The sequence below is a fragment of the Ciconia boyciana genome, chromosome 1 (genome assembly GCF_034638445.1).
Source record: "Ciconia boyciana chromosome 1, ASM3463844v1, whole genome shotgun sequence".
Lineage (NCBI taxonomy): Eukaryota > Metazoa > Chordata > Aves > Ciconiiformes > Ciconiidae > Ciconia > Ciconia boyciana.
This window is the reverse complement of record NC_132934.1, coordinates 42,186,306-42,258,394: the sequence shown is the minus strand read 5'-3', so window position 1 is coordinate 42,258,394 and position 72,089 is coordinate 42,186,306.

Here is a 72,089-nt window from a genome sequence, read left to right as displayed (position 1 = left end):
GGGAAGGAAGCGAAGACCAGATAATTCTACAGGACAAATTTTCACAACTCCTGCCACTCAAGTTCTTCCCTCAGTAGTTTCAAAAGCTGAAATTTTAAGCTATAGAAGTTGAAACATTTTAGCCATCTATAATTAATTTTAAAAAAAGTTAAATTTGTTAAAATGTAATAGAAAGATTCGCTAAGATTTTTAAATGACATTTCTGCCTTTCTGACTCGGAACTAGTTTCAGTTGGTTTCTTTATTTAGAAATTCTAAATGTAAGAGAGAACTTCAATTAAACACAATAACAGATTTATTTAGAAGAAAAAGGAAAAGCAAAACCACTGTCTCCCTCTACCCAAGCAGTTTAATGACCTTCTGTGTTCTCTCCTATGGAAAGGTATAGTACCTTGCTCATGATAGCTGGTTGTAAAGGTAGGAGATTGGCAGCTGTGAAGCTCACACACCATTTTTCAGCTCACTAATGTTGTCAAATCCAGTGCTGTGGAAATCCAGAGTGGTGCTAGAAATGGAGCACAGATACAGAGGAACATCTCTGAATATATGGTCTGTGCAGTGGCCATCTCCTCCACAGTGACTGTAGTCACTGTCCCGGAGCTCTTGTTCTGGAAAACAATACTTACTGCCGGACAGAGTGAGGATTAAGGAATTTCAGTAGGCTGTTTAGACAGCTGTAGTTCTCAGACTTTACAATGTATGGATATATTGTACCCTGCAGTCACATAACCTATGTAATTGCATTTATTACACATTGATAGATAATATTTTTAATTTCCCTTGTAGCCACATGGCATGGCATTTTTTTCTACTTCATTATCTTTTCAAAGAACATCCCCTTTCTCCATAGGTTCATGGACAAACGTCCTTGTCAGACATAGGTTCATTAGAATTTTAATTATTTTCTAATTGTATGATATTTCATCTCATTTTTTCCCTAACTGATGAGTTTCACATTTCCTCTTGACCTGATCTTAAATCCACTATAATTATTTATATAAAGGTACATTATACTATAGTAGCTACCTAGGTACATTATAAGAAAGAGAGAGCGTGTGTGTGTGTGTGACATAAAGGGGTAATCTTGGCTGTAAGAGTGCATTACAGATAACTATTTCAAGTACTATTGAAAAACTGTATTTTTGTTCTGGACAACATTTTACGGTTGTAAAATAGACTGCATGTCTTCACATGTACACTGACTTGCACTCAGCAAGTCTGCAGGGGAGGATAATCAATTTGCATGCGCAATCACAACAGTTGCATCTGCCAGAGAGCGTGTACATACACACATTTGAACAATGAACTTTGACTTGTAAAGGTAATAAAATATACTATATGAATTCAAGCTTATGATGTAGTCAGATGCCGTGCCTTTCAAAAATAACGGCTGGTGTTTGACCATGTTGTTTTTCATTTACCGTGTCACTGGAAGTTTTTTGTGTCTGTGAAAGGACTGTGTACGCTTCAAGTATATCTTATTTAATCTTACAAATAAACATTCCTAAACCTTCCTTCTCGTTTCTTATGTTTGTTGTTGTTTTGTCCCCACGAATGCAAAAATATATGCTTCTGTTTTCCATGAATCATACTTAGACTCTGCAGCCTGTGTCATTTTAAACTGAAACTACACAACCTGAAATTTGTTCTCTGTGCAGGTCCCTGATTCCTGCTGCTGTTTATGAAACATATTGGTATTGGACTTCAGTAATTTGCCTGAGACCAGAATTCCCTTGTCAGATGAACACTTCTTCCCTGGGATAAAACTTGAAAAGTTGTCTGGTTTTGCAGAGTCTTTCAGGATTTGAATTAATCAGTTTGAAAGTCAGCATTGTGCCAATCCCAGAGGAATATTGCTCCTGCAGAAAAAAAATTCCCCATGAATTGTGTGCTACTCTGCAAAGCTGTCAGCTCCCATTCAACATCAACCAGGACTCTGGTGACCTTTGATTAGCCTGGTGTTACCCTCCAGCTAAATGAGTTAGTAGCTATTAAAGCTGAAACACACATCCTACCTTGCATTATAAAAGAGTATTTAGTATTTGTTCATCTATGGTCAGCTTCTAAAACTAGTGTACAAAGACATTCAACCTATAATGATCTTCCACTTATGAAAAGATCCTTCTTTCATCTGATTACTTCTGGCAGTGGTAAAAACAAAGCGTTTATTTAATTATAACTTTTAAAATAAAGATTCCATTGACTCTACTGTATCTTACAAATTGCCTTTGATTCAGCAATCCAGGCAATGCTTAGAACACTATTAACAGGGAGTTTAGAAGTGTAGAGGAGCACCCACTGAGGGCAGAAATTTCATTTTGTGTGTATACTGTTTCCTCAGTTTTCAGAGTGCATTCCTGCCTTATGTCCTCCATAACTTCTTCTTCCTCTCAACCTCCAAAGGCCCTGCAGTGAGAAGCAATGTGCAAAGAACTAAATGGAGGGTATGACCAAGTAATGAAGGAAAGTTAATGTTCTGGTATTCCTCTCTTAGGATAAATCACTGAAACTGCCTTCCTCTTGAGAATAATAATGGATAGCAACAAACGTATGTAAAACAAAGGTAGTGCTGGAGTTAAACTATGGGCATTAGAGCATCTGTCCAAGGTCACATGAAGGGTCTGTGTAGTTTGGCATCTTATCTCTGACAGTGGCCAGCAACAGATGCCCGGGGAGCGGTATGAAGCAGCGCAAGCATACGGGGAGGGATATTTTCCCCGACCAGCTTTCAGCAATCTGTGGCTCTGGGACATCCTCAGAGCATGGTACCAGTGACATCTCAGAAAAGGAGATACTCTTGAGGCACACAGATGCAACTCAGACACCTCTTCTCATCACTGGTCAGCACATCCTTTTGTTTTGTCGGTGGCCACGTACTGCTTTTCTTCCTCAAGCAAGGGTGACATGCCCTCATGTCCTCCTCCCTCCTTACCCCAAACTTCTGGATCTCCTACTGCTTTGAACAGAGCTGGCAAGTTGCACTTACCCACTGTACTCTGGGAATCCACTCTGTACTGCAGTCCCTTGGCAGTTCCTCCACAGAAATCGGATACCTGAAAGCTGACCATTTACCACAGCAGTCACTGTGTAAAAAAGTGTAGGTTCACAATATTTGTACTTAGCTGCTGACTAGGTCTGGAGGCAACTGAAATCAATAAACCATGCTTCCCTAATGTTCCCTAAATACTTTGCTAGAAAAGGTCAAAATCTTGAGCAGCTACACACCCTGCTTGCACTGAATCTCTGCTGAGAACTGAAAACTGGGTTGGAGTCCTGTTTATTTTTACCTCTAGAAGTCGAGCCTTTCAGGAGGCTCAGAATACATTTTTCAGGTCTGATATCGTGCAGTACCTGACCTAAACCCATGAGTCCAGCTGTAAGGCCACTGGCTGTGAATGTAGTAAATTCAGGCTCAGCTCTGAAAATATTCTGACCTGCATCACCTGCCTCCCAGATAAATGCTCTGGACATAACTTCTCTGACTCCTTCCAGCTAAAGATATTCTATTTGGTAGGGGTTCATAACATACTTATTGTGCCAAACAGAAATCATGATTGTAACGTTTTATAGTTAGGATGCCCACTGGAGAGAAAGTAAGCATAGCTTACAGGCCCCTGCTGTCACAATTACAGGTATGACTAGTGAAAACAGAGAATCTCCACTCAGTCCTTTGCTGCCACTCAGTTTTTTTACTAAGTGGCCTGACTGCTCTGCTAAGCATTTTTCTTAATGTTTTCCTGACAGCAGTTAATTTTCTCTTGGTAGCTTCATCTGGGCATCTACATATCACTACCTAGGACACAAGTTTCTGGTATGTTATACACTCCCTTCTGATTCAGCTGAAGCTGGGCTGCAGCTAATGAGGTTTATAGTCCCCATATTGGTCTTTCCCTCAAATACCAGAAGGACTTAATACTTCCCACCATATTAATGCTTAGTTGATCTTCAGTTCTCTCAGGTATGTTCAATTCTCTCTCACATGTCTCAGATATACTTTAAGGATAGAGGTAAAAAATTTCAGCTTTGTTCTGCTGCTGTAAATCTCCTCTTCCGGTGTTAGACTGAGTTTGTGATGTAGATATATCTCCTGTCTCTAACATTATTTTCTTCACAAGGTAATACTAAATATTCTGATGTATCTTTTGAGATGGAGAATTGAAAAGTCCTTGTTTTAGAATCCCTCATACTAACAACCCATGACTTACTCTTTGACAGGTTGTCTGTCTTTGCAGTTTCCAAAGCAATTGATCAGTGATGCATTTCTGTAATCAAAGTTTGAATAGAAGCGATGTGTTGTATCGGTGCTTCTTGTGTTACTATGTTTCTAAAAAGCAGTATTAACCAGCTCTGCCTCATACAGGATTGAGTATGAACTCAATCACACTGAGTCACCTGAATTGAGTCACACTGAATCACACCTCACACTGAACTGCTTTTTTTAATGGATCCTCAGTCCTACAGAGGGTTTTGTGGAGCTCAGTTGCTTAACGTATTATACCACAATTTTCTAAAGACATCAGGGTATAACTCTCCATAGAGCTGTTTTTAGAGCTGGTAATAACAGTCTGAAAGGGAAAAGAGACAATGATTATAATTGGCCAAGAAAACTCTCTAACATGAGTCAAAGTGGAGAATACTCCCAAAGGTCCTTCTTTGCGCCACCTGGTTTGCATAAGGCACTTTAGCCCTGAATCTAGTCTGCTGTTCTTTAAGTTTTGCATTGTTGTCTTCTTCTGTCCTTCACAGTCATGTTTCAAATGACCTTCACTTCTCCAGTGAATGGTGTTACTCTTGGGTTCTCTGATATTTTTGTATTTTTAATGATCAGAAGTCTTGTATTCTCCAGATTGTACTGGATAAGTGTTTGTTTCATTAGGACAATGATGTCAGGTGCTTTTTAGCACTTCTGTTGCGAGTTTGTTACCTCTTGTTTGCTTTTTTCTGACTTCTGATTTGTATTTGTACTTTAAACACCAAAGTTTATCCAATACAAATTTCAAGTTGTTTGAATTCACATGTCAGCATGAGGTGTTGAAGTGGGACCTTGCAAAGACTTGTGTGAACTGTTCTGTCTCATAGTTTGTGGTGTCTCTGTTATGAGTTTTCAATTTTTTATTCTGAAATTTCCCTCTGGAATTTTAGCCACTTTGGGAAATTATATGTAGACATCTACAATCTAGATATTGTCATCTGAGCTAGTCACTTTAGACTCCTCTTTTAGTTAATGAATAGAAACAGGAATTTTTAAGACACCACTAATCTGATTTACGTTAGAGGACTCTTAGAAGATGGGGTGAGCTGCACTTTAGAAGTGTTTTTTTCTCTGTATTGCCTATAGAGGAAACTAGGTGAGATTAGGTTAGATTAATCCCAGCGTTTATTACTTTTCCCTGTTCCTACCATAAAAGCAGCAACTCCCAGCAAACCTTCAAGAAACCTATGATTATCTTTTCTTGCAGGGCTTTTCTGCTATTTCATGCTCCTTTCCTTCTCCTCCTTCAATATTTTACTGGAATTAGCATTCAAGAAAATGTCCTCTCTGGGGTCTTCTATATTTCCTTGAAGCATGATATTTCTTCTGCAGTTCTGCAGTTTTTGCTCCCTCTCTGCTGAAATCCAGTTGTGATTGCTGTAACTTCAAACACATTGCCTCCAAGTGCTGCTATTTTTTTCTTCAGTTCCAATCTCTAGTTCATATTTCTATGCCTTTCTCACTGCCTAATCTGTCCCTCAGTTGAAAATAGAATTTCCTAGAGTACTGTTCTGGTTTTAGATTTGCACTGTTCATTTTCTTTCCCGGCTTCTCTTTACTCCTCAAATTTATATGCGTTTTGGCATGGAAGGGCTGTGACAGCTGCCGTTTCTTGCTTCCTTATATGATTTTGAGTCTTAGAGGATCTGAATTTCATGTTCATGCAAATGTGGTGTATCCAATTTTTTTACTGTGACATCTGAAGGGTTCTGTGTTTTCCTGTGTTGGAACAAGAACAACAAGAAAAAAAAGCATGATTTGGCCAACAATATCCAAGCCCCAATACTCTTTCCATGTTGTTATATGTTCCTTTGACATGCTACTGGTGTGTCACACACCTCTGTGACACCTGTCATGAAGAGTAAGTGGATGGTATTCAGCTAATTGCTTTCTGAATGCAAAATATTTTTGTCCTGCTCTTCTCACTGGGGCACTGAATGATTGACAAACTATTTTGAGACCAGGAATATGATGCCTTTATTCCTACGTTAATATTATGTTCTCTGTAAAGTATGATCTCATGAGCACCATGTCCCCCAAGTGCTTATCTTTATTGCTACCTGAAGATTCTTCTAGCTATTGCTAGCTGAGATTCTTCTTTTTTTTTTTTAAGCACTTCTTATCTACAACAACTCCCTCTGATGTCAAGGCTTTCAGATTTATAGTTTTCTCTCCTTTGGCATGATCTATGACCTCTTTGCCAGGACTGAGCTGCTTTTTCAAAGACATCAGGATCAGAGTTGGCAGCCATGAAGCAGATGAATAGGACAGGGGTGGGAGGAGTGTGAGGATCCTACCCCACATCCGCAGGAGGGAGGGGATGGGGCAGGGTTTCTTGTGCCAAGACAGGTAAGGAGGCAATGGAGGAGCTGCCAGGCTGTTCGTGGGAGGAGAAGGAATTCCGATTAGAAAAAACAGACACAGTGGTGGGAAACAGATCACTTTGGCGGAGTAGTAACACTTGTGATACCAGAAACTGGTTTAATCACAGTCAGGCTGTGGTTTGATCACAGTAGTGATCTTTGTTTTTTAAACTATTGTTTCCACAAGTCAATAACTAACTTGGACTGTTTTTTTTTCTTGGTGCTGAAATTAAATTCCAGGTCATTGTCTGCCAGAGACCAGCTTTCACCAGCAGCTTTTGTGCAGTATGAAGAATCATAAAACTCTATTAGTCATGTTATTGGACGATCAACCTCAACCAGTTCTGGAATGAGCTATATCGCTACAGTAGAGCTCTCAGGCATGTGAGAAACAAAAGTTCAAGTTACTCCAAACAGAATAATCTGTTTGGAGTAATCAAACAATGAGAAATCAAACTTGCATAGGCAAAGCCCTGTAAGAGACAGAGAATTATCGAGTTGTCAGGCTCAGTCCCTCTTTGCCTCTTCTGACAATATTTTAAGAGAAAGAGTTTGAACAGGTGACTAACATTAGGAAAGGGTTCATAATTTAAACCTAAGCAGTGATAAAAATAGGCCAGAATTACAAAACTTAGTCTTTGATTCTGAAGTCCAAGTTCTGCCAGCAATATTACAAGCAGCTTCTCCTAGGTGCCGCACAGACTTAAGTTGCTGGGTCATGCATGGGCATTATACTGATATGGGCAGGAATGCAATGGTCCCAGGAGAGACATAGGTGGCTCAACTGAGATTTCCCAGGAGATCCTTCTTAGCAAGGCACATCCCTTCTTCACCTCCTGAGAAAGGAGAAGGGGCCATCCCTCATGTAAGAATCTGGCTTGTAACTGTCTGTTGTATCCCTTTTGGCACAGTCTTTGTATGTCTGTAAATGGACCCTCTTTAAAGTAGGTGGTCTCTTCAAAGGGCAAGTGAGAATTTATCATTTTAGAAAAAAACTCTCAGGAATTTCAGATATTATGAAATAGCCTCAAAAAAAAAAAACCACCACACTGCATCTGCTAAGTGTATGACACTGGATAATAATTCATGGAATTCAAGGTGAAAATATAAGGGCTTGGGAGGAAAAGAAAAGAAATCTAGGGAAGAATGTGTATGTTTCAAGTGAAGGCAACAGCACTGGTATTTCCTCAAATTCATGTATCTGATAATGGCCACTCCTGAAAGCAATCTCTGTTCCCTGTGCTCACTTGCAGTTAGAATTGCTGAGGCTTATGACAGTGCTAGCTTTTATGAAAAATATAAAGAAAAAAAGGTGAAAAATGAGAACATTTGTCATGAAAATTTTCACAAAAATGTGTCCCTTCCATCAACTTCCTTTTCAATTTCAAATTGTATGACCAACTGACATAAAAAGCTAAGTCATTCTTTGTGTAGAGCTGCTTCCCTTCTGTCTTGTTTCTTTTTCCATTGAAATAAATCTTACATTGAATCATTTGAAAGGACAGAGTTTAACATTTTTTGACAACTTGAGGACTTAAGGCTTCTTTCTCTAACAGCTGAAAGTAATGGAGCTTTGTAGCTTTTGGGCTGACAGACAAAAAATTCATTACTATATATTAACACAATTAAATATATAAGAAGTAACATAACTGCCTCTTTGCAATAACACTCCTCCACTGATGAGTGGTACACATGAGCAATATAGTTTTCAGAGACAGTCTTCCAAACAACTCCCTCTTGACTATCTAAATTTTGGCATGTTACAAGCTGGAGATTCACAAAAGGTAGGGCCAACAAGACAGAGACACTTAGAGCTCTGATGTATAAAGAAGAGTTGCATCAGACTGAACTTCTGTAGGAAAGCTGAAAAGATTAAAGCATGTAAGGCTCCTTCCCACCTAACGCTGAAAGAAAACTTCAGGAGCAGAAAACAGCTATTTTCTACCCATGCCTTAACCTTTCGAAGCATGGAGGGCATTCATCCAACATTTGTATTTGCTTTGTTATTCCTTCCTTTTCAATTATGTTGAATTTCCATAATGTTTCACAGTGACATTTCTTTAGCCTCAGCTTTCTTATAACCATCTCATTCTTCCAGAAAAGAAATCACAGATAAAGTGGAAAACTACCAGCAAGGCCTTATACGACCAGCTCTGAGCATGGGAATGAGCTCAGTGGAAAAACATAGCATTTGGCTGTAGAAACACAAAACAGGTGGCTATAGGTCAGTTCACATTCTTATTGTCCCTAATTACCTTAACAAGCAATTCCATCGTGCTTAGTTTCTCAGCACCTTCCATCTATAATGTCACCAACTGGACTTTGGGCACCAAATAGTTCAGCTTCAGGTTATTGCCGTCAGCTAGAGTTGTCTGTCACCTGGCCAGATTTTAAGGAACTTACAATTCGCTTTTAAACAGTAAGGCTACTCAGAAATGAAGTGCAAGCTCTTTCCTCTTCCACGAATTATCACAGGCACTGTTGTCTTCTTCTGTAGATCCAAGCACATCATTGTTATAAAATGAACAAGAACAGTAATCAAATGTGTTATGCAAGTACATTAAGAAACACACGCCTGAACATTACGATTCTTCAGAAGGAATCATAAGGCTATGGGTCTAGAGCACTAAAGGAAATCATTAATATATTTGGATGCTGTAATTGAAATGTCAGAAATAATAACATCTAAACCCATTCTCCTACTCATCTCTCTCATCACCTTCCCACCTCCCCTTCCCCACTGTGAATTGGAACCCAACCAGAAGGTAAAATTATAACAAAGGTGATAAGTATTGCTCTGCCCATCATGAAAACGCATGCAGGGTAACCTCTGGCAACAATCCCATCTCTTTTCAACTTGTTTTACTCTAAGTGCAATCATTAAAGGCCAATTCCATCCGTTAAAGTTTAGAATAAAGAACAGTCTTCTGTTCTTTATTAAAAATTATTCTTTATTAAAAATAACTGTTTACCTCAACACCTCTCAGATTGTGCTCTTGTTTTCCTAAGCAGAACACCTGAGTAGTAAAATAGCCCTTCAGAGCTGTGCAGCAAAAGCCATATTGTAGTATGTAATGTATTTTGGCCTGCTACTGTGGCATGACTTAGTGTCTTTAAGAACAAATGGGAGCAGTTTACTGTAGATCATTAAACAGCTGTCTAGTCATAGGGTCTTCATTTACCAATGTGCACTTAATGGAAACCAGTGACCTAAGGCAAAGGAGTCTTACTCAACATCCTGCCCCTTCTTGCTCACCCTCCCACATAGTGGTTTACCCCTTACCCTTTGTCAGTAGTTCAGGGAAAAGGGGAGATTTAGACTTTCTTTGCTCACAGCCATCTGTGTCGTCTTGGTTTTTATGGAGGGCAAGCTGTTCCTAAGGTGACCTACAAATATACTTATCTTCTCATCTGATTCTACCAAAATACTCCACTTTTTCCTTTGGACCGGCAGAAAACTAATCAATTCAGTCTTTCAGGTCTACTCTGCGTATTGGTTCCCTGCCTGTCTATCAGATAAAGGTAAGGGAAAATGCTGAAAACATACTGCAAACAACTGGAGAGAAAAACAGCAGGCTTGGTGAGAGAGACTGGCAGTATTAATGTTCTTAATCTAACACACAACTTCTCAGGGGTTGTTAATGACATGTTAACCTACCACTGATCAGCTAATTTTCTTTAGTTTCTCCTGCCTTTCCTTTGCTGGCACATAATCCCTTGTTCCATGACTATTTTCATTTCTCTTAGTTCCTTTCTCTGTCTTAGTTTCCCAGGGTATTTTGTTTGTTTGCTTGCTTTTAAGACTATGACGTCCTGGAGCACAAGCAAGAAGTTCCCTTGCGTGGAAAGCATTCAGTGCTGCTGGCAACCCTGAACAGTAACAGTGATGGGAGCTAGTGAGAACACTTTGAACTGATGATTTCATGTCAGGAAAACCTTTTTGCTCAAAACAAAGAATGTTCTATGCACTTGCTTTTAATGGCTTTTCCCCTAGACGTGTTTCTGAGGTGTGGGATGAAGTCTCTGGTAAAAAATCAAGTCAGAAACCTTGTCTTTCCTATCTCAAAATGGACATTTCAACACAGCTCCATTTTGTGGTTGTTTTTTTTTTTAAAGAGTTTGCAAGTAACCTTCTTCCCAGAAATTAAAAAATCTTCAAAGTTTTCACAAAATTTACATTCTCCTGTCAGATCTCAATAATATTTATAAGTAAGCAAATTAGTGTCTTTGACTAATATGTAATTCTGACCTTTTTTGTGGCTTTTCTACTATTATCTAATATTCTGCTCATAATCTACTTTTCAGACCATGTATTTTTTAAGAACCTTGATGAGACCTCTTTGACTAGTTCTTTTAAATGATTCACATTTTCCCTCACATTGGCTTTGCTCTGTTCTGGAAGAGGTAAGAGGCCTTTTGATTTCCTGGTTGAAATCCTGGGTCCTTTGAACTTAATAGCCTGCCTGTGTTCAGTTTCAGTACAGCCACAGCTTCACCCTTTATCTCTCTTTCTCCCCTTCTTAGGAAAGTGGTGATCATTCCTACTTATTTACCTGTGGCTATTTACTGCATGATGAAAGCTCTTTCCAGAGCCAAAGTAGAGGCCATTCTACACAATCACACATACCAGAGATACTCAGTGTACTGTGACAACATTAAATCATCCTTTCCTCTGCAGTGTCTAAGGTATGTATTGCCAAGGACTTGGAAGCGTGGGGACAATATACATTACTTAAGAGTAGATCACAATTCACTCCCAGGAGTTATGAAAGTCTGAACAAAGCCTTAACTGTGTATTTATCCTAGTAGTCCAGTTTGTTTCCCTGGCTGTGAGAGAAGTGTAACATTAGAGCTCAGTTAGGAGGTTTCCTTATTCACTGGAATCTGTTGCATTTACATGCATAAAACACAGTCAGTCACATAACCCTCCATTCCCCCACAAAGTCCAGGTTTGACACAGGTTTTACCTGCTTACTTGTGCCTTTTAGGAAAGCAAGCTAGTTAAAAGCCATGGTATGCAGTCCCATACAGCTTGTTAGAGGGGTCCCCCTTTTTCTGCCTGTTCCTGTCCTTTTGCTGTGGTTCACTTCCCCTTCATCTGCATCAGCACAACCACAGGGTCACTGTGCTAGGAAATGGGTTAGGAATATAATCCATGTTATGATAAAAATTTAGGGAGGGAACAGGTATCAGGACTGTTTTAAATCCAGATGATTTCACCGTCCGAGTTTACAGTGCATCCCCGTTAATGTTGCGCAAGTGTAGCTGAGGACACTAATCTGTGTATTGGCAAGATCAGAGTGAGAAAATCCTGGGACAGCTTCATCACCAAGCAAAAGGGCCATGGGAATCTAATATATTTTTTTAAAGAAAAATGCCAAGTATTGTGACACATGAAAAGTTAATGAGAGCTAGCAAAATTGTTGGTTTTGTTTTAGTTTCCATCAACCATAAATATGGTGCTGTTTCTGGTTTCCTACCTTACAGTGCTGTTACAAGTTTTAATTCACAAAATGTTTGCAATGCACTTTGGGTTGCTGAGATAGAAGGCAAAATCTGTACTGTTATAAAGAATGAGTGATTATAAAAATGTAAATTAAAGAAATTATGCATGCAAACATCCATGAAGCTGTTTAATACAGCACTTAATAGAGTTTCATTCTTTATGTCTGCATGTGAGCTATGTAGCTTGTTATGACCATTTATTTCATCTGCATATGCACGGTTCTACTCTTTACATAAAATGCACATGTGCTTAAAATAAACCTGACCTCTCACTGACTCACTGTAAAACCCAGAAAGTTTGAAAACATGATATGTTCAGCTCTGTGGAAAAAAACAAACAAACAAATAAGCAGGAAGAAAAAGTTGTGTGGTTTACCAACTTTGATCAGTCTGAAAGAGCTGTTTATTTGCCCTCAGCATTCCTGTGTAACCCTGCATTGCCCTCTGGCCAGCAATCAGAGCAAACAGATTCTTCTAACTTCTGCTTCGCTGCATCTGTTCCAAGTTCTGCCATGCACAGAAAATTAGTACTCTTGAAATAAAATAAAAAAAAAACTTTAAAAAGTGGAACAGGTGTTCAGGTCAATAGTTTCATTTTAAATATTGATGCTGAAAATTTCCTCCTTCCTTCTCTCCAGATAATAAAAAGCAACCAGTGCTTCGCCAGACTGTTAGACTTTCTCTAAGTAATATTTAGGTCATTAAATGAACATGCAGAGATCTATTTCCCTGTGTCCAATTTTTTGAAAGTTATTGGGTGGGTTTTTTTGAAAGCTGAAATTATTTGTTTGCTTAAATAAATATACAAAGAAATAAACCATATTATTTAAAGGTGAGCAGCAAAGCTTTTTTAATTAGCTATGACTCAATAGAAGCAAACCTGCACAGACTTGCTTATTAAAAATAGACCAACTGTATGCTCATGTTATGCTTAATATTTCATAAGGATACAAACTTAGATGAAGATCAAGCCTGCCTTATTTAGATGCCTAGTTTAAATCCTGTCTTAACAAAACTTGCATCCCCGGACAACCAGTGAGGGATCTCCTTAACCTCCATGTTGACCACCCATGTTTCCTGAACAAAGCAGACTTCTCCGTAGGCCTGAGGTAGAAATTCCTGCTTTGGGGACCTCCTTGTCTCCTTCAGCTATTTTGGGAGCAGTGCCTCTTTAGAGAGATCAAGGGCATTTAAGTCAGGAACCTGTCTTCCGCCGAGAACTTACAGGATGAATAGGAAATTGATGATCCAGTCTGCTCAGCCTTTTCTGGAGAGAGCCATTGAATGAAGAGAAAAGAGTGATGCTGCATTTTCAATCCTGGCCTCATGGATTAGAGCACTTGGCCAGAATTGGGAATCCCTCCATCCCAGAGATTAGGGCATCCTCTCAGAGTGGTGATCTTCACCCAGATCTTCACCCAGTGGTGCCATCACCCAGAAGGCACCTCTAGCCTCCAGCCTGAGCACATGCTCTCTCCTCAGCTCTCCCCCTCGTAGACAAAATGGTGCTGCATGTACCATGACCCTTATGAGGCCAGTCAAGCGATAGGTACAAATGAACTTCATCTCAACATGATAGCTAGGCCACTTGTTTGGGAACAAGGGGAAACTAAGGGTCCTGGCAGCTATTCCTAACACTTTGTCATTTTTGTTTTGCAGTCAGTTGTGTGCTAAGGGTGCTTTTACTCCCTGCCAGGTCAACAACCACTCATCTTAAACCCAGGAAAGTTTTAACTTCAGGAAAGGTGAAGCTGTGAGTATGATGTAGATCAGCTTAAGCCTGGATCACAGCAGTTTTTAGTGGGTGATAAGCAACTGCATGGCCAGTGCAAGCTCCTGAGGCTCAGGTTCACCTAAAGACCTTTGAGATGAATAGGCAAATGCCCAACAAATGTGGGTGGTGGAGGTTACAGGGCTGGAAAACAGGCTTCCTTGATTGCCCTCAAGGGCTTGGCCATTTTAAGGCTCCTAAATACTACTTTTAGTTTGACTGTAAATCAACCCAGTGGCTAAAATAAGAAGCAGCTCACAGGAAATAATGCACTACAGGGTAGAGATCTCACAGATGATTTTGACTGATCACATCAAGGCAAGTTACTTTTTCCCAAAGGCAATGCAGTTGGGTTAGCTTGGTTCATTATCCCTACTGAAGAATCACTTTGTACTATAATATAACTTTTGGTTGTAGACTTTGGTTGGATGGATTTAAGGCAAAGCATCTTTACACAATTTCACACTGGGCTGTGTGGGTGATCTAAGATTCTGAGTCAAAGGAAAAGTAATTTTTGATCTTCACAGTGAATCACTGATTTTAACAATGACAGCTGCTGTGTGCACTTTGTCAGTCTGAAGTTACACAGCAAAACCACTGTAACATTCAATATTGCAGCTCAAATTCTGGCTACAGCAAGACACAGCCCTGATGTACAGGGCAGGAAATTTGTCCCCATATCCTTCTCTGTGGGAAGACTGAATTTTGTCCTTGTGAAACTTTTGGCAAAACTCCTAAAGCAAGGCCCAGTAAGACACAGAGCCACACCATCTATTGCTGAGCTGCTCTGCTACCCAGATTTATTATCTGAAACCAGGATGCGAATAAGGGGAAGAGACCAGAAAGCCAGTGCAGGAGAACCAATAGAAAACAGGGAGAAAAAAGAAAAAAGAAAAGAAAAGGAAAAAAAAAAACACAATAGAAAAGGGGCATTAAATCCTCAGTCTTAAACGTAATTGTCTGCTTGTCTCCAGACTGGAGGGAACTGTACCACATCATGTAAAACTCACTTATCTCAAAACAAGAAGCTTTATCTTTCTGAGTCCATTTTTGTGACTAAATAACCTATTAGCAAGATTCAGGTTAAAATCCCTGTTTTCCTTAATTTGAGGAAGGACTTTAAACTGTTGTCTCCCTATTTTATAAAAGTGTCTTAGCCGTTAGATTTAGGGATATCCATATTGCTAAGTAAAATAATATTTAAATGTAACAACTGTTAAATATTTAAATAAAAGAGAGAACTACTGGAATCGGAATAATCCAGGACACAGGTATATCTCGATTTCAGCCTCTATTTCAAGCCAGCCATAGTAATAAGTAAATCCATACATTAAACTATTCAGGTATACAGCTGGGAGGAGGGTACATATCACACAGCAACCAGGACCTCTGTGTTTTGTAAAAGGCTTGATCTGGTTGTGCTGGTTTGAAAACTGCTCTGAATATGACTCCACCAGTGGATTAATCAAGAGAATATTGAGTTTGAAGATTTAACTGGGTTTACATTACAACTGAGTGAGTACTGCCAGAGCTTGTACATTACATGATATGCTGAGTGGCAGAAACAGAGCTGCCATTAGGAAAGGGTCAACATTTAAGTATCAAAGTGTTTTATTCATGTCCAGGATTATGTAGTAGCTGATAATGTATACAACTATTTTATTTATTAATTTGGTTATCTCAGCTATTTATGATCCTTATTCTAGGAAGTCAAAGCAAAGCAAATTTCTTAACATAGCACAGTCTGACTCTATTCTTCTAATAATGCCCAAGATTATGCCAAAATTTACAGCTGTGGAGGTTATCTTCTGCCAGTTCCCATTACAGTTTTATCATCAGCCTTGTCTTTTTCCTTACCATGTTATCCTTTGATGATGGCCTTTGTCTTCTCAGATTAATTTCTTTTTGGTGCTAATTACACACAGTTCTTTTCAGCCTGCCAAAGTAGTCTGTGGGATTGAAAAGAAGCATCAAGATCATTGGCATTCTGGAAATTATGGCCTCAGACAACTGCACCCATCTGTAAATTTACCTGAAAACAACCCTTTCGCCTGTCCCAGACCTGAATGCTTACTGAGCGTTACAGATCTCCTTCCTCTGACATTCAGGAACTTTCTGGTTCTGAACCTATATTTATTCCTGGGCAGATTATAACTGTCCTTTTCTGTTAAATCTTAAATATGGATGACTTCACATTTTATCATCCTGATTTATTCACTACCAATGCAAACTCAACATAGTTAAAAAAAATGAGTTTCTTATTTTCCACATGCATATTCATTAGCAGGTGGAAAGGATCATACACAATCACAGTGCTTACTGAGGCAATTTGCCTGCATCTGCCCACTATTTAATGTTTCAGGTCACCTGTCCTTTAGAATTATTTCTGTCACTGCTGTAGCACAGAACATCCTGCTTCCCCAAATACCATCCGTACATGTGGTGAAAGATTGGCTTCTCCAGAGCAAGGAAGAGGCCCAAAGGAAGGAAATGATTAACCAAAAAAATTGTATTAAAATCTATGCTAGAGATCAGAGGAGAACTTGGGGCAAATGACTGACAGCAATGCTGCCATGCCTGATCCACTTCACATTTAGCAACACTGGAGGCAATTCTGCCATCTGTATTTCCAGGTGGGAATCTGAGGTAGGAATAAGGGACATCAGGGAGAAAATCTATGCTGCTGGAGAGCTGAAAGGGTGTTGTGGGTAAGAATGATAAAAAATTACTTGGGCAGCTGGAATGACCTCTTCCCAGGGAGGAAAGGAGAGAGGGGCAATTTTATTGTTTAGCACAGAACAGGGCCTTTTATGTCAAATTGCTTAGGGCAATTATTTAATGTCTGATTTGTCTAAGGCCAGGCATTTCCAGCTCTTTACAAGGAGACTTTTTCAGAGATTCACATTTTAATTCCCTGGTGTTTCTCTCTGAACTTCTTTGCTGTACAGTACAGATTTTCTTCATAATCACATTTCTAATAGTTTCTGATGTGGGCAGGGTGATGTCACCACATTTTTGATTGGACTACCAAAATTTAATAGTTGTGCTAACCCACCTCATTTCCTGCTTCAGGGAGCCATTAGATTTAATGGAGCAGTAATCCTGACATTCTCGAGTTGGATTGGCAATCAGTTTCTTGTAATTGGATTAGCAGCATACTCTGGGTTGGAAGATCCTCTGATAATTTGCATATTTATACATACACTGCTTCACTATGATTTATGTTCTGATTACTTATATTTACACAGTTGGCTTCAGGTTTCTTAATGAGATGTCACCCTGATTTTGCTGTTTACTGTTTATACTAGTCCAATTTTTGTTACTTATCTCTACATGGTTAAGAGATGGGTGGAGGGATTCTCACGAGGAGTCACTGGTCATGACAGACTTCAGATGCCACCTCACAGGGTCCCTTTGTAGGTGTCAATGAACTACTTCATAACTCTTTGTTTGAAGATTTTATTTCTTCAGAAAACAAAGCTACTATCTCTGGCTAAGCAATACCCTATAGGCTGCTTGTTAGGCCATTTCTGAACTTTCTTAGTTTTTGCTTTCCTACTGGTAACAAAGGTTTCTGCTAAAATCCTTCTGCAGATCTGCAGGGAACTGCTTTCCTCTTCTGAAAGTCTTCAGGGGTTCCTTGCATCCTGAAGCACTAAGTGCCACCAAGCAACTTTTGGAGAGGACTTTCCTCACGTTTATTACAGATATTGGACACCTGAACAGATACTACAGAACAAACTGTACTGCACTGGTGTACACCATGGTAGCTACCCAACTGCCTATGTTATTCTTACAAATGAGGTTTTGAATTCCTATAGATTTCTGAAAATTCTTATGTCTTCATATAATTTTATGTTTGGCACTGACCTATTTCAAAGGAAAGTCTCTCCTCACCTTCAAAATTTCACAGAGGTGAAAGCACTACTGCAAACCCAATGAGAAAGGATATCCTGAGATCTACTAAAGCAAAAATCTTTCTTAGCTTGAATAATTTTTGTTTTTTACTGGCAAGTGGAGCTTTGCAGTGGTTTATTATAGGGCTGACTTATTTGCAATGGATTCATTAGAATATTAACCACTTGACCTATTTTATACAACTACTATTCAAGATGGCAAGATGTTGACCTGAAAACACCCAGGAGAATTACAAATGGAGCTGGGGCACAGATTTATGGTAAGTGACCTGGGACTTTGCAAAACACTTTGGAATATTAGGTAATGCATTATGCTCATTGTTTTACTAAAAACTGGGGTCAGCAGAGGCCGATGACATTTTGCGTGACTACAATAGCCGTAAAGGATAAACCATGAAAGACAATGTTGCAGCCTTTTCTAATATGCAGCAGGTCTTGACTAGAACCATCTGAACAAGTTCCCAGCACTAATGAAACTGGACAAGAGGTAAGGATTACCCCAAGGGAGCAAAACCAGTAATTTCAGTTTTACTTGCTACCTGTATTTTGGTAAACAGCAAAAGCCTGAATCTGGACTGAAATACATTTATGTCAGGAGCTGTACATATATGGAGAAAGAGAGTTTCTGTCTCAAGAATCTAGCCTTGCAGGCTGGATTTTAGGCTGTTACAGTGACTAGAATTTACCAGCTGAATTATTTTGTTACTAGCAGAATATCTGCCTCTTACACAGTTCTGTGTAAGACTATCAGAGCTGGTGACTCACTATTATATAGGTTATTTTTGTTTGAACCCTTGCCCTCCTTTCAGTGTTACATTTCTCTGAATGCCTCGTTGATCTCTATTTATTCAATTTAGGATTTAAAATACCTTTGAGACAGTTATTTTAGAGATTGAGTTACATTTTGCTTTGGTTCTATAGAGCTTTGTAAAATATGTGTAATAAGAACAGGCACTGCTGTTTTAAAACACTAGTGACAAAAGAGATGACACTGCTTGATTGATGACACTGCTTGATTGATGACACTACCTGATTCATTTCTAAAAAATGTTATTCTGTGTATTTTAATGCCCAATGTAATCAAGGAAACGTGTAGAAGTTGTAATTGGGCTCACTCAGTCAAGGCTCTGCGTTTGGCATTGCCATCTAGATCCCAAGTGCTGTCACAGCAAAAAGGCTGCATCAGTGACGTTTTTCTCATTTGATATGCCCACAATGGGTAACGGTAATTCTGTCCTGGTGGGTTTACTAAAAATGTCTTTGTGAAAACCTCCTCCTCCCGTATGTTGACAGATAAGAGAATATGCTGTAATCCTCATTCTTTGTACAGGGAGCTGCTTGCCACTTTGACAGAGGGAATGAACTCCAGGCTCACGAAAACAGGTTTTGATTGTTTAGCTGGTCATTGCTCTGGATTCATTTTCTGAACTATCAATATCTTGTCCCTATCATTTTCAGCACTCATCTACTGAAAACCTTGTGTTGTTCATAAAGCAAAGAAGTTCTTAGAGGAGTAAAAAAATGGTTTTGCTATCTATTCTCTGTGACTTGACAGCAATCCTCTCAGAAGCCTTAAGTAGTGTTAGGCTTCCTTTCAATTCAAGATATTGTGTGTAGAAAAGACTCAATGGGCCACATCCAAAATATGATTATTGACCTAAACTGGGAACTAACTCTCTAAATCCCAAACAGTAATCCTGAATATGAGAGTTCAGTGTCCAAAATGCCCTGGGGGACTTTATGTTCCCTATGCACCTCTTTCCAATATTTAATTTCCCTGACACCAAAGTATCAATGACGTGTCGAGGTACACCTTTATCTTAGCAGGTCGGAAAGTGCAGCACCAAGTTAAATCAAGTTTCATTTGCCAGTCATCCCAGGGCATAGGTTTGCTGAGGGACCAATTCTTATAGAGATTATCAGCATAGCAGTGAAAATCTGTGATCTTTATAAAATAAAGTGGGAGCTGCCTCTTCCAAAGAGAAAAAGAAAATAAAGTCCAAGGAAGTGCTTAATACAACAGCAGAGTGGCTATAAGATTTTCCTTGTTTAATTTTGTCACCTGCCGAGGGGCTTCAGACCCAGCACCGCCTCAGTCCCTGTCACAGCTGCCCTACCCACAAGCCTGGGGGTTAACCTCTGTTGTGCAGCTGTATCTGTGTGCACCTGCTTTGGGGTGAAAGAGTAGGAGGAGAAGCACTGGTTGTCACACTTTGAAGCAGCACAGGAAGAGCCTTTCTCTTGCTAATCAAGATAGATACCCTTGCAGGACAGACAGGCCAGTTTCCAGCCCCTGGGGACAGGAATGCTTTTTTTTTTCTGGTCATATCATGGAAAAAAAAAAATTCAAATACTGGGATACTCAGTCCTTGTGTGTAAAGAGAAAGAATATTTCCTCCTGCTGCTGGGACTCAGAGGGAAAGACAGGTTCCTCCTCCATTTGTGAAAGGAGTTTTGAAAGGAGCTGAAGGCCTTCCTTCGGAGGAGGGTTCAAAGCTACAAGTACTGGTGAGAGTGTGATGCCTCTAAATTGTTGTGAGAGTCTATATTTAGGCCATATGCTTGGTGCTGCTTATTAAAAAGCTTTAAACATTGCCTCACATTTAGGTTTCTCTTTCCTAAACATGTGTAGGTTTTTAGGAGCTTCTCTCAAGGTGCCTGAATGTACCAAAGTATAATAATGAAAAACAAGATGCTGAAATAATTTCACTCTGGAGCCAGACACTTTCAAGCTGGAGATTTAATGTTCAGCATCATAGTGTTTAAGCTAAATATTCAACTTGGCTTTATTTTAGTTAACATGTGGTCTGACTCATAGGTCCGTGAGTTGAACAGGTTCTCTATTGAATTTTCAGATTGACAATGACATTACTGAGACAACATATTCGCTCTCAGAATAGCATATGTGTGGGGAAAATACTGTATGAGAAGGCTATTTTTTATATTAAAAACTTTTTCTCGTTGTCTTTTCTTGAAACCAAAAAAAAAAATCACTAAAAAGATAAATTTGCATGTTTCATCATAACAGAGAAATCTGAATTAATTTTATGGTTTTGCTTTACCTTTTTTTTTTCCCTACAGAAAAAAATGCATGTTTACAGAGAGAAAAAAAGTGGTCATCTAGATATTTTTCTTGCCAACTATTTCTTTCACACCTGAAATTTTGGTTCCAAAAGTCCTTAAATGTGATTTCTGCAGATGAAATATTCAACTGATTGATATGTTGCTTAGAATATGTTGCTTAGAATTCTTGCTAATCTTCAGCCTTGGTATCTTCCATGTGTTCATAATCTCAGCAAGTCAGATAAAAGAAGTCTGACTGTATCTTAGCTGTTATATTTGTTAGAAGAAGACAGACCCAGCCTTCCAGAGCCAGCTGCATTAAAATGCATTAGATTACCACTGGTCTGAAAAAACAAATCAACTAAACAGTCTTGCTTTGGAGCAGGGACAGAAGTCCTTGCTGTCAAATCTCCGTAACTGCAACCTCCTATCACTGGCAGGTAAAGCTAATTATATTCCTGCTCATGTAATTTTTCTTCTTTCTCAGGGAACAAAGGAAGAGTTCAAGTGCCTGCCTATCTAAAAATGATCACAACAGATCATTGGGGTCACCCACGGAGGCACTTCTAAACTTTCAGGCCAAACAGGAAAGTGCATAATGAATGTAAATCTCTATCAGACAGATGATCCTGGAAAGAAGGTGGACTCAAATGCTGTCTGTATTTAGGTGGTATGTAAGAGGATCAGATCCCAGCCAGACTCCTGAGGCAGACTACACATTTGGTCTAGTGTCTTTGAAAAGGTCTGATGTGTTATTATACCCTGAGATTAGAACTGATATGAATTACACAGCAAAGGAATAAGAATCTGCAGCAAGAAGCAATTTACAACAAATAGGTAGCAGCTATTCTGTATCACATTTGATGCCCCAAAATAGAAATGAAATATGATCCAGAAGGTGATAAGTGAACAAACACAATTGATTCGTAGGAAGAGGAGGAGGGAGACGGGTGGAACATTGCTATTGACTTTGTTGTGTTACACCACGGAATGGAGGCTGAATGAAATATGTTTAGCTTGAATCTGAACTGCCAGTCTCAAACCTTTGATTAAAAATAAAAACTGTTGCATCATGACATGCAGTGTTCTCAATCTACTATTCCCAAATAAAAGGCATTTTATGTAGCTGCACTGTTTTACATTTCAGATATAATAGATTACGCCTAGTTTTAGGCTATGTAAATAGGCCTGGTAAATGACTGGTTACAGAGGAGCTGATATCTGGTAATACAGAGAAGGAAATAAAAGCTAGGGGGAAAATATTCCTACAAACATATGGATTATCTAATATCAGATACCAAACTTGCTAATGCTGAAGTGCTAAATCATTTCTGGGATCTGATATTATTTGTAATTTATAAGTTCCAGAATTTCCTAGTAACCATCAACCACAAAAGTATCTGATTTCTACAGTAAAGTACCACAGCAGCACAGAAAGAATATTGCCTTCTCAATTCAAAGGCATAAAGTTAATTAATTGGTGTAAAACTATGTATTTTTAAGGAAATTAGTTTCCTCAAATGACTAAGTGCTACAGAACTGTTGCCAGGATGATTTATTTCTACCATGTAGATAATACATTCAAATCTGTTAGATTTTTTACTGAAGACGCTATAAATTAACACCTCGGGGTTATGATGTTTAATTAGGTGAACATCAATATTAATAACCAGCTGTGACTGTCATCTACACTTTATCTGGTTTAATACCATATACCATATTGCACTGAAAAATATATGTATACAGTTGAAAAGGTAGGAAGGAAAGCAATGGGACTTTGAAGAAAATACATTGGAAACATCATCTAATTACTAATTAGACTCCCCAAAAATCCAGTATCTGCAATGATTAATGTGCTCTTAATAGAAAGGAATGAGTCATTCTGGCACAAACAGTTTTGCTTAACAGTACAGTTAATCTTTCAGTTTAAGGGGGAAATTGTTTATTGCACATTTTCCCCTTTCTTCCCTGACTGAGATGGAGCATTCTGAATGTCATTCAAACCACACTTTTTATTCTTACTTGATATTGATTAACCTGACCTAACATTTTGGTAATATATTTAACTTCCATGTAAGGGTTCAATTATTCCAGGTGGCTGGAGATTTATCTATCATCATTTTCACTAGGCATTGAGAGAGCAAACCTTATCTGGCCATATACTAAACTTCTCAGAACAGAGCCATTTGCTGTTAAGTTTGTAGGAAAGACACTGGAGAAAAGTAAATTGTGAACTTCGGAGCAAGACTTCATTGAACGACTGAAAGATTCAAAGTCATTAAGATGGCCATAGACATTTCTATTGGATGAAGCTTCTTAGTGCTACAAAAAGTCAGCACTGCGCTGTTGAAGCCCTTGTAGTGACACTGTATGGATTGCTTGAGCTTCCCAGAAGAACTGCTGAAAGAGTGTCTGACACATAATAAATACAGAAAACAACAGGGTCAGAAGAGAGGTCGGCAGAGTTATATTTACAGAGACACAGGGACCCAAGGACTTTAAACACTTGGTATGGATGGGCAGCAGCTGCTGCTCCAGCACTGACTGCCTGCAGCCCAGCTGCTAGCTCCAGTCCTGGGCATGATGCTAATTTCTGCAGCCTGACAGACTCCTCTTCCACTCCTGAGATAAAAACTTGCCATCATCCCCTGGCAAATCAGGGATTTCACAAAATGCCTTGCACTTTTTCAGAATGAGGGGGATAAAGAGCTACAGCCAAAAGAGGTGCTTTTGAGATACAAGTGCAAGTGAGATACTTAGGTGCAACCCTGCAAGTGCATAAGCTTTATAGGCTCCACACTTTTTACTCAAATGTTTTTCAACTACTCACAGCTGATTTGACATAGCTGGACAAGTTCTACAGCTGTCACAGGACAGCAGTTTGGCATTGATTTCCTGCCAAAACCTGAAAGACATTTACAAACTAGTTGTTTCTTCACCTAAGTGGTCTGTGGACTTGATACTATAGGTTGCCCAAAGCTTAAGAAATGTACATCTTCAAGAGCAGTGACTTTTCCCAAAATGGATATAATTTTCTGGGGGGTTTGGTTTTTTTGTTTTCATTGTTTGGGGGGTTTTTTGGTGGTGGGAGGTGTAGGGCTTTAACACAACCACAGAAGAGGCAAGTGTTGCTTATATTACACAATAATTACAGTTCTTGGTAGTAAAAGTACTTAAACCTTTCTAGTACTAAAGTATTAAACTTTCCTGTCATAACATGAAGCCCAGAACAGTGGATATGGCTTATTCAAAGCAGACAGAAATTCTAGCTCCTCAAATCAAAAAGAGTCAGAAGACAGCTGAGGTAGGAAGGGGCCTCTAGAGATCTTCCAGTCCAACCCTCTGCTCAGAGCAGGGTCACCTACAGCAGGTTTCTCAGGGCTGTGTCAAGTCAGGTTTTGGGTATCTCTAAGGATGGAGACTTCACAACCTCTCTGGGCAACCTGTGCCAGTGCATGGCCACCCTGACAGTAAAAAAAAAAAGTGTTTTCTTATGTTCAGAGAGAACCTCCTGTGTTTCAGTTTGTGCCCATTACGTCCTGTCCTGTCACTGGGCACCACTGAAAAGAGCCTGGCTGTGTCTTACTTACTTATTCCCATCAGATGTTTATACACATTGATAAGATCCCCTGAGCCTTCTCCAGGCCAAAGAATCCCAGCTATCTCAGCATTTCCTCATATCAGATGCTCCATGCCTTAATCTTCTTTATGGCCCTTTACTGGATCTGCGCCAGTATCTCTATGTCCCTCTTGTACTGGGGAGCCCAGGAATGGACTTGGCACTCTGGATGTGTCTCACCAGGGCTGAGTAGAAGGGAAGGATCACCTCCTTTGACCTGCTGGCAACAGTCTTCCTGATATAGACGAAGTTGCTGTTGGCCTCTTTGCTGTGAGAATGCATTGCTGGCTTGGTGTCCACCAGGACCCCTGGGTCTTTTCTTACAAAGCTGCTTTCCAGTCAGTTGCCCCCCAGTGTGCACAGGTGTATGAATTTATTCCTCTCCATATACAGGGCTTTGTGTTTCCCATTGATGAACTTCATGAGGTTCCTACTGGCCCATTTCTCCAGCCCATCAAGGTCCCTCTGAATGGCAGGACAGCAATCTCGCATATCAGCCACTCCCCCCCCCCCACTCCCCACACAACCATTTCGTATTACCTGCAAACTTGCTGAGGGTGTAGTCTGTCCCATCATCCAGGTCACTAATAAAGATGTTAAAATGTATTCATCACAGTATTGACCCCTGGGGTACACCATCAGTGACTGGCTTAAAGCTGGACTTTGTGCTGTTGATCACAACTTTTTTGATGTCAGCAGTTATTTTCAGTCTGCTTAATTGTCCATTTATTTAGTCTGTACTTCATCAATGTGTCTATGAGGATGCTACAGGAGGCAGTGTCCAATGCTGAAATTGTTGCTGAATTTAAGATAAACAATATCTGTTGCTCTCTCTTCATTCACTAAGCTGCTAATTTCATCACAGAAGGCTATCAGGTTGGTCAAGCATGATTTCCCCTTTGTAAATCCATGTTGTCTACTCTCAATCACCTTCTTGTTCTTAATATCTTTGGAGATGGTTTTCAGGAGGATTTGCTCCATTGCCTTCCCAGGGATCAAAGTTAGGCTGACAAGCCTCACCTTAAAGGCTAAGCCAAAATAGCAACTAAGGAAATTCTCCTGGCATGTGGCATACAGAGCACTCGTTGAGATAGCACCTGGCTAACAGAGCTGCTGTCTGGCCCTTCACCTGAGCCTGCAGGAGAAAAATCATGGTACAGGACTGAGTACCTCTGAGGGGTACTACTGAGGGTCACATTTCATGGGTACAAGACTGTGGCTGCTTTTCCAGTCTCTGACAAATGGAGATCCTAGATTTGGCAGGCCCACTGAGATGGAGAGAGGGAAAATGGTACCACATCTCTGAAACGATGCAGCAACTGGGATGTAACAGGGCTTGCGAGTCTGATACTTCTTTGGTGTTGAGCATTCAGTTTTAACAGTTTCCTCTCCTTGTTTTTCAGGGAAATTGTGAGAAGGACCCTCCTCTTTTGCTTCAAAGAACAAGAGGGTGAAGCCACTGCTACTAAAAGTACTGTAGAAGAGAGGACAGATTGGGTGCTCCCAGTATTTGGTGTGGCATAAGGCCTCCACAAGTTTTAGCACGGCCTTGAGCGCCAGGAGTGCTGGTATCAAATGCAGGACATGGAGTTTACTGTGGGGATGTAGCCTATAATCAATGTGAGTTAGGTGTTTCAGCACTGGAAAAGCCTACTGTTGCTCCCTGATTATGGCATAGGCACCAATTAAGTGACAGTGTGTTTAGGAGAGTGTGGGAAAGGAATACAAATTGTGTCATATGGGGAGCATCAAGCACCTCAGTGCATTGGAGAAGTACTAAGGAAGAAAAGCAGAAAAATATTAAAGGAGAACAAACATGTCTATCATCTTTGTGGTTAGTTTGTTACATGCTGAGTGTATTTATATGTAATACTCATATCACCAAAAGTAACCACTGCTTTGTAGTACCATGCTGTGAAACATGCCCTCAAGCGAGTGACTCCCCGGAAAATGATGTTGCAGCATCAGTGTATCAATGGCTTTATTGCTCCACAGTGTTGTTTTCAGCAGTCTGTGCTTCTGGGAGCAAAACAAGGCACCGCTTTCTTGCCAAGAGTGTTCTTGTAAAAATCTATCAGTATAGTTACAGGCTGGCAAATAATTCCCATTCTCAGGTGGATAATTGCCACCTTGCTTCTTCAGGTCTTTTCTTCTCTACCCTGCAAGTACTCACAGTTCTCTCTGCAAGCAAATAGATCTTCTTCTTCTCTGTATTTAAAAGTATGGGTGACTGGCTAATAATGTTGAAGTGTACACCATGCTTGAATCAATAAACAAGGGTAGATCTACTGCTTCTTGAAGGAGGAGTAACATATGTTTACTGTCTGGCTATAGTCACAGTTGATTAAAGCATTTGCTGATGCAGAATAGATAGCGCTATAGAAGCACTAAAGATCCTTAGGGTTGCTTTTTCTTAATCATGCAGAGTACAATATCATCTATTGTGTTAAACCATGAGATGTCTGAAATCCTTAATTCTGCCCCTACTTTTGTGTATAGAATCATCATAAAAGTCATCCATTTCCTTCAAGTAATGGACAAAAATCAAAACAAAAGAAAACAATACTGCCCCCCTCCTCCCCCCCCCAACTTTGAGCCTGCTTTTCATAATGGAAATTTGGCCTTTTAAAACTCAACTTTATGTATTTTAATTGCCATAGGTATCTAAGAATTAAAGTGTTTTTACATTAAATATTTCCATTTTACCCAGCAAGCAGTTTAAAAGTAAAGCAAGAAAATACTTTTGCAGCACTTCTATTTTTTGCTGTACAGGTTATATTATTGTCAGTCAATTCAAAGTCATTCTTACAGGCCTTACTGGAAGGCTATAAAGAGCATTAAACCTTGAGAACTTACACATCCCAAGGTGTGTGCTTCAAGGCTATTCCCTCAAAGATTTGCAATTAAACTAACCTGTACCTCATTTAACCAGGTAGGTGACAAAAGCACAGGTCATGCAATTTTGTGCTAATGTGCGTTCCCAGAACTGACTGAGGAGAGAACAGGGTGGTTGTATCCTAGGGACAGAGTTAGTGAGACATGAAAGAGAAAAGGAGCTTGATGGATTTATCTGGAAAGTGTTCATAAGGGTACTGATACTCGATAAAGGACTGAAAAAGTCAACATGCCACTGAAACAGAGGCCAAATAAAACAGCTGATGCTGAAGTCTATTGGAGGAAGGCTTGTTCTCATAATAAAATGTGAAAAAGAAACCCAAGTCATCCGTTCTTGACTGACTGAGGGACTAATCTAAGGCAGCAGCTGGGTCCAATGATACTTCTGTTTTAACTGTGACCATATCTCCTGAGCTATGTAGGTCCCTCAGCCAGGCTTAATTTGCTGCATTTCCCCTTCAGCTCATCCTGGTACTCCAACACAGGAGAAGGGTTTGAAAGCTCTGTGGGACCTGCCTGCTTCTTCACACAGGACAAGCTCTGGCTGGAAGGACAGGAGGAGGTCAGTGTGCCAGAGCTGGAGGCCTGTCTCTGGCATGGATCTACTGGACATTTACTAAGACAGCCTGCTACTTGCTGCCAGATGCTGAGCCACTCAGGTTCTCAGGTGGACATCTCACCACATGTTGCACAGCCAATCTGCCAAGTGATTCTGGACCACCGTGTGCAGCTGAGGTGATTAAATGCTTCCCAACAGCATATTTGCCCGGGTCCACCCCTGAGGAACAGCACACTCTTGGACAGCTATTCAGTGTTCACCAGGCAGCCACTGCTCCTGGATGCCCACTCCATTTTCCAGGGCGCTCTTGAAGAGGTAGGAAGCTACTTGCAATTCAGAGGGGGTGACATGGGCAGATGGCGTAGCTTGCTCAGCAGAAACAGAACAATTCTTCCCCCCTTCTGAGACCTGAGGGCCCCCTCAGGGGCAAGGTACTGCTACATAGTGGGCGCCCGTTCTTGCAGAGGATATCAGAGATTAATATTGCACATCCTCAGGTTCGAAAGCTCCTTACTCTTGCCCTGAGTCTGGAGGATTATGAGCTTTTGAACTCCATCATACAAATTGGTTGCTTTATGAAATGAATGTCAGGGCTGAAGCAATAGCAACACTCCTGTGCTCCCTAGGAAAGGTCCTGGTGAGGTGGAAAGGACGACACAGTCGGAATTCACAAAAATGTGGGGAATGGAGAGGAGGGTAAAAAGTTACTCAGTGCACTGGTTCCCAGGTTTTTGTGCCTCTTTACAATGAGTGTGAATAGCTCCAGCCAGTTTTCTGGCAGTGGATGCAAACATCACAGCTGGAAGTCCATTCAAGATTAAAACACATAAATTTAAGGTTTGTTGTGAACTAATTTTCTAAGATCCCATTATAGCCAGTGGACATCTAACCAATACAGTCTGAGAAGGCTAGGGAGCAGTTTACTGTCTGCTATCTCAGGCTGAGATGGATCACTCTCTAGGTGCAATGGACTGTATTGACTATATCTCCTTTGCCTGTAGTGGGAGCCTCAACAGCCTCAGCAGCCCACTCACAGACAGGTACTGATCCACACTTGAACATAAGTGTCTTTAGGGGGGGAATGGCGAGAGGCTCCAAAGGGACTTGATGGCAAACCTGTCCACATTGTGGTGGGCTGGTCAGCATATCATTCTGCATTCAGTATGCAAACACATACACACACACACACACACATTTATGTGCGCATGAATAAATAGTCTCTATGGAGCCATGTGTGTATTCTCATTAAAAGAATGCAACCTGTGCAGATAATAATTTATGAACTATCAAACCCACTTTTGAAGACTGGTCTACAGAATATTGCAAGAGCTGAGTCCAGAGTGAATATTTATGACTGAGATTATAACCCAGTGAAAGTGGAGGCTTGTAATACAAACACTGTCAGATGTTTTAACTGTGGCTCTGCCAAGAGATGCCTGGGAGCCTGATCTGAAGCCCATTTAAAGCAGTGGAAACCTTCCCACAGACTTCAGTGGGTTTTAGGACCAGGCCTACAATGTGGCTTGCAATGCCTGTGCATTAAACATCCATTTATCTCTCTGTTGTTCTGAATCAGTCAAAAGTCTACAATACCAAATTCCTTTTAACTGCTAGACCTGGGGGAGCAAACTACTTTCAGTGTGGCATGCGGGGAGTGATATGAACAGTTTCCATTAACACTAAGGGGCAAATAGTGTGTAATTCTGTGTACATTACAAAAACTTTCCCTCATAAAATGTACTGCATTACACATAAAAAATGTTCTTGCTATTTTCTGTTCCTAGATATTTATTTGATATTTCTACCACCAGCCATTTCTTTGTGTGGAATGGTCTTCTATCTGTTTTGGGGAGTAGTATATTGACACATACATTTTGTCCAAAATATGCAAGAGCCATATTTTAAACACGAGGCCTATTTAAGTGATAGTCCATAGATTTAAATCTTTGACTTTCTCTGTGAAGTGAAAATGAATTGTACTTTTTCCTCTTCATTCTATAATGCAAGTGTTTAATTGTTTCAGCAGAGCTGATAGGCAAGTAAAGGCAACACATTTTATGCAGTTCTTTCCAGAATGAACAAAAGATGTCTAAATAGAATTTCAGATAGAAAATTGTACACATAAATTCACAAGCTTTCCCTTTTGACATCAAATCTTTTACCAGATTTTTTATATCATTCCCTGAGATGCTATATTTTTCTTTTCAGTACAACAAGATGCTAAAGGCTTGTAGGAGAAGAGGGAAAAGGATTTTTATCAAAATACTTATAAACATTTTTGTTCTTTAGTATGTGGAGTAGCCAGAGTACCCCACTTTTTGACTAGAATTAATTCCAGATTTCTGTTATGACTTTTGGTATGTCATCAAATAACTGTGTGGTCAATAGGCTATTTATTAGTTACAAAAAGGAGCATATAAACTTTAAAATGGACGTATCTGGTGCATTTGGAGGCTAATATATTTCAAATGCTCCCTATGATGAACAGGGCTGATGTATTTTGATCCTGTTTTTCTGCATGACATCCACTAACAAGTAGTAGCTCATCAAGCAGATCTGAACTCTTTCAGACCAAGTAATATTAGCCAGGTCATTCATTGATGTTCATCATCTCTGTCAAGGGGAAGAGGATACTTCATTATCTGAGTTCTTTTTAATGGTCACTTCTGACACGCCTGCTGTGCCCAGGCAGCATTTCTTCTTACTCATCTTCAACCTCAAGCTGACAGACATTCATAGAGAGAGGCTTCTGTCATTCTTTTTGCTCTATAGTAGCAACTGTAGGTTTCAGTTTGGTTTGGTTTTGGATTTTTTTGTATTTCTAAACAGCAGATTATTATATCTTTTTATAGGAGATAGGACTTTATTTTTTATTATGACTCTGTACAACTCCTCTGTCTATATTAATGGATATTTTTGCAGGTTCCAGCTGAGCAATTTTTCATAAAATAGATCATCAAAAGCAGAAATTCTGCTGGGCTTTCTTCATTCTTTGGGATTTCATTCTTACAGAGTAAATAGAAAATCCTATTCCTTGGTCCTTGTCCAGTGGGAAGCAAGTAGCATATTTTTCTACATGACCTTCTAAAATGAGTAATCTCTAACAAGCTCTATACTGAAAAAGTCCTCACCTAAACATTGTTAGATTCCTGATATGTTCAGTTTGGTTCAGAAATTGATTATACCAGTAGATCTCATCAGCTGCAAGTTGTTTTTTCTGCACTTCCTACACTTTTCCTCTGGGCTCCATGGTCTGCGTTGCCTCATAGGGTTGAACATCCCGTCTGGATGGATAGATATTAGTGCAGTCTCCTCTTACATAGTTCCACTGATAACTTTGAACCTTGATGCAGTAAGTGGTCATGGCACTGACACCATTATTTGGTAACTATGAGGGATAGAAACTCTGATAATTGAACGATCAAGCTGGCCAATACCTACCAGGGGTTAAAATAAAACACACCTTTTATGTAGCTTATTTTCCAGCTGAATGAGTATGAAATTTCTTGCATCTGCTTCTGAAACTCCAGTTCCTGTCAGTGCTGGATTTAATGATAGTCTTATTTTACTCTGTTACTGTTTTTCTCTCATTTGGCCTGAATTCCTCAAAATCTCTTTTTCAGTACACTGGTTTGAGATCACGGGCAAAATTCTTCAGGAAGTGGTATCACCCTCTCCAGCTCTCAAGTACAATATTGTCCATGAATTGCATGCCTTTAAGAGGTAAGTTTAGTGACTGGGGAATAGCCCCTGTCCTGAGGGGATTTCTCCAGCATAAGAGCTGAAATAGGATGTGTAAGATGTTAAGTATGAACCTCATGATCTGGGACTTTCCCACCAGCAAGGTGCAGATACAGTGGAAAAATAAAATATTTTTTTTAAAAAAGGGGGAAAAAAAAGCCACAGCCACAAAGTGCAATATTTTTCCAACAACAGGATGATGCATGAACCATGTGCTGACTGTTGTGCTTCTCGGATGGGACCCACCTTCTGCACTAACCAGAGGGAAGCAGTCGTGTTTGCCAACCCATATATCCCCATATAAAGAGCAGAGTAACCAGGTCCCTGTGAGGGACCCAACGTCAGAGTGGCCAGCCCTGGGAAGCAATGGCACTGCAGCTCACTGTTCTGCAGAGCACCAGCCTCCACTGCTGGATGATCACTGCTGCCATACTGCAGGGAAGACACGAAGGAAACCACAACTCTTAAACTCACACATGCTCATCAGGACTAGGCAAAGATCCAGAAGAAGGGTATGTCCAGTTAGAAGATCTGCAAGGGATCTGCACTTGGGCAGGGAGTTTGGGAGTAGTCTATGTTGTATATTTGTGCTATAAGAATGTGGTTAGGAACCATCCTCTTCCTTGCCCTAAGCTTTTCCCCATGCAGACAATAAAAGAAAAGTTGCCTGTGAATTGCTGTGCCTTGCCGCCTCCATTCTGTTTCCCATGACAGTCCCTTGCTGGTTTTCAGTTTCCACTTTGTTAGTCCCTACCAGAATCATTCCACCTCTGATGCCTCCTGAAGACCTCTTACCCTGCCTACATGCAAGACCAGCCAATGAGAAAACATACTAAATATTTCTGAAGCACTTCGAATGGTATTTTGTTTGGGATTGCATCTGTAATATATATATCTCCCTGTTAAAATTTATTTCAGAATTATATTATTTTTAATTTGCTCTCAAACAAGCCCAGATGACCATTGCCTTGTCTGTTATTCACCACAGTCTACTGGGTACCACCTCAATAAAATGCCCAAATATTCACAGTGGTTAAAGCGCTCATTCTGTTCAGGATCTTGAACCCCATCACATTAGCTGAATGCTTGAGCATATGTTCACATCCTCTTGAATCACACTGTTATTTAAATAACATCTGTAATTTCACTAAGTCTTTTCTACTACCTTTAAAAATCACTGAGATTTAAAATACTGACATGGGGGTCAGCTTTATTCATACCATGACTCCTCTCTTAATCGTTGAAACTACCCCAGGGATGAATTTGGGTCAAGGTCTTTTCTTCACATCATTTTCTTTAATAGCTCTATTACTTCCGTATATGCATGATGTTAGAAATATCTCAGAATTAATTGTTTCTGAAGTAACGGTAGTTCTTTCACAGCAGAGATGTCCTGGAACCCTACCTTTACCAACACATTATATATAGCTAACTAGCCATTGCTTCTAGTTGTCTGACAAATTAATCAAGTAAATCACTCATTGCTGTGCTTTTCTGAAACTCATAAAAGATAATGGACAGAAAAATGGACAAGATGTTTGATTTCATTTAGCTTCTAGTTTATTGCCTACTTCATAAGAGAATGTAAATAAGAAGCCAATCTCAGGGCTATCATATTTCTCATAAATCGGTCAGCCACAAGTTGCTGATGCGGGTGCAATTCTCCACAGTGCCTTGCACAGACATTTTGGCAAGTGATGTGAACCAAACAAGCATTACAACAATCAGACAAAGTAAATTACACTGTCAGGGATATGAAACAGTCAGAATGCCTTCAGCACAAAGAACAGGTTATTTCCTTTATATGAGGGAAATGAGTAGACACAGACACACTTTACATATTTGCTTACAATACATATAGTTCTTGCTAAGTATAATCTTGAGTAGCGTCATATTGAGCAACCAAATCAACACACCCTGAGTACTGGAGTTAAAACCTGAGCTTGGAAATTGAATAGACTCATAGACCACTTAAGTAATTTAGCTGGGAAGAAATATTGTTAAAACCTAAGACCAATTAACATTCATATAGTATTTTGAGCTTTACCACCAGTTATAGTGAAGCAGTTTCTTTCCACAGAGGAATACAGTTATAAGTATTTTGATTAGGTACTTACAACAGGAGTGATGCTGGGACTGGCAGAAGCACGTGGGCTCTCTCCTGCAAGGTTCAGTAGGGGCTGGCAATCAGCTTTGGTCTGCTGTTTCCCTTTCTGCCCTTGTTTCAATGTTCTACCTGACTTGCAATCACCCTCAAAGGGTCCCTGCCTTTATTAAGGCTGACTAAACCTCCTTTAGTGAATCTACTCCTTGTAGAGCTCTTCTTGTAAATACCTGTTAATTATTCAGGGATTTTGAAACCTTTTGGCTAGCCTATGCATTAAGAAATCCACTTGCTAAAGTGGTCTACATTACATTACTTTTTTCTTCCAAACCAAAACTCAGCCAAAAAGCACTTGTCTCAAACAAGAATTTCTTAACAAAGAACAAACAAATTAAGGCTTAAACTCTTATTCTTTACACATACATGTTTGCAGGCTGAAGATCTTACCATACAGTATTTGCTAAGCAATAAGTTATTTTAAACTAGAAACAAAAATGCATTGTACTTATATATTCTGCAGATCAAAATGCTTATTTCCATTATTATTGTGATAAGAATACACCAAATATCAGTTTTTAGAAAGGGTACAAGTCCACAGAGCATTTTTTGTTCTCAGACAAGATGGAGTTTTTAGTGTTGGAAAAAATATGTCAACATGTCCCCTGAATTATAAACAAGTGCTTTGGGTTCTTGGCCACTAAGCACAGAAGATTCAGAATTCTCAGACTTTTCAGAAAAGCACACGCTCTAGTCTTTCTATCTCACCAAAACTGCACATGATATACCACTTGAATTTACACTAGCTGTAGATGTGTCAAGTAGGAGAGGGCTTTAAAGTTGTATCTTTCCATGATGAATTTCGAAGCTTTGTGTTAAAGGCTATTAAATAGTGCCTGCTTCTGAAGTGCACTCAGCTATGGTTTTGGTAAGTTTAAACATAACCAACACAAATTCAAAAAATCTTGAGTACAGATTTGCAGTCAACTAAACTTTATTTAGTTATGAGTCTTCAAATTCAAGGAAGTTTGGAGCTACTCTTGGTATCTAAACGAAACTGCTGGCATTTTGATTGGTTGGGGTTTTTGTTTGTTTTCTGTGATTCAACTCATTTAAGTAGAAGATGAATATAACTTCATCAGTAATGATTCAGTTTTGCTATTATACATTTTACCCAGGAAAATGAAAGTATTCTGAACTCCTGATAATATACCCAGAAGCAAAAAAATTTTATTCTCACTGATAGTAGAAATGAAATGGCTCTTGTTGCTTACTGATAGAGTAGACTCAGAGAAGAATTAAAGACAAAAATTCCCTCAGAAACAGGCTTGTGGATGATGGTTCAGATTCTCACAAATTTGGCATAGAGTGTCAAAGATACTCTGGCATAAATAAGAGCAGCAATAATGTATAAACTGGATGTGGTAGAAATTTTACTGTGAATATTTTCCAGTGAAGAAGATAGTCTCATTCAAATCAAGATTCACCTTAGGAAAATATCACTTCTAGCTATAATCAGGGGAAATATTTATGTAAAGAATCCTTTATATAAAAAACCCCAACCAGCCAACCGACCAAACAAACAAAAAACCCCACAATGTATTTCCATGTCAGTTTGGAGAGGTGGGGGTGGAACGGAGGTGATCAGATTTTCTGTCTGAAACTTCTTGTCAGTAGAAAAATAATCTGTTTTATCATCAGCTCCACTATCAACATTAATGCTGTGTTATAGTAGTAGCATTTTGTATTGCTTGAAGCTCTGAGTTGGTAAGGCAGCAGCTTCAAAGGTTTTAAAATCTAGAAAGAGTTGCAGGAAAGGATTAGAAGAAAGGTCATTGACTTCAGAGAGCAAATAGAGAACAACATCTGTTTTTAGGAGCATTGTGCATTAGGATAAAAAAGAGAACAGGTTGTTACTTTACATTTTCCAATCCATATGCTGAAACCTTTATTTCAGCGTACAAGCTAAGGAATCTGCAGACATCAAATACAGGAGTGTTTGGTGCCCTCCCCTGATGGTGGCAGTTCAAACTGAAATAAATCAGAGCTGGTAAATATCTGGTCTTTGAAAAAAGAAACAAACAAAGACATAGATTTTGCTGGCTTCTAAAACAGCAGAAAGAAGCAATCTCACAATAAAAGACATTGATACCCAATTGATAGGAAATGTTCCATTCCTATGTTACCCGGGGCATTTCATGGAAACCAGATACACCTATATGGAAAAAAGGCAAAAGAGAGATCAAAGAAGGAACAAAGTATTTCTGATAAGGAGAGCCATAGGTAAGGGTGATGAGGAGAGTTTGTGCCCTTTATTGATTTTGGACAAAAAATCTCAGACGTTGCTTTCTAGTATAACACTATAAACTGGATCAAGTACAGAAATAAGTTTCATTTAGTGAATATTTCTACTTTCTCAGTGTTGCAGCTGGAAAGCTCTAGATTCCAGAAGCAGAAAACTTGAAGAAATTCTAACAGGAACAAATTAAACTTTCCTTCCTTGTGACTTCCTTTGTAACCATGTTGACTTGAGATATGGCCTTGCCATTGCTAGTAACAGGCAATGAGCTCTGTACCGAGTTTGCAAGGCCTTGGGACAAAGGCTGTTGAATCCACTCTGCCTGAGCTTTTCTTGACCTGCCTTAAGCTTTGTTTTACTTGCTTTAGCTATAACAGCATGTTTTCTAATTGACGAGGTGTCTAAGGTAAATTTGTTTTAGTTCTGTTTATCTTTGTATGGTACCACCTCTAACATAATGAAGTAGCGTGGACATAGCAGTAGCTTTGGTACGATAGCAGAAGCTTTGAGAAGTGAGGCCACAGAATGTGGCATAGAGGAGTGCAGGCATAGGATGATAAGAGATGGGGTACAGGCTTGACACAGGAGACCCCACGCTTATAAACAACTCACCAATGGTCAGTTGAAGAAATGCATACCTGGAGCTGGAGAAAACTGATTTTACAGATGACAAAGAAAACAAAGAAAAAGCATCTAATACATAAAAGTTACCACATATAGTAAATTTGGATGTGCCATGCAGCTGCAGATCGATGAAGAACAAAGGTGTAAAAGAACGTTGCCAAATGCATAAAAATTACCCTAAGTGAATCCTAGAGCTAGGGGAAAGAAGAAACTGTCAAAACCATATGACTCCTGATGAAAGACACCAGAGGTCGACATCTCATCATAATGCCCTCTCCAGCACTGTGAAGCTACCAACTTTGCAACCCAGTGGAGCAGTGGAAGGATGAACACAACATCAGGAAAAGGATAAAAACTGAATTTGTATATTTCAATTTTAACTGCATTATTACTATTAATGAGACTTTTTTTCTGTACAGAAGTATTCTAACTGTATTATTATTTCTTTTTCTGTAGCAACTAAATCTAGATTAATAATGATTATTGAATTAGATTGTTAAGATTTCAAGTATACTAACAACAAATTCTTGGCTTTATATGCAATGGGTTTCCTTCTGCCCATAAACAAGATATTGAGCCTAACACCTTGAACATAAGAGACTATGAGGAGCTATATTACCTCTGACCTAGTTCACCTAGCCCAGGTCTCTAACCCTAAGTTCAACTAGCCCAGCTCCTTTTCTCTGACTTTAGCCATACAGGGAAATGGTGGGTGCTCTTAAGGATGCTCTGCCCACTGTTAGGAGTAATTACAAGATTTGCTTATTGGGGAGGATCCTGACTTTACTGGAATCACTTTCTAAGCTTTCTGGGTTTTAATCCTGACTTCTGGATGTAAACTCTGAGACCAAAACTCTCAAACATGGCTCCCTGAAGTTAGGTAATAACTGCAGTATTGAGGCACTGTGGCCAATATCCCTAAGACAAAGCAACCCACCTCTTGCCATTTTCTTCAGGTACGTGTAATGACTCATGTACTCTTCTGCTGAATTCTTCCCTTTGTTTCCTGTCATCTCCTTGTATTCTTCTATTCTGTATAGTTCTTCCTATTTGCCATGCATATATACTCCCCAAATGTTTCTGTCTACCAGCTGTCATCTACCAACCCTGTACCATTTCAAACATTTCTAAACACAAAGTCAATCAAAAGTTCACTCTCAATTTCTGTTGGTTTTGAAACCTGCCATTGCAATTTCCTTTTCATATTTTATCCTACTGGCAAGACCCTGACCTACAGAATTATCCCTGAGTCCTGCCTCATCTCTAGGGTCTAACTGCAGAACAGCATCTTTGTTCCTACCACTCAGTCATCTCCCTTTTCTCAAATTTGTAGTTCTTTTGGCTTTTCTTTGCCTTCTCCATGATGCTACGTCATTCATTTCTGCACCTGGGTGTAGTCTTTCCAGAAACGGTCAGGACTGTCTCTTGTATTATCCTAGCTGCTTCCTCTTCAGTTCCTTTCTCTTCATCTTCAGGCATTCCTTCTTCAGATAACATCTTTAGAATCGCTGATGCTCTCCAGGTTATCATAAAACCTTTTGTCAGGCCTCATTTCACAGATGCTTTTTTACTCTGACAGCTTGTTCTATGCTTATACAAACTCTCCCTGTAAACAAGCCCTGTCTTGCCATGGCAATGTAGAAAAGCTATCTAGATATAAAAATGTGTGTTCAGAAAATATTAGTGCATACATTTGACTCTGCAGATTCTGTCTGTTTTTCCCTCAAGCTGGTAAAAACAGGGGCAGGGTTATTTTCAAACAAAATAGTGAGCCCCCTCTCTAAAGTGTGATCGCTGGTGCTTGTGCTAAGCATCACATGTGCACATGGGGGGGGGATTAGCATCAACATTTTTATTAAACTGACATTTCTTTTCCTTTCCAGTGGCACTCTCCTTCCTCTCCCCAGCCCAACACCAAATAACAATTGCACAGTCAGAGACCCGTGTTGTTTACTGGCCTGGATATTAGTTTATGCTATCAAAAATAGCATTCACCATAAAAGGTTTACACAACTCTATGAAATTCTACTTCCCTTCTGAAATATGCACATACTTTCTTTGTCCTTCCTCTCCTCAGCAGAGTCTTTTTCATCCTTTCATGGGGGATTCTTCACAGAAAGCTCAGAATTGTCAGTTCTACATGTGAGATGACAGGCAGTCCTTTCCCTTTAAAAGTATACACACATGCCTGTGTCTACAGATATGCACACATAAAGGTTTTCAGGTTTTTGTTTCTATAGCAATAATCAAAAGAGGCATTATTTGTGGAGTGACCACTGTATTTTTCTGTTTTGGGAAAGTGAACCTTTAAGATGTTGTGGTAATGGCTTGCATGGCTCAAAAGGAAAAGAGCATCTTTGAACAGGAATGATGATACACTCTCCTTGGAATAATAATATAAAAATAAAAGAGCTGCTCAAATGCACTACCTTTCAAATGACCCTGCCTGGCCTTTTTATCTGAATAAATAACCGTAAATTACTGTGGACTACAGATTCACAACTGGAAGGCTAGTTGTTCATGAGACATTGTAAAATTAAAGAAAAATAAACCCTCCACGTCTGTGGAAAGCTCAGAGGCTTTATGAGGTGATAAAGGAAAACCCCAGAAAGGAATGCCAACAGGTCATGAGAGCCAGCAGGATTATCTTCTGGGATGTGCTCTTTAAACCGTGATAATGTTTAACTTCTCACAAGCAGGTGTGATGTTTGACACCTCTTTTCACGCAAAGCCTGACCCTGGGTCACTCACAGGCACATGGTACTAATAGATTTCAGCAGGTTCTACAGAACAGCATTGTAAAGGGAAAAAAAGACAGTAAATTATGCAGCTGATAAAGCCGACCCATTTTGGAATGGAAATGGCATTATTTGCAAATAGCTTTTCTTTCTGCCCCTCCTTGCTCTGCAAACTGACATCCCATTATCAAGCATTTAAAAGTTTATACCAAAGAAAAAGTATTGACCTTCAAGTTAATGCTATTAAAAATGTAATTTGATTCAAATGAATGGAATTGAAAAGAATCTCTGCATAAAGTGCAATACTGTCTTAATTAACAGTGCATTAATGTGCAGAAGCAGAAGGTCAGAGGCATTAATGTATTTGCAGGAAAAGACTGACCAGAAGTCACAAATCCTTAAAATACTAAATGATTTTAAAACTCTGATTTTATGCAAAAGTCAGACACTTTATATACAAATCTACCTCAGCAAACAGAAGCAAAATCCAGCCACTCCAAATCATGTCAAATCACCTAAATACAAACCATGATCCAGTCTATCCTTTTTGACTTGTCCTACTGGCAATAATCCCTCCTGTTTTTCCCCCTTTTATCAGGTTTTGATGGTGCAGCCAGCACCGTACTGGGTGCAATATTAAGATTATCATTGAAGAAGCTGGGCAAAGCATATTCTATCAAAAAATGCTGACTTGACCAAACTGAGGTTTTGAGGAAATATGTAACTTGTTTTTTACTTTTTTAAGGAAACTAGGTAAACCAGAACTGAGGGGAATAGCAGGAAGGCAAACACATTCTCTTATGCTCTTCTGTAAAATAATGTTTATTTGGAGAAAAAAAAATAAAAGATCCCCTTATATGTGTTTTGTAATTTTTGCCCTTGAAAACTGCTTTTTCTTTTCTTTCTTTTTTTGACAGAGGATTTTCCTTTTTCATCCTATTTTAATTAACATTCTTATAGTTTAAACCCAGATTGAATAATTCACTCTTCTCAACTGTATTCCCTCCCATTTCTCTTCCATTCCGCTATTATCATAGTAAGTTAGTTTTAAGCTAGAGCTGTATCTTAGTCAAAATCTGCCTTCCTGAATGGCATAGCGATTTGATTTGATTGGACTACAAGAAGGGGCAAAGTATGTATTACCCTTTTTTTAATGTCTGTTCCAGTGATTGATTACTAAGGGTGTAAATTTATGCTTAATTTTGAATTTGAACTTGGGTTCTAGCCATTCATGCTTATTATGTTGTTGTCCATCATAGTATTTTCAGTCCACAAGAATATTTAGGCACTTAAAAATATCACTATATCTTTATGATGAACTAAAGCAGATTCAGTTCTTTTAGATGGCCGCTCTAGGGATTTTTGTCTACTCCTCAAACCATGCTGCTCCTAAGATGCTAAAAATTTAAGAAAGTCACTTATGTTCTCCTGGCCTGTGTTGCTGAGCTGCATCTGAAGCTTAGTAGCATATTAAACTTATTCTCTGTATTAGAACTATGTAACATTATAGTTACAAGCATTCTTTTCCACATGCTTTGGTCATCTTTGTATTGCCACAAGGCTGAAAGCAGTTGAGATCTAGAGCTCTTGTCATTTCTGTGTATGTCAGCTATTTCCTAGCTTTTCTCAGGCTTTCGGAATAAAATGAGCAGCGTTTGCTACCCAGATTTCTGTGCAAGAGCCCTAACAACAGAAGGTTTGGTTATATGAAACAATTGTTTTCTGTCCATTTTCAACTTTGAAGACAAGCAAATAGTATAACTTCCTATCAAGCATTTCTGAATATCTCAATTCAGAACAGTCGAAAGTCTGTCATGCTGTAACTTGTGCAAAATCCCCTTTAAAACAAGCATACCAGAACTGTATACAATATTCCATCAAATTTGTATATAAGTCAAGTCACTTCCTTGCACTTACTTATTTTTTAAAGATCCAAAGATTGCATTAGCCTGTTTTTGTCACAAAAGTACACTGGGCAGTTATGTTGAATTATTTGTCCATGAAGATATTTAAAATCTATACGGACTCATTGGTGCAGAATACTTTTTTTTCTGTGCACAGGCTGCATCGACATCTGGCTGTATTAACATTTTTTTTTCCTGATAGCTCCCAATTTACAAAGTGAAGGAGGAACTGCCACCTTGGTATGAATGGGAAGGGAGAACCTCTCTGCATCAAGTCATATTCTCCTGTTGGGTCACAAGATAGAGGAAACCGTCCCTGGAAATCACTCTCCTGCTTCTGTGAATCTCTTTTTGCAAGGATTCATCCTGACCCATAGCTCTGGTTTAAATTTTGTGAGTTGAATCTGGGCTTTCAGTGTGTCAACAAGCAAGACTGAACCAAGAACATAAGCTAGAAAAGTGTTTAGTTCCATGCTTTGTCTTTTCTAAGACAAAAGGGAAGCTAACAGCAGGATCAGGACTCCAAATTACCAGCAATTTGGTTTCTATTCTGCTCTGGCAGCAACTGCAATTCTGTGTTTCTTCATCTTGAGGGTTTGTGACCAAGCTACAATTGAATCCTAGATTGTTAGTAAAAATGTCTATTCATAAATGCGCACCTTCAGTATTGTTAAATTGCCAATAGGTGTTTTAGATTTCTGCTTAGAATTTCATGTCTATTACAGAAATAGTACTTTCATAGGAGATAAAAGCACTATTGGTGCATAGAGTTGTAATGATTCTAGTGACATAGAAAAGTGTCTGAGAGCCACGTCTGATAAAGGTGCTAAAAAGCAGAATCACTAAAAGTTACAGAAAAAGCTGCAAGCACTGTGATACCTATGGTGGTATTTTTTCCTTAGAATTAAGAATGTGGAGCAGATTCTTTAGACCCTAAGGACCTGCTAGGCACATTCATTTCACTAGTCAGCTCTGCAGAAAATAAGGGTATATTTTACTCTGCAAACAATCTGCGATCAGCAGACTCCTCAGTTAATACCTCTTGTCAGCATCCAAAATGACAGTCAGTCAAAGGGGAGTATCTATGGGGCAGAGGGGAAGTGAGGGCAGGAGACAGAATATGCAACTAATTTATCATTCCAAGGATGTCAGACAGTCTCGCAATATTTAGCACTAAATCTGTTTTTGATAGCATGTTATTTTTTAAAGGAAACTTTTCCAGGGAATTAAAATGTCCCCTTGCTTCCTGCTAAGTGAAGGTACTGATTTAGTCAGGCTTTCCTTATTTAAATATAATCTCACTTTTTCTCCTTCACCTGTTCCATGTGAGATTTATTAGACTTCATGAGTGACTGGTATTACCTGAAAAACGGATGCATTCTACAGAATAAGCTCCTGGTGCTTCATGTCGCAGGCTTAAGGTTACTAAACCTCCACATACACTAGACAACCAGCAAATTAAAGCTTTGACCAAAATCAAGTTCCCTGATACTGCAGTAGAAAAGTTAAAAATGAATTATTTCGATATTTGTAGTTAATTCTGTTAAGTCAAGCTTTGTTTTGACTAGAAATTACATAGCTAATATATTTAAAAAACTAGAATCTTGTTTGTTATTTTTTTGGCATTACTTAAAATCCTCTAGAATATTTAACAACATGTGTAATTATATGCAGGACTAATTAGGAATGGCCCAGTTGTGCCTTAAGGCATACTTTCAAAAGACACCAGTACCTATAACTGGGGCCAACTTTTAAAAAAAGCTGTGTTCTGGCATAGATGTAGATAAATTGTAGCAACAAACAACAGCAAGAGGAGGGCAACGGACAGCAGAAGGTAACAAGTGAAGAGGAAAAAGAGGAAGAAAGCACATCAGATTCATACAGAAGATTTTACAAAATAATCAGCATAGTATTTTATGAAAGCACTCAAAAAAAATTTTTTTTACATCAATATAGTTGAAAATCTTTGTTAAAAACACAAGTTGAATTACAGTAAGGGAAGTTGAACTTGCTTTCTTCTTTACTCTCTTCCCAGCATATGGATATAAAATACCAGACTTCAAACATTTTAAAATTAGCAAGGACAATAGAAACATATATATAAATATAAATAAATATATATATATATGTGTAGAGATGGACAAGAACTTTAATGTGCATATTTAGCACTGAATCTTATCTATCCTAGGTCTCAGTTTTAATGTGTGCCCACAAACCATGTCCACAAAATCACTTCTTTTATTAGGGGAAAAACTGTATATTAAGAGAGAACACAGTATTTTTGTGACTGAATGTAGTAACTAGATTTGGAGTCCTTGAAATCATCATACTGAAGATGGAGAAAGTTAATTAAGTTCTCAGTAGCAGAAGTTTAAAAAATGTTAGAAAACATATATAAAGAATCTTCAGTATGGTGCCTGAAAACATTTGGGAACAATTTTTAAGGTGCTAAAGTACTCTGTCTCAGTTTGAAAGCCAACTAAAAGAAAAAATATTTATTTAAAGATTATACTAGGAAAATGGAAAGTAATCTGACAGAATCAAATGTTTAATTTAATTATTACTAACTCCACTTATCAGGCTTTATGCTAAAATTAGAACCTATTTTTAAAGAAGATTTTTAAAGAACATTAGAATATAATCCTTGCATTGATATACTATTTAGTGAATAATTGTAGGACTGAGTAGTTGAAACAGAATACTAGACTAGTCCTATAGTTTTGCCTACTACATTGGAATTTGCTGTTATGTTTTCTTACTAACCAATATTATTAGCGTAAATGAGTTCAGTCTTGTTTATAAAATATTAATCATTATTTTTAATAAATTTCAATCTGCCTATTCCAGTCACGTCCTTGATCCAAGATTTACAAGGAAAAGATTAACCAGGCTAAGCATTGCTCCTTCATAGATGCAAATGTAAGACATCTTAGAATATTATTGGGCTTAAAAATCTATTTGTGGAGAAATGGCAGTTGATGACCAAGAAACAAATTAGTATTTGCCAAGTTAGCCCAGGAAATCTGTTAGAATTAATGATTAAAATAAGCTGTATACTAATAGTTAACATAGTGATGAAGACTCTTCCAAAACACTAAGAAAACTATTGCATATCCTTCTATACAATGATCTTCATTTTAACCAAATAAGGCATCTTATAACAGGGATCTGGTTTATTCATGGAGCACCACTTGCTTTATTCAGTCTCATCATTGTGTCCAGCATTACCACAGATTTCAGTAAAATGCAGAGTCCCAGAGAGGAAACTATCTTAACATTGTCCAATACAAAGAGACAGGCTGATACTTGTTTGGGTTTATACTACTAGAGTACAGTACAGAACGGTGAAATTGCTGTAATATTGGCAGAGTGAGAGAAAAATGTTCACTACCTGGTCTGGTCAATAATGTAACAGAGGGATGCGGCAACTGGTATCTCAGTGTGTTTTAGCTGTCGGGCATTCAAAGTGACCAATGTTAAAGAAGTAAGGTACCGGGATATCACCAGTTACTCTGCAAAGCTCAGTGCAGAATTCTGAAAATGAGTGGTGAAAGGAAGATACCAGTTTCCTGTAGATAGACGTTAAACTCATGCTTTTGTCTGGCTTCTTCTATACATTGGAACTTTATACATTGAAATGAGACTGAAAACAAATGGTCTGGGTGATGTTTCCACTATTACTCACTTCTTTTAGGCATCTTAGGTGGGAATCAATTTGTCTAACTTTAGATTTCTACAACATAGACATCTAATCAGGCTAGGCTCAGTGGAGAGAAAAAAAAACACATTTGGGGGCACCTCATCTGTTTTAGACTTTAGGATGAGAAGAATGATACACAGAAAGTGCTTATTTTTCTCCAGCAATTACAAAAGGGAGAGAGCTCAGATGTAGACACCTACATTGTAGACGTATGCATTTGGTTAGATGAATTCCACTCTTTCTGTCTTTTACAAGGAAGGGGAAGACAACAGCAAACCCCTCCTCTTTTGTTTCACTGATGAGCATGTATGAGGCACTATATCATTAAGCAATTAGTCTTTTAACAAAAGTAAAACATGGCATTAGCTTTCCATGTAAATCGAGCTTCAGTAAAAAGGGTGGCTTACTGCACTTGCACTAATATATTGAAGAGTGATCATGAGCACGTACCACACTGTACAGCAAGGACCTTGCTTTAATTGAATTACAGAAAAACAGTGTTACATGTGAAGATATTTTTGAAAGTGGGCTTCTCTGGCCATGTTTTTCTTCTATAGAGAATTGCACAAGAAGACTTTTGGCCACATAGCCATCTGGTACAGGTGGTAAGAACATATTTTTTCTTTATTGGCATGGAATGCCAGGTCATTGTCAGTATTATTCAGCCTCCTGAGTGCTTCTCTGCTGAAAATGGCAAAACATTACAGTCCTCTCTCCAGTCTTCTGATTTACTGTTTGTTTGACTATTGACACCACTACCCACAATGTTAGCATAAGGATTATGTCAGATCAAATGTCTGCATATTCTGTGTCCTGGATCATCTTGTTCAAAAATCTATTCAGCCTGCTCAAGGATTTGCAGCCCAGGTCAGAAATTAAGCGTTTTGAGTTTCTTAGATGTTCCTGGTCTGGCCATGATTTCACATTTGGGAGAACTTAGTGGCTCTTGGTGCATGGCAGAAAGTAGCTTGGAACCATTTGTACCTACTCTCGAGGCTGTATTTCTAGAACAGAATTGACAGCTGTATTGTTTCCAAAATCCAAATGTAATCCTTACATGGGTTGAAAAAATGACAGAAAAATCATGGAAATAGAAATCACCCAAGGTCATGAGCTTAAAAAAATACTTCTGGATTTTGAAAGTTCCTGAACCCCAAATTTCTGGAAGAGTATTCTGGGGATGTTGCCGTACATGGTTGCTCTATCCTTACATTTTGTAGGACTCTGGTATTGTCTTGTGTCAAAAATAAGGTAAAGAGGAGGGGGAGTCCTAGATGCCTAGACCCTAGGCAATCCAGGGTAGCTCAGAGGGCTTCACATGCCAGCAGTCTCACATGTTCCCACTGATCACCTCTACTGGGACTGTGCAAAGGCAGATTAGGGCTGCTTGTGTCAACCCTGTGCTATGTAAAAGGAATATCTCAGGGACATGCATAAAAGGAATTTCTCAGGGAGTTGTTCTGGGTCCTGCCTTATTCATATCACAGGCACAGCAACAGAGCACCAGAATTTGGCTTGCTATTTTTAAAATGCCTGTAAATAAATGCTAAATATTATCATTTTTTGTTGTTAACTGGTAACTGTGGACCTGAACCACAAAAACTCAGCCAGACTTTAAAACACCTATGTTTCTATCAATTTTAAGTCATGCTGCCAAGTCACAGTATTTGATGAAGTGTTCTGAGTTAATTAAAAGTGATAAAAAAGAAAGATTTTTTTTCTCTGATAATGTTGTTCTCTCTTTCAGCTAACCAAACTAAATGCTTGACCATGTTATTCGACCTCCTACAACCTGTCACTCATCCTGAAAGAAATGTCATTTTTTCCCAACAATCACTCAAGATTCTTGGACATATGGTGTCTCCTTCTGTAATTTCATTTGATCTTGATAAAAGTCAAACCATTAAAAATGTTTTTTTTCCAGTAAAAAATAGCCCCAAAGGAATGTAATATTTGTTGGAATGGTACACCAGTATCATCACATTATCAAAGACTTAAATACTTGAGACGAAATGGTGTCAGGTGGAGCTGGTTAGAAGTTTTTCAGCTTACTCTTCTGATTTAAAACAAGCTTGACTTTTTTTTTCTTTACTAGGGTACATTACAATTCATTGTCTTTGCAAATGTGTTTGTTTTAAGACTGGATGTTTTTTTCCTCATAAATGGGGATAGAACATAGTGTTGCCTTTACCTTGAGAACAAAGTGTGCAGTTGATTTCTTCCTGATTCAAGGGATTGTGATTTGACCTGGATCACACAGACATACTGGATTTCATTTCCAACTACAAATATTCTTCATGAACTATCTGTGAAATTCCATATGTAGATGATTTCAAAATAAGTAACAGGGCAGGGCTTTTAAAACAAAAGCGTATATTGCTGACATGTCTTGGTGGTACTATAAACACAAATACTGTGGGTTCACTTGTTTTGACTTAGCATACTAGTTCTCATTTATGCCCTTAATTTTCTTGGTGCAGCACCCATTTAAATCATTAGGTAGCACTAGTGTGACAGAAGAATTCATGGCTTTTGAAAGATTTGTTAGTCAGTTTAAATTACACCTCAATGTGGGATTCTTCTGGATGATTGATTTCACAACATTTCAACTTGCAGTATAAAAAAAACCCCAAAGACAATGTTCTGACTGTCCTCAATTAATCTTCAAATCCTTCAATGGGGTTGACCTAAACTACAAAGTCACTTGCTTGCTATGTGGTTGTGATATCCCATGGCTATAACAATGCAATTGTTAATCTCAAAAGTGAAGTTTATATACAGAAAACCAGCACCGGGGCCATGATTTTAGAACTCGCTTCCTTGATAGATCATGATAAATTAGAATGACCTCAAACTTTTTTATCCTAACTTTATAGTAACTATGTAATAAAAAACATTCTATAAATCACTTTTTTGAGAATAAAGGATGTAGGAAAAGCTGCAGAGATTTTCCTGTATGTGTTTCATATGCACAGTATGATATGATATGATATTAATTTTGGCTCAAGAAATTTGGATTTTGAACAGCAGACAGTGGATTATGTAATTAAACTGAATGCAGTGAAAGTTTTGATAGAAAAGCAGGGCAGGGTCTCTGAAGAAATGCTGTAGTGTCCCTCAGTTCTTCGGGAGAGCTAAGGAGGAGACCTGGAGAATCCACACATTGCTTTAATCATTCTACCCGGCATCTGTTCTTGGCGTTGTTTCATAAGAAATGTGTATTCATGTAGACAGAGTTCCTCGTAAAAACAGATTGCCTCCATGTTGTTCTGAACCATCTCTGTTTTGGGCTTGGTATCTATAACAGAGAGACAAAAAAAAAAAAGAATTGTAGGATTTAAAAAAAAAAGCCAAACATGCCATTTATTGTTTTTCTGATAAGATAGAGATGTACATGGCTTTTGCAGTGTACTACCATCTAACAGTATAAATTGTTATGGGAAGGTCTGGTTTGTTTTACAAAGATAGCATCTCCAAATAGGTGTCTGTGTCTTCAGTAGATTCCATTTGTCATATCACATCTGCATGTTCACTGAATGTGCTTTGTATTACTGCTCTGAAACTATTCCATGTTACCACTTGTCAGTATGAAAGAGTTACTTAGCATCACAAAAAATCCTGAGTTATTGTGCAGAAAAACAGCAAGGAGGCTGCTGTCTGTCTTCCTGAAGCCAAAGGACAGATCCTACAAAAGCCAATTCTTTCCCTGAATTGAGGCCAGGAATATTATGAAAATGCATCATTTTTGATTTGCACAAGAAGCTTGTTTCAGGGTGAGAGGTTACAGGAGATATCTTGGTCTGGTATCTTGAAGATTCAGCCTTGGGAAGATAGATGGGAAGTCTCAGGTGGAAGGCTGAGCGAGGCCAGCAGACAGGAGCTCGGTAGCCAGGCGTGAGAGCCAGCAGTGGCTGCTGTGGTGCCAGGACAGCAATGTATGGAGCTTGCCAAAGAGGGAGACGTAGCTTCTCAGAGAAGACCTTCCCCAGCTTGGCATTTGTGGCCTGTACTCTCATTTCAGAAGGGAAAAAGGAATACTGCTTTATGATGGGCTGGAGCTTTTGCATGACTCATTCTTTTAGATCCATCGGGCGAATTCCTCGTGCAAAGGTCAGGGAGCCAGCTGATGCTCTGTCAGTCAGATGGAGAATAGCTCCTGAGGATTGTCGATTAAACTTGGCTGCGTCTCAAAACCTCTGGGAAAAGCAGATTCAGCCAGCAGAAAAAGAAAGGACTGAGAACTGTGGAGGATTTAAGGTAGCAGTGGCTCTATTGTCATGTAAGGCTGAATTGCCAGAATAAAACTTGATTTTCATCATATTTTACAATGCACTGATTGTATGGAATCTATCAGTGCAACAATAAGTTATGCCTTCAGCATGATTATAGCACATCTTGTATAAGTGACTAAATGAGAAGCTAAAATTGCTGTGGCATAGGGATTTATATTACAATAGACATTTTTGCATAATGCTATGGTGATGCTTCAGCTTTCCCTGACATCCACGTCTTTAGAACATCTTGTGAAAGGACTCTGAATTAATACTGCCACTAGAGGAGGATAGCATTGACAAGATGGGAGTAAAAGAGATGCAAAAATAGACAAGCCTTTAGCTCCTCAAAGAAGGTAAAAGGAAAATGGAGAAACAGCTTAGTGACATTAAAATTTAGGATTTTATATGTACAAGAGATGTGTAGAACGGAGAAAGATTAGAAACGAAGTTTGGATTTTCAGTCAGAGTACTCACAGACACGCCTCCTTTCAAGAATGCATTTGCTTGGCTTGCTACTGTTTGTTTTCAAACCAGCAAGGCATTTAAACACTCAGAATTCATGAGTTTAAAGACAATCCTTCTCCAAAGAGTTTCCAGTAGAAAAGACAGATTTCTGCTCTGCTCCATATAGATGGAAGGACGGTCTGGGAGACCAAAATTTGGGAATGTTTATCACATTCCCTGAACTATATCTAAACTCCTCATTATTGAGTTATTAGTGCTGTAGTGAACATTTAGATGCAATTAAGGAGATGGGAAATGTGTCGAGTTTATTAGTGCAGCATCTTGCAATACAGGCATGCTTGCAGCTAGTGAGGACGGCTTCCAAGTAAAAAATAGCAATGATGTCTGAATGAAAAAGAGTTTTATTTCATTCTTTTCTCACTCTTTCCTTGTGAAAAGAATGTGACAATTCTGGGTGAACACTTTAATGCTTGAGCCCTAGTAGGAGAAAAGAGAGGAGGAGAGAGAAGGGAGGAAAGGGGAGGGGAGGGGAGGGGAGGGGAGGGGAGGGGAGGGAAGGGAAGGGAAGGGAAGGGAAGGGAAGGGAAGGGAAGGGAAGGGAAGGGAAGGGAAGGGAAGGGAAGGGAAGGGAAGGGAAGGGAAGGGAAGGGAAGGGAAGGGAAGGGAAGGGAAGGGAAGGGAAGGGAAGGGAAGGGAAAAGTTTGTTCTTATAGTGGTTAGAGTAATCATGTGGGATGTTAAATCATTACATTACCCATGAGAAGATTTTAACATTCACTTCCTGTGATTGGTAGCTACATCCAGCAGAAAATTGTTTTATGTATTTGAGGAAGTGTTTCAGGTGCTTAGATATAGGTGCCTTGTGCCATTGCAGATGTCTGAGATGCCTGAGATAGCCCTCAATACGTGTACAGGTGGCTGACAGATACATGGTAGGAACATGGGGGGGACATCATTTTCTAACATGGAAGCTGGTCCTGGAATAGGCCCTGTGATTTCCTGTCTTTGGGGAGCATGTACCAACCGGCAGCTGTAGTGTTGTTTGTAATAAGAACCTTTCCATCTGGAGCTTTTGCAGTTTTAAAATAATTAAATACTCATTGATCTAGAAAGTAAGAAACAGAGAAGCTTCCAGACTTGTGATTAGGGGACTCAGTTGAGAGACAGAATTCCTGGATTTCAGGCACTGCTGGATGCAGATTTACCAGAAAGGGGGCACTAAAAGCGGGGGAAGACAATTAACATAGTGTCTGCTCTCTTTGGGAAAGAGGAACCATGAGCTCCTGGTGTGCTGGAGGATGGTCACAGATGTGGTGTGATGGCTGTTGTCCCCTTCCCAAACCAGAAATAGTCAGCAAATTGAACTTGCATTTACTGATGTCTAAAGACCTGGCCAAAGTGCAACAAACTTGGTTTTCACAAAAATAAAGCACTATCTCTACTAATGAATCCTTCTAAATTTCTGTCTTGGGGTGTTAAAAATGAGGACGTAAACAAAGGAAAAACTAAAGGCATGTGGCTATGGAAAACAGAAAATACAGGAGTATATGAAACCTACTGGAACTTTTTTTTTAGGATAAATATATATCTTATTATTTTTCTTTTAACTCCCTTTTGCCCAGTCTTGGAAGTGAGATAATTATACATAGCTTTGAGGTTAGCCACATACGCTAAGCAACAGAAGGCAGACCTTGTTTTCAGCTTTTGTAGATGAACAGAGACATTTCTCAGATCTCTTTCTTTGACTTTGTACTGAAATGAGAAGCACGTGGGTAGAACGAATCCAAGCTACAGCCATGTAGCTAGCAATGGTCACTTGAGCATAGCTGATCAACTACTTCAAAGCCTCATACCATGTCTTTCTTCCCGAAAGTCAGTTATTGACAATAGTAATAGCTGGCAGGATCTGGCTGTTCAGAATCACTGGCACCTCACCAAGAAACAAAAAGTCTGTTTAGAGTGGATTTGGATGTATTGTAAATGAAGCAGAATATATCACGCTTTAAAGTCAAGGACAACTGTCAGTTCTGCAGAGGGTCTAGATGAGGCAAGGAGGACTTACACAATCACTCAAAATTGTAAACATTCACACCTAATAAGAAAAGAGGCCCAGCAGCAATGAAACATGAGATTAGCCCGCCAGCAATTATCCCAGTAATAATACGGTATATGTTTCTTCTTTACTGCTCTTGTGTGGATTACAAATGGATTCTAAAGCAGAGCTGGATAACCCTAACAATATTGTACTTATACTCAGTTTAGGAGCAAGCAGGAAAATCTACAGAGACTCCAAGACTCACTGAGGCCCTTGCTCGGCCTTATAGACAGGAAACAATAGCAACAAAACATTAAAAGCTTAAGAAGGAAGAAATAAAACCTGAAAAAAATCATGCTGGATTTTCCCTGTCGAGTTCACTTATTAAGTGGGCCAGATCCTACATTTCTGTGTCTACACTTAAATGACCTAACAGCCTATTTCTCCTCCATTGTCTTTTACTGTATCTATATAATTACTCAAAAAAATGAAAGCTGAGGGCTCATCTTCTCCAACAGAATATTCACCAGAAAGAAAAGTTCAATGGAAAAAAAAATGTAATTCCTTTTGTGTGTGTGTGATCTTCACCTGAAATCTTTTATTTCTCCCTGAAACTTTTGTTAATGTTGGAGCAAAGAACTATCCAGCATAGTCTGCAGTTACTGTCTTCCCTTCAACTTTTCCTTCATTCTGTCCTCAGAGTGCTCTAATGGTCACTGCAATCCATGCACTATGTCAATTTATTTTTGTCCTGTCTGTCTTTACCAGTGAAGAAGCTTTTGCCTTCGCATTTAGTTTTTCTGTTGCTAAAGAACAATTTATCTCCCCTCCAAGCTGGAAAAAAAGAAATAATTTCATTGATCAACTTTGGAAAACCTGAAAAGACACTTTTTAAAAATGTATAAAGGTAAAAATATTTGGTTTGGGGAATTCTAATTGCAGTATCGACTAGTCAATAAGTTTAGATCTAAAAGTCATCATCTTGCACTGCAAAATGCACAATTTTTTTCTGAAGAAAATTGTGAATCTAAGCAATATTTCATTTTTTTTCTGCCTGTAAGCTTTGGAGTTTAAAGGCAGTGGAATTTTGAGCAGGTTTACATTTGGCTGCAAATATTTTGACAATTTTCTGGTATCATACTCAGTAGAAATTACAGCATCTAAATCTGTAATCAATGAAAAGTGCTGAAAACACACAAGAAAATGTGCAAAAGTCAACAGATGCAGAATACAGATGGAGAGCAATTCGCACACCACCTAACACCTTGTACCTATAATTGAGAAGCTATTTTGTCTTTATTTCCTTCTTTTCCTCTTAACAAGATTGTTCTTCCAGCTTTGTAAATCACATATAACCAAATGGGCAACAAGGCCCCTCGCAGGTGAATGCTCAGCTGCTTCCCTGGGGCTCAGAGTCGGGAGCTGGTGCCTGCCTGGGGCCGTGCAGACGCTGCCTGCAGCCCCACCAGGGCCGAGGTGCTGCCGTAGCTGCTGTGTCGGTTCTTCGCTCGCTGCATTTCACTGCTTAGCATATCAGCATAACCTACCACAATTTTCAGTTTTGCATTAATACACCAGCCTACAAGGGGCGGTAACTGAGGCGTCCAAGACTTGGATAATATTAGCTGTTGTAGTAAAAGAGATGATTACCACCCATGGAGCTAAACCCAAGAGACACGTCTCTCTTCTCTTACTTAAATATATGTGATTAATACTTTTCAGCTCTTTAGAGAGCTTGTTCCTTGCCACTCTGACACAGACTAAAAATGGGTTAATTTGTCAGTATTTATTAAATCAGCTAGGAGGCACCTGGCTGGAAAGCTTAATAGCAATAAGGGGCTGACTGAGGGCTCTCAGTTTCTTCCCAGAAGACAGAATAATAATCTGCTCTCATTTGTGAAGCCTTTCTTAGAGATGTTATACAACCATGAGAGTCAGATTGTCTTAAATACTGGATCCTACCTGCGTGAGACCTACCTCCAGGCTCTAATGTTGGTTATCAAAAATCTTTCTCTTTTGCTTTCAAAATACTAACAATAATAATATTCATAATATAAAAAACAGCTTTGGAGCCCCTTAATTCCCTCATTAAAGGAACACTGCACATTTTGGAAGTTGAAAATGTGGGATAAGAAACAATTCACAATGGTATATAAGCTAAAAACAAAAATAAAAATGAGGAAAACACCGAAGGATGTTCAGAAGGATGTTCAGATGAGCGTTTGGGACACAGATTTCTATGTTGTGCAGCCAGATCACTCCAGTCTTGGCTGTTAGCTTTCCTTTCAAACTGATGTTTAGTGAATCATTAAATGTAGAATGATTTCAGGTGTTCCCTGACTGCCTCTACTTTCCTTTCCACCCTGATAGACAGGCTTATAAGTTCCAAAATTTTTTTTTCTGTAACTCAAAAGTAGTGTTTCTAGAGAAAAAAAAAAAGAGGTTCATAAAGTAATCTCTGAAATCTAATTGCCAGTGTCAGTTATAATAAAAATGTCCCCATTACTGCCCAAAACCAGAATGGGGAAGAGGCTCTTAAGCAATTGAATTATATTGACACAAGAAGCCACTGAAAGCAGCAACTAATTAGCTTAGTGGTATTGCTGTAATGTATTACAGTGCTCGCCCATAATTTAGACAGCTTTGGGTCTTTAAAAGATACTTGGACATTTGCTGTTTTGTTTCTTGTAGATTTGAAGTCAATGGGATGACCACTGACTTACTGAAAACAGCATTTTGCCAATGCTCATGCTTTTGAAAATCTCATCTTTAAAGCACTGTGGAAGTAATTGGGTAAGCATGTTGGCATGGACTGGGGAAGGGAAACCAAATTGCTTTTTAACACCATCTAATGGGCTGTAATGGACTCGATTTAATTAGAATCTCTAAGGAATTGCTGACCAGAACAAAAGGGACCATTTGGTTTTTAAGAAAACAGGTATTTACAGAAAAATAAATGTAAAAAAATCAAATCTGAAATAACATCTTTAACTCTTCAGCAGAAACCTCTGGGTACTTAAGAAACCCTAAACTTCTACAAGAAAATGTTTGTCGCACAATGTCACCTTTCTGCCAACATCCAGTACAGAACAGGGATGAAACTTATGATTTATAAGACATAAGGACACTGCTCTCTATATTTTCAGGTAGTAAAGCTGTTATGATCAGCAACTGCAACACCACAACGCCTGGAAATATGGTCAGAATGCATAATTTTGCTTTGCAGTTGGAATTGTAGCATCCTTCAAAAATTTCATAAAGTCTGGAATTAATTTTTGTTGGGAGAAGTTAAAGGTCTTCTGGTAGTGCAAATTTTTCTATGGTTTGGACCAAAGCAAAGATCACATCACTTTCCTTATGTAACCAGAATTATAGCATTTGATTTTTTTTTTTTTAATTTGTTTCTTCATTTGTTTGGATGATTTTGTACAGTGATTAGAGACAATAAATGTTTTAATTAAGCTGTTTTGATTTTCTCTAAAATCATTGCCAACTTGAGCACAAGATGGTACACAAAACCCAAAATTATTTTCTGAAAATGTTATGCTATGCCATTTACCAAATCAAGCACTTCCACTTCTCATCAGCCTTAGAATAAAATATTCTGGGGTTAGGGCAAAATGCATCTATCCTATTATGGATATGCCATTTTCTGTAAAATTGTTTTTCAGCCAGTACCTGGAATATGGCTAACCTACCAGCGTTTGGCTTGAAAATAAAAAAACTCCATTTTACCATTTTACCTTACCTAATTTTACCTTATAAATATGGTTTCTCCTGTTGAAAAGTAGTCCTATTTAATTCAATTAGTAAATAACCAGAGCAACAAGAGACACATTAACTGTTTTCCCCCTGGACTTCTCACTGCCCTTCTAGCCACTCAGCCTTACTTGTTCTTGGCAATTCTGCAATTGCCAAGCTTTAAGTGTAGCCCCTTCTATCTCATGTCTTGCTCCAGCATGCCCTCAGTTTACATTTCTTCTTTCCATTTACCAAGAATATTACACTTCTTTCCACTTTTGGAGGTGAAATAAAGGAAATGAAGATTCAACAACAAGCTAGTGCTATAGCTCCCTACAATAGCTAGTGGTTCTTTATTGCTTGTTCAATTCTTTATTTCTCCACCCTGTTTTATTTTATTTCCCATTGTAAATAAATGCCCAGCTGAATGAAAGAAAGTGTTAAAATAGCAGTAGGAAAAGAGAGATCCCAAAGAAAATGGAGTCAATCCTACTAGAATATGAAATATAATCTTTAACTTTTTGTATTTTGTGAGGTTAGAAGGCAAGAAGGTGAATGCATTAATTCTTTCTCAGGCTTTCCATTGTAATACAACAACAAACAATATCTTTGATTTTTTTTGTACCTTCAGTGTGGCTATTTCCAGTAGAATAATTTTTAACTGGGATCTACAAAGCCTGACTCTCATAGGCTACCCGTACTGCACAATCCTGACACGGTCCAGCACGTCTTTGTTGCTTATTCCAGCAGGGACACGAATTAATTATTCTAGTCTGGGTGTGGAATTCTCTTTGAGCAGGTTCAAAGTGGGATTTTGATGCACAGATGGCCTTACAGACTCTGGCTCTGGTCACTTTTGGAAAGCAATAATAATACACGGTTTCTCCTGAATGAAACATTTTCACATTATCTGTGCCTGAGCATTTCTATTAAAAGCTCATGTTCTTCTTGTACAGTTAAAGTTGTTTACTGGCTATTCTTATCTAACAAATCTGTAAATGTTTGTACAAAGTTGTGCTTACCATGTAGGTTAGATTTTTTTTCAGTGCTTTAAGATGTCATATTACTCATGAATCTATGAAGTGTAAGTGTTCTTTCTGCACACCACCCACATAACACATTTTAATTACATCATATACATGCCCTCTTTTGTTCATATTTTGACTATTTCTTCTTTTAGTTATTATGGAAATAGTTGTGTTACTGGCATGTTACTGACACCACCAAAAGGCAGAATTCAATTTATTTGTCTCATGTTTTGAAATGCAGCAAGCCCACTAATTATCTTCCTTTTCTTCCATCTGTAAATGCAGTCAGTCTCATTGAAGTGCTCTATATGTTCTCACCTACTTTGCAGCGAGACTGAATAAAAGCAAACTCAAAGGAAAATGCTACTTCTCAAAATTATGTTCAAGTTTATTTGCTGGAACCTCGGAGAAAATAGTTAAAAGCTTTTCAATATAAATGTTTAAGCTACAAAATGAGTTAGATCCTTTTCTTTTTGTTGTTTGGTCTCTTTTCTGCATTTCTTTTTAAATGGTTAGTGGTTTGCAGTGGTTGAGACCGCTGTTTGGGGTGATGGTAGTAAACGACATTACGTCATCATTCTGACAAGACATTTAATATCTTTCCTTATTAATCATCTTCCACCTTTGAAATACTTTGTTACTGCATTTTTAATTCATTGTATGAGGTTTTTTCACCAAATAAGGGACAATACTTGGTCATTTCTTCCATGGCCTAGAGTGGAGGCAGTATTTTAATCTCTCATTCTGATGTGAAATGTGTAATGCAACTAGTGGGATCAAGAAAAATATTCAGTACATGAACCAAAAATCAAGTTGTTGAAGATAAGAGAACGAATCCCCAAAAGCTGTATACTCACACCACCAACGTATTTATTGAGGTAATACATTGCAAAATGCATTCTATTGAAAGCAAGGCATTTAAAATTGAGTTACATATTGATCCAAAAAGAATGAAACTTGTTCTAAATGGTTCTGGTTTTCATTTTGAATTTCTTCCTCTGTACTCCCTAATGTGTCAAAGCAAGAAGCCCAGCAGTGCTTATTCCCTGCCCAACCTGTTGATATGTTTACCCTTAAAATTTATGACAATGGCTAAAAATTTTAAAGGATTGTAGCGTAACATCTTCTCTATCTATCATTCTATGATCCCACCGAATAGACCTGCAAGGCTACACAATGAGCAAAGTTCCATTCCAGAAAATGTTTCTAGAAGCTCTAAGAACAGAGCTTTGCTGCCTTGAATTTTTAGCCAGAATTTAAGGATAGAAAGAATAGTCAGGTGATCTAGCTTGAGCTCTATCAAAAGCATTATATTTCACCCAAGAGTGAAGCTGCAGTACCATGTACTTTTGATAGACTACAAAATTATTTTTGGATGTGGCCTCAGTCATGTTTTATCTCTGTATATTTCTGCAGGATTAGAACTCTAAAGTATAGTGACAGACTTGCCTCCTCTGGCAACTCTGAAACCAGTGATTCTGATGCATCTCACATAAGAGTTTTTGATGCATCTCACATAACACTTTGAAAAGAACTTGGATGTCTGCAAGAAGTCTGTATAATTAGCAGCTCCATCACAGGATAGAGATAGTAATGGAGAACAGGTGAGCTTAATGAATGAATCCCTGGCTGCAGAATGAAGTAGGAACAAAAGCAAACTCACTGCCAGTCTGACCCAGGGAAATTCCTTTCCTGGATCACAGTCTGCATCTTCATCTGAACATTTGACCCAGATGATGTTAAATATTATGTTATCTCCTACTGTACAAGTCTTCAAAGTACAGTATTCCTACCTCTGTGACTACTCGCCTTGAAGACAGTAGAATGAAACAAAGTAGAAAATATTTACCTAGCTGTATATTCTCAGGAAAAAAAATGCATCTTCCCACATGGAAGTATCTATCTGAAGCCCTGAAAAAGGACTGTGGAAGAGGTATGAGCTTGCTAGGGAATGCAGTTCCTTCCAGGTCCTATAAAAGAACACAAATGTGCAGGACCCACCCCACAGACTCTATGGTTAGGAGGAACAGGTTGGTCTTATATTTTGACACAGATCACAGGACTTCTCCCAGAATTGACTAAATAATATCTTTAAATGGATTATTCATGTCTTAGTACTTCAGATTGTGGTAAGTCTTATGGTCTGTCCTAACAAATTATTCCATGCTTGCCTGAGAGACATGCCTCAAAACTAAGAAATAGCAATATTACAGGTTTTTTTAAAATTTTGACTTCCAGTGACAGAAGCTGCTAACTCCTAGTCAGTGAGTCTAGATCTACCTAGTCTACATCTACCGATTTTCAATTATCTTCCTCATATACAGCCACAAACCTTATCAAATTTACCTTCTTGTTTGGTAAGATAAACCACTCACCATGCTTCCTGTGTCACATGGGAGCTGCTTTATACCTTCTGTCACTTTTTGAAGCTGTATTTGCATATTCTTCCTGAAGTATGAAAAACCAGATCATGGTCCTGTTACAGTTTTGGTCTTACCAAAACCACATATATAGACTGTATACACTTCAGAACCTTTTGGTAGAATCAGCTGCCTTTAGCACCCTTGTGTACAGTAATAGTTCTGGGTCCTTCTGTAGTCCCTGGCAGCTTTCAATAAGTCAGTATATAGAATTTTTGTATACTGTGTTTGCCCCTCTAGAAGTGCCTACCTGCCACCACTTATTATGAACTAAGCTGACTACCTTAGGCTTGATCCCTGACTTCTGGATGACTTGGGTTTGATCAAATGACTTCTGTCCTTCTCAGTTCTACTTCATCTTCCCGCTTTACATAAATGAAAAGCTACCATTAGCCTTTCTTGCCATAGAAATATACAAAGTGATCATGCTGAGGTGTCTAAGCTCTTCTGTGAATTCTTGCTTTCCAGGAAAGACTTATCCTCTTGCTCTAACCCATGTTCTTGGTTTCCCAGGACATTATCTTGGAGGTTACTGGATTTAACTTGTGACTCAGACCATTTGAAAAATGAGAATATTATTTCTAGTTACCAGCCCACCAGCTCCTGGATTTGTTTGGAAAATGTACCAGAAACTATTGCATGTTTATCAAAGAGATCACAAATAAACCTTTTGAGCATCCCTGGGGTAAGGCCTGTTTCCTGGGCACAATGTTGTATTATGGATTCCAATAGCCGAGGATCTCTAAGGCTGACCACTTCCTGCTTATTTATCAAGGAAACCAGGATAACTGAAATCCCTGGCAATTCTGAACAGTAAGCATGGCAGGGTCACCTCAAAGTCGTGGCCTTTAGATGCTACACCATGCAGATTATTAGGCAGGTGACAGGAACATGGACACAGTGCTGCACACCTCTTTCTTTTGTTTACTTGAAAAAAGTAATTCTCAAAACATTTAGATTTGCTCACTTCCCAGCAATAACATCCCTTGCCTTAACATTTCTATGGAGCTCCATTGATGACAGCTTCATTAGAACTTGCCTCAAATAAAACCAGATCACTGCACTGAGACATACAATTAGCCCAGACAGAGACCTAACAAATGAATGTAATACTTCTGTTGTCACATGGTCTAAGTAAACCATTATCTCTCCTTGAAATTTTGCCTCTTTAGCCTTTGCAACGTAGACAACAGTTTCACACTGGCAGAAAGCTGACCTGCATGCCCATATAGGTCTTTTGCAGCTCTTATCTACCAGTCTGTTGCTGTCTTTGTAGTAGCTTGTGGGTAGCTGTAGGATCTGTTTAACATTTGTGATTCATCTTTAGCCTTTCTTAATACCAAGTTGTCAACAATCTGCATTTAAATGAATAATATACTTGATTCAGTTTTGCTCAGTCACTGTGGTGTAAGTGCCTTACAAAATACCATCTCTTCTTGCTAGCGTTTGACATTTCAGTTTTACTAGGGTTCACCCTACAAGAAAAAAGTAATTCAAAGAATGAATTTCTGAGTGCAGAGAGATATCTCCTAGAGGGGAAACCACTTGTCTGGCAGTGACAAAACTATCCATTATCTATACCACAGATTCACTAGAGGAAGAAAAAGAATATTCACATCTTAAATTGCACTGTCATCTGTTACGTAGTGTAATGGTTGTTTTGAAGAATTGCTTCTGCCACTGGCCTATCACTACAGCAATATATTCCAAGAATGAAGGAGTGCTGAAAGTTTGAAAGAAGTTCAGCTTCCAAATGGGAAGGTCTGAAATCCGGAGCAGGACATTTCAACCTCTTTCAGATTTAACTGGCTCCCTAAAAGATTTGCAATGAAGATTCAGACCCCTTTACAAATTTCTCAGATTTTTGTAGCTATAAATAGATCTCAAACTTATTTTCCCCATTGTCTTTCATGGATCTTTCAGACTTGGTCTGGAGTTGTCCTGGTTGGTCAGACCACACTTCGAAAGATCCTGGTGTAGAGCAGATCAGCCTGTCGTCTGCTCTAACGGGAACCTCTGGATCCTACAGACCACAGTCCACACACTTACTTACAGCAGTGAAACAAATTCCCTAAAAAGACAAGTTCTTGGCAACCAGATAGAAGGAAAAGCTAATGATGAATCATAAATATTAAGGAGATCTTACATCTATTTAGTACAGAGATACTAACTAGGCTCCCAGAGCAGTGTAGTCACATTCAAACAGCACTCTGCCAAAGTTAATTAGCCTGGACATTTTTCTGCACAGCTAATTAGCCTGACTGAAGCACCACGGTTATACTCTTTGTTCGAAGCCAACGATACCTCCTTATTGTATGGATCTGGCATCTCTTACTCAGGACTTTACCTTTTCAACAAGTCATGACCCAAATACATCCCCACTTTCCATTCATGATCATTCTACTCCGGACATCTCCTCCTCTCATACCACACAGAATTAGTAAATGCAGATACAGTGTGTCAGTGTGCTAAAGCCACACATCCGAATACTAAAATAAGATTATTTTTTCAGCGTTTACCATGTATATGCTCGTTTGTAGGCCAAATTTCATCCTAAGTCTTAATATTGAGAGGCTGTCCTGAAACATGGATAACCATCTGCCTCTTTAACTAACGGAATAAATCTGTATTTATTTTAAAATACATTGTAGCTGTAGATGTTCATTTTCTCTATAGATGGCTAATTCTTTTGTGAACTTAATCAATCCCTTGCATACAACGATTTGAAGTGGTCGTGAGTCCTGTAAGTTAAAGATATCTCTTGTGAAAGGAATTTTATTTGTGCATTTTGAATAACCTTTCATTTTTATGCCTGCTTCATGCATTGCAAGAAAGGTTAAGTGGAATCTCATTTGACTGTTTTTCCCCTTCTCTTCTTGTAGAGATACATTTAATCCTCTAGTGTTTCTACCCCTTGTGATTTTAAAATGACACTTGTGATATTTCCTTCCTTATTTTTAATTTTCATTGGTTATAGGATCATGCGAAAAACTTCAGGTTTGTACACTCCGGTTGTGGAAAAAACTTTGTAAATAGGACTTAGGTGTACTCTAAATAAAACCAATGCTTCTCTGTCCTGGAATCACCTCAGTAAATGTTATGGTTTTTAATTCAGTCTTATGGCATTACTTCCTGGGAATGGAGGGAGAATGGTGCCTCTGTCTATACTAAACAAACCTGATCTCTTCATGCCTGCAGTATGAAGGAATTTCTTTGTGTTTCTCCCCTCTTTGTTATCCGTCTCTGAACACATTCTGTTTCTGCTATAACCACTGCTTAGCCAATGTTCTGAGAAAATGGCTAATGTGAAGATAGCATCATATTGCCCATTTATCTTTGGGTTGTATCATTGTAATATATATATATATCTCATCAGTGTCTTGCCATCACTTTATATTTCACTGAGATACTGCCTGAAGATTTTATGAAAATGCATATAGTCTCTATTATAACAAGAAACAGAAAATATTTGATGTATTCCACCATGGAAGATAATTAATGAACAGGATCAGAGACTAGTAAATGCATGACCCTGCTGGAAGGAACTGTTTGTGCCAACCATGTTGCCTCATCTAATCAACGACAAATCTTAGCATGTCAATGAAATGGGAGAAAAAGAGAGAGAAGGATAGACAAAGCAGCACACCCTAAATGAAGCCCTGGACCAAATCCTGTGTAAAGCAACAGGAATCTCTGAGTATTAAATGTGATGTTCAGGTATGTCTAATGAGTTCATCTGTGTTACATGTACAAAGTACCTCAGGACCTTAAGTTTTCCTGGACATTCTTCCAAAGCAAAGGGGAAACTGAGGATACCTTTAACTCAGGGTGTGTAAAATGAAAGAAGTAATAGCTCTTTAGGAGAGCAGTTCTATCTTCCAATTGCATTATGCATGCTCCCACAGAGTAGCCTCAGTGTGTGTCCTGCCCCTTAGATGAAGCATATGGGAGAATGCTTCAAGTTTATCTCTGGCTACCTTCTAGAAGCTTTGCAAGTGAGTTTCTTCTGCAGTGACTAGAGGAGATGCACTGCTATAAAGTGGAATTTTAGGAAAACAATTTGTTTGCCAAATCACATAGATTATTCTACAGGACAATATATTAGATATATGCCAATTAACTTTTGAAAAACATCGAGTTCAACAGTTTCCAAATGTGACTTAGTCATAGTTTAGATCGATAGGACCTTGCTATAAAGAGTTTTAAAAAAATGGATAATGCTCCATAAAAACAGCAAAAATCTTGCCTTCGCCTCCCTCCCCCCAATCTCTTTTACCAGCCAACTCACTCCATGGCTTCAAGGATAGATTCACAGCCAATGAAACTTGTAAGTTAGAGCCACCCCATGTTTATGGACCATTACCTCCAGGATTATTTTCCAATTCTTTTGTACAGTTTGCATCTACATACAAAAAATATTGGCTATTTTTTTCTGAAGCTGCCAATTTTTAAATCATTTCCATGAAGCATCATTATTTTCCAAGTTTCTCAACACTGTGCTGCAATATATGCAACACCTTGTATATTAGCCATAATATGCCATAATAGATCTTAAGTAAGATCTTAGCCAGGAAACTACTGGATAGTCAGATATAAGGCCTAAATCTGCATTTTATAATATTTGAAGTTTAAAATTAGTCATCAACATTAGCAGGGAGTCACAGAGCTATTAACTGTTGATTGGTCAGAAGAAAGAAAGGAAAAGTTACCAGGAAATCTTGGGAACCTAATTTGGACCTGATTTGCCAAGACCAGTTATGCAACAAGTGTGTTGTTAGACCTAATCATACATTTTCGAAGGTGGCATTTTGGATAATAGTAGGATTCTGTGATTCCAGCCAGTTGAGGTTTATGGAAGATTATGACTGTGGATTGTTACGTGATCTTTACTTAAACTCCTTTTTTAATTGATTAAGGATCCTCTGACTTTAACAAAAATAACTCACAGATGCCAGGTCACGAATTTGAACTTTTCTGAGGTTGGGTCTAAAAGCACAGAAAAGCAAATTAGAAAGAAACAGTTGGCCACATGAGGATACTAAGATATCACACTTTTTGCTTTTTTTATGTTCCTCAGCCGTTTCCCACAACTGATTCATTGTATAGCTCCTTAAAAACTATGAGCTTAGTGTTAACTTCTGTAGTAAACCAAAAGAGACTTTCAAGACTAGAAAACAATGATAGACTAAATTCTCAAAGCAAAATGTGATTAGGAACATGATCTTAGGTCCTTATTCAAAACCTGTGGAAATCCCTGGGAAAACTCATTCACTTGCAGTGAGTTTTGAATCAAGCCTTTAAACAACATTGTAGGACCATAAGTCAGAGATTCTCTGATAGCGCTAGAGTGTGGGTGCCTTTGAAGTTTTTTTCCAGACACTGAAGATGCTAATTTTGTTGTAGGCATAGAAAGTCTTTTTTTCTCCTTGACTGCTCTCATTCTCAAATAAAACAACTGAATCAATACAAATATTGGCTGCTTTCAGGATTAGTTTTTATGATGAGCTTTGAACAGAAACAATGAGTGCATGAGCATAAAGGAGCTTGTTCAAAAGACATTTGAAAGTCTGCCAAACAGCTCTTTCTACAGCTGTATTGCCCATTTGAGATGGGTAGAGCTCAGGTTGTGGAACTCTCTGTGGACCCTCCTCAAGCCTGGTAGAGACTTGCAAGGCACAATTTGTTCTGAACTGATGTTTAACACTGAATACTGATTTGAAACATGTCAAGAACAATAGAAAACAAAACCTAAAGGCATCTCTTTTACAGCTGACTTTTCTCTCATCTCACAACTCTGATCTCCCTGACAAATAGTAGATATACTGAATTTGTCTAACATTTTCGACCATCTTTCTTGGAGAAACGGAATTGCATTGTGTTTCAAGATAAACCCCATGGCTAGAACCTGATTCATCCTCCCTTATTTCAGATATCTACAATGTAGATGAACTCTTCGCTAAGTTATTCACCTTCAAACGTTTTTTTAGTCAAGAGAGAAATGGCCTCTTCTAGGTTGTATCTGACCTCATTAGGGGCAGAAGAATCACAACTGTCAGTGCCTATTTTTCTTAATTGAAGGAAAGAAAATGTACATTACCAGCTCTGATTTAGATAACCATACTGAAGAGATTAAAGTTGGGTGAGATGACTCACTGTGTGTGAGTTGTTGTCAACAGAGCAGTTTACTCATAACATGAATGAACAATAGGCTGCCCGCATTCTAAAAAACAGCAAATAAGCCAAATTCCCTGAACTGAGGCTTGCTTGTTCGATGTGTATCATCTACCCACAAAGCAAGCAAAGCTGCTCTAAATGATAGAAGTATGTACCTACCACTACCACACATAGCTACATATAGTTGTGGCCGTCAGCTCCTCCCAGTTATCCTTATATACTGCTATTTCTTTCTAGTTACATTGAAAATGAAGTGATTTGTCTGGGGATGTGAAGAAGATGCAACCAAAGCAAATTGTACCAGGACAAAACCTGCTTATCCCGATTCCTTTTGTTTTTTAAGTCCTGAGTAACCAGAAGGAATTTAGACACTGGTTTAGGTGCTGACACAGCACTGTTCTTCATAGGAGAAGGTGTCTTTCTGATCCAGGGAAAGGCAAATTGCCTGCTGAAAGAATAACCCACCCCACCCCATTTCTGTGTTACTGGAAATGCTACTTAAAAAATCTTCACATACTATGAGAGAAAGAAGGGAAAGCTTTTCAAAACAGGTGGAAGCTTCAGGCCTACATGGAGCTATTCAAATGTGGTCTTAACAGCTCCAGCAGACAGGGTTAATTGAAAAGATTATGGTTTCTCTGTCTAGATCTACATAATCTTCCTGCAAACCCTTTCTTGGCAAAGTCTAATGCCCATTGAGGGAAGGCAACAGTTCTAAGCTTCTATTTCATTTAGTTTCCCAGCCTGCAGTGATCAACATGCCCATTAATAACTTAATTATTACTTGTTTATTTGTGATAAGTTCACTGCTGAAAGGAAATCCCACACAAGCTGTGACTGAATAGATGACAATTAACATAAACAACAAAAAAAAAACTGTAGAAAAGTTGAACAATTAATCAGTACCAGGCTTTGTAGTACCTTGCATCCACTAATGCATTGCTTGCAGCAACACAACAGCTGTTCTTTTATGCATTTGTAACTCCCTCAACTAATTCTTTATTTATGATAAATTATAGCATATTTGGCCTGCCTGCATAACAGCATGAATAAATGCAACTACCAAGAGTTATATCAGATCTTGCAAATGCTTTCTGGGAACATGACCTCTAGGCAAGCCTGCATAAGTGAGTGGCCATATATCCCAGTAAACAGTGCGATGGGCCAGTGCTCAGGCCACCCAATGACTCTAGCAGCAGCTGGATTGCATTAAGCCTCTATGGCTTAATTCTTTTTATTATTATTAAATAAGCTATAGAAGAGTGAGAAATTAGTACTTCTGGCATTAATAAGGCCCATAAAAAAACTCTTTGACACTCTGCTTATAGTGCTTCCTTTCCTATTATTGAGAAAACCAGAAAACTAACTTTTTTATATCTGAGTTTTCAAGGGTTGTCCAGAGAGGTCCTGTCCTTTCTCCTTTTCAGTGTTTTGAGGTCTCCTGCCTGAGAGATGGTTCCAGGCTTGACCATGAACCACAAATTTTATGTGAAACATGATGCAGATAGCTCCCTTGATCTACAGCAGTGAAACTCCATCATATGCTCTGTTGCACTGACCTTAAAAAGGATCTTTAAACCTAAAAAGGATCATACATGTATGAAAATACTCATCACTGATATTAACTGAAATTGGGAACAGTCATAACTTTAGGTCTTAAGTTCCCCATTACCTGAGGTGTTCAGTGTGAAAAACATACTTTAAAGGTAGAGCTAAGTCATAAATTTCATTTCAAGGAAGTGTATTAACCAAAACTAGGAACTATTTGGACTGCAAGGAAGCAAGAGAAGTAGAGATCAGCAACCATGAAAAAAGCTTGAAGATGGTTGAATAATCCAAAGCAAGAAAGGATGGAGGATGAGGACAACAGAGTGTTGAAATAGAGGTGAAAAAGAGAATGTGGTTGGGAGAAGAAAGGAGAGTAGGAAAACTAGAGACAGAGATAGAAAGAATACTGCTGAAAAATAAGGACAGCATAAGCTCATAGCATAGTATTCCTTCTTCTGTATAATTTTGTTCTTAATATCTTTTGATGTAATGTTTTGGATACAACATAGCCCCCAACATTTTACAACTTGATTAATACCTGCAAGACTCAGGTGTTTTTAAGAATGCAAAATGGATATCATTCTCCTCCTTCTTTTAATTTATTAAGTGAAGATAAAAGTTTATGCAGGTTCCAAAAATGACCAGATAAATCAATGGAACAAAAACCCTTCAGTGACATTTTATTGCAAAGACACTATCTCTTTTTGAGGAATTCCCTTGGCTATGGACTAGGTGGAAGCTAGGAGACTATTCTAGATATGTGTCACTACCTATAAAAGTTTTCTTCAAGCACACCTTCCTCAGCTAGTGTCAAGACACTGGACCATTGGGTTTTCTGATGTAAATAATTTTAATTGAATTGTTGATCTGTAGGCTGAGATCAAGCAACGCAGTTGGGCATCAACTTAACTTCAGGCACAAAGATATCTTATTTATTTTGCTGGGACTGTTCAAAACTTTGAACACATTTAAGTTCATTCTTGTACTGTTACGCTAATGTAGCAGCTGTCACAACAAAGGCAGTCTCACATTTTAGAAAACTAATGCTTTTCCCAAGTCATGTTGTTGAGGGGGGCAAATATATAAGAAAAAAGTTAAATCCATGGTACTAATTCATGAAATGGCATTTTGCATGCTTTACTTAACTGAAATAATTAATAGATAATATTTATGTAATTATTTAACAGATTTCAGATTGCAGCTGGCATCTTTTAAATATTACGTAACTATTCACTTAGTGTAAAATATGGTAAATGATATAGCTAAATGCTTTAAAATCTAAGCCAATCTGCTTAATGTTTATAAAATTATCTGTAAAATATCATGTGCTGTATGATTGTCAACATTTTCCCATGAGATATCAATCTGCTGATGGCATGTGACAAATTAACATACTGATGCCTTCTTTAATTAGTAAAAATCTATACATGTTTACATAGCTTTTTCATAGCAAATGTTGGGCTTATATTTTTAAAAAATTTGGTTTACCATATGTATGAGTACTGAGTTATTAACTAATACAGTATTATCAGATATTGTTTATTTCTCTCACATGTATAATAAAAGGCCTGCTAAACAATCTGCAGTACAGAGCTTGAGTTCTTTAACGCTTCAAGAAGACAAATGGTGGGATTTGAAGACACTCGGCATTGGACTCTTTTCTCACTGAAATTGACTGTAAAACTTCCATCAATTCTGGAAGCTACAAATTTACATGTGTTCAAAGTGCATTTAGACAAATACCAAGACGATAAATCTATTTGTGGGCTATTAAACACTATGTCTTTGTCTGCAGGAGTAAACTAAACAGCGAGACGGAGCTCAGGTTTGAGTACCAGCATGAGACAGCCCACACTGTTGAATTGTTAGCTTAGTCCCCGGCACAGCTTAGGAGTCAGAAAACTAGCATTGCCCCAGGCAGTGCCTGGGCATACTGCAAGAACTGACGTGGAGAAGATGTGTTGCCGACAAGCAGCTTGAAAGCTGCCCACCTGCTCTGGAGGGAGAGTAAGCCCAGCTTTACGGGCAAGTGCTGTCACCTAGCATGCAGATTCAAAGACTGTTAACAAGTATTGATGTAGCCAAAGACAGCACCCCAAACTCAGGCCATCTCTGAGCAGCAAGTCATGGAGACTGGGAGAGTATGGGGGGAGTATAACTTATTCTGCTCACTCCCTGCTGGCGGCTGTGGTTGTCCCAGCAGGATCCTGTGGCTGGGCAACTGTTATGTACGGCACTTCTAACAAGTCCAATGGCAGTGCAGTTTGACAGTGCTGCTGGCTGTGAGAAATCCTCACAAGGTATGCCTTTGTTCAGAGCAGGACAGGCAAAAGACTGTACCTGGCAATATCAGACACTTCACAGCCTCTACAGGAGTGATCCACACTCCTCAGAGCTGTGCTGCTGGGAAGACCTCCAGATGTACAAAAAGTGAATGGAGATAGGAAGGTCAAAGGTACAATGGGACCATGATCTGCCCATGCAGTGTGTCTGGCCCTGGAGGTGCTTGAACTGGAACTGGGTCTCCCCAAAGCCTTTGCTAAGCTTTCATTCAACTATAGACTAAGGGTGATAGGTGTGGGATATTCCACCTTGATGGTAGATTCTCTGAGGGTAAAGCTGAGGTAGGAGATAGCAAAGTTCTTGGACAGAGTTAGTCCTACGTGCATTTCCCAGTTCCTATGCCAGAATAAATAATAGCTTCCAAGTTTCCTTGACCACTCAGTCCATCCTTATGAAAAAGTCATGTTCAAGTGCAAACAAATCATTGTTAAGCTAAGCAAAACGTTATTTTGTATTTATTCCCGCACTAGACATGTGGCATTTTGCTCATACACTGTCTGTGGGCATTCTTTAGATTCCTGAATTAAAGAAAAAAACATGTTATTCAAATAACACAAAAGGAACTAACGCATTAGTCATCTTCAAAAGACATAATGAAGGCAGTATTTTTTCATTACTTTTCTTTCCAATAAGTAAAATAGATTATTGCATCTTTTGGCACATATTCTTTGTTTGTAAATTCTTAAATTGGTTTATATTAATCTGCATTGTTCAATTTGCACTGCGCATGCGCTGTGGAACTGAAACTCTTCTGAATGCTGCCAATAAATTTTCGGTTCATGTTACAGCTCTATAACTATTCAGTACAAGAAATCAGTAGTGGAAACACAAGCAGACAGATATATTTGTTAATACAAGGTTGAGATCTCTTTGTTGTCATATAAAGGGTTATATTTTTGTTGGGTTTAGAAGACCATTTCAAGCACCTTTTTGTTTATTTGAACCTTTTTTTACCAAATGTATGGCTTGTGCTTATTGATTGCTAATTATTGTTCTTTCAGGATGCCATGGAAAAATGTGCCTTCTACTAATACCATTGCATGTTTTGTTGCATTTTTCTTTAAGGCTATAATCTCCATGCTAAAGAACAGTTCCCCCACTGTCAGAATGGGATGAGTTATACCCTCAGTTCTGTGTGACTTTTCACATAGTTTTTAAGCTATCTGTAATGACGTATTAATTCTATAAGAGCACCGACTTTCTTTTGCTATATTTGAAAAGATACACTGGTCAAATGTATCTGAACATTGATTCAATAAACGTACTGTGGTTCAGTGTTGCTTAATGGCTTGTGTTACAGGATCCTCTTAGCTACAGAGGAGGAATCTTCCACAGCTCTGGCTTAACCCTGTGTAGAATCAGTGTCTTGCACCTGATTCAGCAAAGCTCTTGAGCATTTGTGTAACTTTCCATTTGTGATTAGCCCTGTTGGAATTATATGAAGTAAAGCACACAGTCACACATAATCATTGAGAAGAAATGGATTTAAACATGTTCTCAAGTTGTGATGTGAGTTACACATTAACCAATTTGTATGGGGGAGCCTATATCAATAAGAACACACAACAACTCTGCTTTCCACATCATTTGTGCAAACAGCTGTTTCTAGACAATATATTAAAAGGATTCCTAATATTGTCAAAGTGATTTTGGGTTCTTTTTTTTTCGATTTGAGTAGGAATGTACTTTTTGTGATTATTCTTCTGCAATATTTACCCATCTTTGCTCCAGTCCTTCTACAGTAGTAATATAAATAGTATGAGCATCGCATTTTAAATCAGGATCAAAGATGCACAAAGGCAGCATTTAGCTTCAGTGGAAGGAGTTTATTTCTTCATAGTACTACTATTTCAAGGACTGCACAATTGACAATGAACAGAGAGGGCCCTATAATCAGATGGTCATATTAGATCGTTCATCATGGAATAAATATATTGGTTAGAAAATCACAATTTCTAAATCACAAATCTCTATTTGTTTCAGGAGACTTGAAATCATTACAGTTATCAAACTGATAGTTGTTTGTGCATTTCTTTAAGCCTGTTGAAGGTATCCAAGCAGAATACCATGAAATTGCACATTCTCATTAATGAAATTCACAGCCCTTTCACATCTGATGTAAATAATAGTAAAAGTAAATAACTTAATTAATTTACTATCGATGTTTTGTTCATTTTGTCTGAAGAGGTAAGTTAGCCTTGGGCAGGGGAGAGGGAGCATATGGCTGTAGAGAAACTTGGGGACACGTGAATAAAGTGGTGACTGTGTTATTAATAAAATTCAGGGCTGTTCAATTACAACGGGCTGTTTGCCAATTACTATGAAAGGTAGAACTGGCTGAAAACCAGTACCAATTAGTGAAAGATGATGAGGATTATAAGGTATTCTGAGATCCAATGTAGAATGTACTGGTTTATCATTCCCTGTGAAAAAGTCTGAGACAGATTTTGCTTTCTGCCCTCCAGAACCATCTGTATACTATATTTAATATCAGAAACAAAAGTTCAGGTTTCTAATTTGCCTGATTTAGAGTAAAGATTTAATTTTGGAATCTCCTACAAGTTAGATGATATACCTACAGGTATTCCTATTATATGGAGTAATTCTTTCACTCCTTGGTCCAATAACTAAATGAAATTGCTTTACTTCATGGAATTAACATTATTGTATTTTCATTCAATTTGTTATTTGTCTGATAAATAGCATCAATCATCCTGGAGAGATGTTGCAATATCTTAGAATGCCAAATGTGTCCTTAGCCATTCCTCTCTATTCTTAGCCACACGTTTTGCCTCCTAGAAAATAAGGACTGAGTTGAGCAGATCTCCACTCCTGTTGTCAAAGGTTTGCATTTCACTTGTAAATTTTCTTGCCTCCACTTGGGTTTAACAAACTAACCACAAGATCACCTAAGCCCTATATTTGAGTACTGGCACAAGGATGGTATTCTTAACTCTTCATTTCCATAGTTCAACTCAGCAGATTTTATAAGAAAGGAAGGAAAAAGTGAT